Source organism: Homarus americanus, unplaced genomic scaffold (genome assembly GCF_018991925.1).
Source record: "Homarus americanus isolate GMGI-L3 unplaced genomic scaffold, GMGI_Hamer_2.0 scaffold6317, whole genome shotgun sequence".
NCBI lineage: Eukaryota > Metazoa > Arthropoda > Malacostraca > Decapoda > Nephropidae > Homarus > Homarus americanus.
This window is the reverse complement of record NW_024730668.1, coordinates 7,426,941-7,499,029: the sequence shown is the minus strand read 5'-3', so window position 1 is coordinate 7,499,029 and position 72,089 is coordinate 7,426,941.

The following is a 72,089-nucleotide window of genomic DNA, read 5'->3' as shown; positions in this document are numbered from 1 at the left end:
GGGAAGGTGGTGTGTGCGGACGTGACGAGTGGTGTGTGTGTGTGTGTGTGTATGTGTGTGTGTGTGTGTGTGTGTGTGTGTGTGTGTGTGTGTGTGCGTGTGTGTGTGTGTGTGTGTGTGTGTGTGTGTGTGTATGTGTGTGTGTGCGTGTGTGTGTGTGTGCGTTGGGGGGGGTGTGTGTGGATTTTGGAAGGGATGAGGTGTGTGGATGTCGGGAAGGTGTGTCTGTGTGGATATGGGAAGAGTGTGTGTGTGTGTGTGAAAGGGATGGGGTTTGTGGCTGTGAGGCAGGGGGTGTGTCTGTGTGGATTGTGCGGTGGGGTTTGTTTGGGGGGTATGGGGCGTGTAGATGTAGGAAAAGGACCGTGTCGAGGAGGGAGTAGTTGTGGGGATAGGGAGGTGTGTGTGGGGTTAAAAGTGGAAGCGTGAGCATTGTTGTGTACATGTTCACAAGGCCAGCAAAAGTTCAGATTATCAATAATAAATAAGTTGAAATTATTGGCGTTCCAAGTTATTTATTATATTTATGTGTCACTAAACAACGTAAGCACACCCTTCAAGGACGCTTAGTAGGCGAATAATATATCAATGGTGAAACAAATGTATGAGAGAGATAGAGAGAGAGAGAGAGAGAGAGAGAGAGATAACGGCAGCTCTGGTAAGGCTTGCATGAGGTGCTACACAGGGGGAGAAGCTGACATCACTTGACTTGACACTGAGGTCTAATGTCAGGCGCCTACAGCTGGCAGTTGACCCGTCCACTACCTGGCTTGACCCATGAGTCACCACAGCAAAAACTGGTCCCGCACCCCACCGTAAACACCAGCACGCGCACACTCACGCCGCACCACTCACCCTCCACTCCTCCGCTGTTTTCAACGCATCAAACGACTTATTATTACTTTTAAGATTCAGTGGTTTTCTTTTGTTTTTGTTTTTTTTGTTCATAGTAAATTGTAAGTGGGTGTGACGACCACTCAGGCAGCAGGTGAGAGCCTCGTCGCTGGTGACTTGCCTGCCCCCACTCTGCCCCCTCAGGACCGGACTACCTTGTGGCGACTGTTGAGGTTTTGTTGTTGTTGTTGATGTTGCGTGTGGTGCTTGGTCACAAAATACTCAATACAATCCATGTTGCGAGAACTACATGCATATGGTTTTCACACACAGTTTTGAATGCTATAATCAATATAAAGTGAGTATTCCTGTTGCTAAGGAAATAGAGAAGGAGGAAGCCTTGTGTTAAACTTGCACTGGTTGACTTTGTGGGTCATGGGGTCAGTTGGCTGACTTCTTCTGTGCTGGTTCTCTCAGGGCCTCGACTGATCATATTCCCACTGCCTGGTCTTTAATGTCATCTGTAATGGTAATGTGGTTGTACCACGCCGGTGGTGATCTTAACGTACATCACGAGGGTGGTGGTCTCGGCAGAAGGTGCTGGGTGACACTGTGGGCAGCAGGGGGTGATTGTGGACCTTGTTAGTGTTCCCAGAGAGAGAAGAGATAAAAACACGCACAGTGACAGAACAAGACACACCAACAAAGACAAAGGAGGAATGACCTAGCTAGGTGTGACCTGCCCAAGATAGTCAGTCACCAGGTGGACGAGAGCCAGAGATGTATGTTAACCTTTACCAGTGTTTCCCTGCCGCCAGCCTTCTGCCTGTGATTGACGAGAACTCCACAACAACTTCACTGTAAACAAGGCGAACGGGGTGGGTGGAATTTATCAGGAAATTCCACGAAGCTTAATATGAACAACATCATTTGACTTATGAGTAGAGATACTTATGCAATATGCTCCTAAGTTAACCTGTAACACAAACACAAAACACTTGAAAAGTGAAGGCCATTTGACAACATGCAGAATGCATTCACAGTTATTGTTGAATTCGCCTGTCTATCGACTTGCCACTAACGGTAAGAATAAGTTTCAAGAACATACTTTCTCTAGACAAACACCTCACGGAGCAAGACATACAAGCATGACCCAACAAGGTGTCCCCCCTGTACGACCGTTACACTATGGACCTCCACCTAGAAGTTGTATTGAATAATGGTAAAATCAGGGTACATAGACAACGATGTTGTACGTTATTCAAAATGACATACACTATATGGAGTGTCATCTCGCCTTTACATATATGAACAACGCTACTGGCGGCGAGGGGAGTGAGACAAACTGAGAGAAGTACGAGAAGGGAGACGAAGCAGAATATAAAAGTGAGGAACAGAAAGTTAATGACATGAGGCGTCATTGCGAGAAAAAATTGGTACAGTAAAAGAGAAATTAGGAGAATATGAAAAGAATTAGATGCAGCAACTAAGAAGATTGATATACAAAAAATCAAGGAAATGGAGGAGAGGTGACATAAAATATAATGCGAGCTCGGCTAATTGGCATACGATGGGAAGATATATAATCATAGGAATACTAAGGGAGGAATATATAGAAGGTACGAGAGAGAGAGAGAGAGAGAGAGAGAGAGAGAGATCACACGGTAGCCGCCCTTCGTAGAGTAAAAGGGAAAGCATGAAATTTGATAGGATTATGGAGTGTGGTAAGATAAAGAAATAAACAAAGGGAGCTCCTATCCATGCACCGTCGAGCACGTCACTCCCTTTCTGGACTCATGGACTGCAACCCCGAGATAAATTAACTCAGGTTATCTCTTGACTGGCCTATAGAGCCACCCGGCGTGGTGTTAAAAACGGGTTTGAGAACTTTTTATGTTGATTTTATTTAATGATGACAGCGAGGTATTAATTTTAAACAGGGGGGTCGTGACTTCTTCCTCCTTCATGAGATCAGGTGAGACGGAGACAAGTCTGTGAAGGCCGTAATAAACACTTGTGGATGACGGGGCAGTTCAGTGGTAAATGAACACAGCGGATATAGGGATTCCCCTACAAGGTCGACTTTAATGTGCAACACAAACGGGAGTTGAGCGAAAGGTGCAGCGCCACGTAGCACTGTCTTTACTTGTGATTTGCATGGCCAGGTATCTAGGTTAATTTTATTGTTTGTCCCTCCAACCTAAACCTTACCGCTTGCCTCCACCTCAATCCAGCCTCTCGCTCTCGTCTCGGGAGGGCAGCTGCCACCGTGCATAAACCTATCACAACATCAAAATTCTTAGCATTTGCACCAAGTGGCAGTATTGTAGTTTGATGCGTTGGCAGTATTATTTGAGGTCATATCAACATCATCATCATCGTCAGTTTCATAGATAATTAATTTTAATAGTTAGTCATCTTTGTGATCATTGCCAGGACCATAGTCATTATCAATATTAAGATTTTAATCAATATCCTTATCAATATCATTTACGTTCATGACAAGATCATTTGCATTGCAAATACATTATAATCCTTAGCATTATAATTCACTCACTGTGGGCGGTAATTTGCAATCTATTTGTTTAATCGTTTTGCTTGACTTCACAGTGAGAGTGGAATACTTAATCTATACTCGGCCCTTTTGCATCATATGTGATCCTTAAGCTTCGTATATAGGAACACTTGGAACATTCATTTTGACTAACTCTTCTCATTAATTTTAAAATTAATATTATGCAGCTTTTAAGATGATATACTGTACAAAGTGTACTTGGTTATCTCTTCATATTGTTTCACAGCGAGCATGAAGTCAGCAGATGGAGACTTACTAAAGTGTTTAATGTGACACCTTTCCCTCACCTTCTTCTTCTGTTAACGAATTGAGTGCTTCGTGGACAGTTTGGTTGCAAGAATATCATTACGAAAAAAAAATCTCCGTAATACAGGTGAAGGGATGGTAGACTAAGATTGAAAAACATACCAGAAGGTTGAGAGACAATTGTTGGTGGGTTAAATAACACATGGCAGAGGGTTGAGGGACACATCTGCTGGGAATTATTCACAAACTCCTCATCTCACAAACCTATGTACTGGTTTTCGTCGCTGACAGCCATCAGTTAACGTGTGCTGACACAACTGGGACATGTTTTTGTATGGATCAACAACCCTTCAACATATATGAGTTGCATCATTCCAGTGATTATATGTGACAACTTTCGCTTGATTCGACTCAGTGCTTCTGAATAAAAGGATTTAATTATATTTCTATACGTGTTTATCATGGATACCAATCTGATGACTGTGACTGCCTGTTTTTTTAAGTAGTATCTTTACTTAAACAGACTGGAACTATCTCACTCGAGCGGATATATGCACCAACTTTCGCCTCACTCACCCGTAAACACCAAGTAGAACAAAAGAGGAAGATTGAGTAATACTATATTTTTATTTATTTATTATGTATTGCCAATTTATTTATCTTTCTGCTCTTTATAGACTGAATTAGAAACAAATAGAGTATATGTCATGAAATTTATTATAGCGTATAATATACGATTAAAATATGTTATTGTTGAAAATTTTTATTTAAAATGCAAGAGCTTTACACAGAGACCTACCTATATTCACACTCAAATATATAAACACACACACACACACACGAAAATTGATTCGTCTGCATCAAAATTTGCTCTATTTTATTCAGGTTAGGTTATTTTTTGTGTGAAGATATTCAGTTATATATACGCGGACTTCCATATGCGAACAACAACTCTCTGTGGCGCTGTGGTAGCGATCCCTGTCCATTGCAATTCTCCCTCTCCCCAGTCGCTGCAACTACTTGTGCCACTGGATCAGGAAAAGGGAGAGCCAAGATCTGTGGTTGTAGCCTGGGCCCCTGCCTCACCACATAAATAAATAACACACGTGCAGCCATCATCCAGCTCATCATACTTCTCATCATCATCAAAACCCCTATACCCCCAAAAGTCCTATGGCGACGGACGAGTGGTGATGGGAATAGGCAAAGATGACTGCCGGGAGTCTCTATTCACAACTCTACACATGGGCGGCATAGATAAGATGGTCGTTTATGCACTGGGATCTAGGCAGCAGTGCACACCGGTCTTGTCTGTGAGACTGAGTAGCCCTTTCCAGGAGAGGGGGCTAGAAAAGGTGCCCTAAACATAGCCTGCCTAAAAAAACAAATTGATTGGGCAACCGCACCCAGTAAGGTCATTCTAATGCGGTCGAAGACAATCATAATCGCAGATCAAAGCAAAAACAAACTGTACAACCTTTTATGGTCACTGTATGGAATGTCAGGACCCTTTTGGTTATTCAGCCAGGTCAAAATTAAAGACCAGGATTAGTTTGATTAAAACGACCCGGAAATTGAAGTACTGTACTCGTCATAGTAAAAGTGCTTCTCTCACTGACTGGCAGAACAACCTTAAGTTTCAGAAGAAAGCGGTGGTAAAGCGTGAACTTCACAAACCAATGTACGATTGGTGTTAAAATATAGCGTGTGAAATGCAAAAATTTGCTGATAACATAAGATGAGTGAATGGGAACGCGCATGCGTGCGTAGTGTCAACAAAGGCTGTAAGAGACTGCTCCTTAAAATTCGTATTTCTGACGAATTCAGCGAGTCTACAAATCCCAGCCTGTGCAGACAACTATAGTAAGACCCATTTATCAGCACAGTGGCATATATTTTTTTTTTACTTTTGGACTTTGTCATTTTTTGGGGATAAAACATCTGGTCCTACCACCGGATCCCTCTGAGCAAAGTTTTTCAAGTTTGCGCATGCGCAATGTGATAGTGTGACGTAGCAGTGACGTCATTACCACTCCACCTGACTGCAGTGTTGCCAACGTGCCCTATGCCCGCCGTTAAACGCTCCCGTTCGTTGGAAACGGCGGCAGTAGGTGACAGTGATGTTGACGACTTTCTTCTTGAAGACACGTCAAAGAAGAAGCAGAAACCTCAGACGTCAGGGTCTCCAGCTGGGGCCACGGCTCCCCCTTGCACCCCTTCTGGGGCTGTAGAGGGTGGACTCCTCCTGTCATCGGGGTCCCCAAGTGAGCTTACACGTGGCTCAATGACCGACCCTCCGCCGACGATGGACATAGGGGATTCCCTTTGTCTCCCTGCCCCGTCGCGCCTTCATCGTCTCGCCTTTCCTCGGGACTTGCCTCTGAGCACACGGACGACTTGGTTCTTCCGTCACTGCTCTCCACTTCAGGACTCAACACTTCGCCTCCGCCGAGGTCCCACAGCCGTGATAGTCACCACACAAATGGACGAGACGGTACGCCTGCTCACTCAGGTGGGCTTTCCTGCTCCCCAGGGGGAGGTGATGCTGAAGTTCACCATCATCACCCCAGAAACTCGTCGTACCAAGGTAATGGTTCGCCACGTACCCTGGGAGATCCCTATCGACGATCTTCGCCCTCTTCTCCCACAACTACTGGACATGGAACGCCTCATCAACCCGGTCTCCAAACGTCCATCCAACGAACTCATCGGCTGGTGGGTGGGCCCCCTCCCTCCGAAGGTGAATGTAGGACCAATTCACAACTGTCCTCTCGACCGATTTATCGGAACCCCGAAAATCTGTGGTCGTTGCCAATCGTGGAAACACCGCACCTGGGAGTGCACGAGGATGGTCGCCTGCGGTTTCTGTGCAGGTCCTCACGAAACAGTGGAATGCAAATCGAAAATTCAGAACAAAATCCCAATTATTCCACGGTGTGTCAATTGCCATGGCAGTCACCATGCCTGGAATGCCAATTGCCCACAGCGTCCTGGCACTCGCCCGGGGAAAACTTACCTTGTACCACCGCCCTCGTCTCTGACGAAGCCCCTGTCAACCAAACCTCACTCCTATCCACCACCGCCTCTTCCATCCACCAAGGATTTCCCATTGATCTCCTCTCCTCTACCATCCCCCCTATCACCCCTACCACCCATCCTTTCTCCCCTCCCTCCCTCTCCCTACCGTTCTTGGAACAAGGTCGTTGCCGGCCCTGCCACACAGTCACCACCATCTCCTGCCCACCCAGCACGTTGAGTGTGGAGTTGCCCAGGTGGATAGTGATCCCATGGTACTGAAGGTTGGTAGTCTTTTTGGATACAAGAGGTACATGCGGGAGTGACTTCTTAACATACATCAAACATGTGTGAGTAGAACTAGGATCATAATACACATAATTGGGCAGACTGTGTGGGGGCTTACCATTAGGTAAGAGACACTCCTGCAGACACACAATATCGATGTCCTCAGTCACAACTTTGTGGTGTAGGTCAGGATATCGTTTTCTAAGGGATGAGATGTTCCAACTCATCACCTTCACCGCTCTGTATCTTTGTCTACCTATGCTCCCTCAGATCAGCTTCAGTACACAGATCTCCCAGACTTTTTACACACTGAGCCCACTGTCCTGATGGGTGACCTGAATACTAGACACAAGAAATTAGGTGACTCCACCACTAACACCAATGGTAGGAGACTTATCTCACTTCTCAGCGCATATGAAGATGTTCAAATTATAGGTAATAATGAACCAACACACATCTATGGCGGGGGTCTAGACAAATGTATTGGCTTTAATCTATCATACACAACTCATAGCTCTGATGTTGTCACTGATCTTATGTCTGATCACAGCCCAATCCAAGCTAGTATACATGTAGCCAATGACACCCCCACTGGTGGTAAACTCAACAGACGTAGAATCACAGTCAAGCAAGAACATGAAAGCCAGTTCATAGACTTCATCCATGACTGGTACAAGGACTGCAAGCCTGACAACTGCCAAAGTTTCCATGACGATCTGATAGATAGGACTTATGCATACTTCACCAACAATGCCTCCACCAAAAAAAGGAGAAAACGTGGTCAGCATAATGGGAACAGGCAACAGCAGTGCTATAAAGAACCTGAGCTGATAAAACTCAGGGCTTGGGTCAGGAGAGTGGGTAAGGGTTACAGACAAATTAGAACACCTCAAATGTTACAATTGTATCAAGCTTCCCTTGCTGCTGTCAGGGAACGTGTAAACGAACTCAGACAAAATGCATGGGAGACATATGTCAACAGCCTGAACCAACACACATCCCTCAACAAAGCCTGGAAAGACATAAACATAATCAGAGGTAAAAACAGTAGACACGTCTCCCATCCAAACCTTCTGCAAAAGTCGAATGAGCTAATAACAAAGTGGGCTCATGTGTCGAGTTATGACATGTTACCAGCTAGGACTCGGGGACTCCTTGATGCGAAGTCTGTAGAGAGTAGTAATCTTATTAGCTTTATGCTGGGCAAACAGCACGATGAGTGTGATGTTCCATATACTGAGTGGGAGCTTGACGCCGCCCTCGCCAGGGGTAGGTCTACTTCCCCTGGAGAGGATGGAGTCACCTACAACATCATTAGCCTACTAAGGCGCGTGCCAGGCAATCCATTGTTGGTATTGTACAATATGAGTCATGCCGAGGGCCAACTACCCACATCATGGACCAGCAGTATTGTTGTACCAATACCGAAACCAGGACAGCCTGATGCCTTTCGTCCCATATCACTAACCAGCTGCCTGTGTAAAACCTTTGAGAGGATGGTTCTTGGCAGACTCTTATATAGAATCAGAGAACACATGTCTCCTAACATAAATGGCTTCACCCATGGTAAAGGTGTACATAATTGCATCACCACATTCCTAACTGTGCATGGTGATGAAAGGCACAGATACACCACATTTCTTGACCTAAAAGCTGCATTTGATATTGCCAATAGGCAACTGATATTGTACGAACTAGCCAAAATGGATATAGGAGGTAGGCTGTTACACTGGATAAGTGGTTACCTAACCAACAGAAGGGCTGCTGCACTGTTTCAGGGTTACAAAAGTGAAGTTAAAGATATGCAACTTGGTACCCCTCAAGGTGGAGTACTTAGCCCCACTTTGTTCAATGTTCTTATGAATGCATTATTAAATTTAATACCAGACAACCCCAGCAATATCTCAATCAGCTATGCTGATGATATTCTTATACATACTAAAACTCATAGTGAAATGCAAACCACCCTGAACCATGTATACGCAGCCTGTGAACACCTCCGTCTTATTATCTCCACTGACAAAACTAAGGTGTTCAACAAACAAGCTGGTAACCGCAAACGCGGCCCCGCCAAGTTCAAGATAGGTAACAACACTATTGACTATGTTTCTTCTTTTAAATATCTTGGTGTTTCCGTCCCTTGTACCCTACCTGCCATACAACAGCTAACCCGCCAATGTACTGACAGACTGAGACCTCTTAGAATTGTAGCGGGGTACAGCCCGCACTATGGTGCTAATATTAGAATTGTTAAAACAATGTACCTAGGCTTCATAAGATCTCTGATAGATTACCACGCAACAGCCCTGGTCATTCGTGACGGGAAAGGCGTTGACAAGCTCCAGAAAATGCAAAATAATGCCCTCAGAATTATCCTAGGATGTCCCATGAGCACTAAAGTACTTAATATGAGGAAAGAACTAGGTATACCCAGTGTTAAAGATAGAATAATTGAAGTCAACCTCATGATAGCCCTGAGGCTTCTGCGTGGTGATCCTGATAACATTGTTTCCTTAAAATTGCTAGAATGTATGAACCATGGGACTACTGAGTCTAAATGGATCCAAACTACAGCTACACATATGAAGATGTTTGGACTAGACCACCTGTACAAAGTTGAGACACAACAGCGCTTCCTGCCACCCTGGCGGACAGTTCCCTTCGATATCACAATACCGACGTATCCGCCTAAAAAATTAATTATACAAAGCATTTATCTCCAACACACTGCCAAATTGAGAGCTCTTGAACACATACACACTCTACAGACTGATGATAATATCACACAGACCATCTACACTGATGGATCTCTAAACACCGCCTGTGGGAGGGCTGGAAGTGCTATTGTTGTGACTCAACCTGACGGTAATATAATTGAGAAAGGAGTTAGAATTAACAACTGGGCATCCACTCTACAAACTGAATTAGTTGCCATACTCACAGCTATTAAATTCATTGAAACCACTGTTACTGACAGTCTCATCATCACTGACTATCCTCACTACTTGCCCTTGGCACCCTCGACTCAGGTTGTCACGCTCTTGTCTCTGAAGCCAGACACAAATATGCGTGCCTTGTTGACCGGGGTGTCAGGGTCAAACTGTTGTGGATCCCCTCTCACATAGGCCTCATAAAAAATGACAGAGTTGATGCCCTCGTCAAACTCGCGTCTAACAAAGACACCGTTGAATACATTTTGGGTCTGTCAAAAAGAACCCTTAAAACTGTAATTAGGAAAGAACTTATTGATGAGTTTGACGCAAGTAGACAAGTGCAAACAGGCACTAGTCGATCCATAGGTTACCATGATGAGATGTATCAAGTGAAACATGTATATGGAGCAAGTAACAAGATCACTAGATTACAAGATGTTGTAACCGCTAGATTAAGGTTAGGATACAAGTACCTTTGGCAGTATGTTCCTCAAGCAGATGTAAACAAAACTAAATGTAAAGTGTGTGGCCATACATATGGCCACACACTTGAACACTACGTCCTCGACTGTGTGAAGATAGAACCTTTTAGGGACAGGTCCAAGCACACTGTGTGTGAAATGGCACAACACTTCATCTCTAATGGCAAAATAGCCGACATATTAAGATTGTATCCACTTTTTTGCACTTAGTAACTATATCAATTCTCATGTACAGAACCAAATACGCAATGTGCTTGAATACCTCCCACGTAAATGTGAATAACAAAGTGTGAGGCCAGACATACTGCCTCACACGCCTGTACTCACGCATTTGTGAATAAGTTACCCTTTATGTATAGAACTAAACAAATAATGTAAATGAAATAATGTGTAACATTCAGTGCCATAATATCCTGACAACGGGGGTTAATTATTATGACCCTTTGTAAACCCTACTCTGTAATCCTTTTGCGCTACCACTCACAGGATGAGTGTGGGGTGCACAATAAAGTAGCCGCTGCAAGCGGCAAAATCAAATCCTGCCCACCCGGACCCCCGCTGTCTCTCACCAGCACCTCTTACTCAACTGAACCCTCACCGTCCCTCTCTGTCGCTACCACCACCACATGCCTAGTCGGGCCTATGCAATCCTCGCCGCCACCTCCAGCTCCTGTACAGGTACACCAAGTTGGTTCTATGGAAACAATCACTCTCCGTCTGGATCGCCACTCCAAGCAAATCAACCTTCTCTCTGCCCAACTCGACTTGTTTGTGAAAACAATTGCGACATTGCAGAGGCAACAACAACTCATTCTGGACACCCTGACCCAACAGGGGCGCACTTTGCAAGCCCTGATGACCCGCCTCCTTCCATCTCCCGAGATGGAGGATCCATCCCTCGCTCTCCCACTCCTCCCTCTCCATTTTTCTCAACAGAATTTGGTATCTCCTCTGGAGCCCTGTCTAGCCCCTCCGACTCATCTCACACCGGAGGCCGTACCCTCCTCTTCTTACAATGGAACATCCAGGGACTTAGACCTCGCCGGACAGACCTCGCCCAGTTTGTGCTCTCCCATCAAGTAGATGTTGCTCTACTTCAGGAAACCGTCACAGACGATGTTACTCCACTCCGCCTCTCTGGCTATACTGTTTACACCCTGCCTCGGTACCGTGGGCAGGCTCGTGGCCTCCTCACCCTTGTGTGTAACACCATTCCATCTGTTCGTCTCCCTTCACCTGACTCACATGGACCCCCGTCTGAATTACTTTCTGTCTCCCTTACTCTTGGTGACCGGACCCTTCGTGTAGTTAATGTTCATTTCAAGAGTGATTCTCTGGACCCCCAGGTTCTTCACGGCCTCCATGATGGGATTCCCACTATTGTTCTTGGCGACTTTAATGCCCGCCATCCCACTCTTACTCCGGATCATCCCACGCCATGTACCCTTAACGGATCACATCTCTCACAGTTTCTTAATGGGGATGATGATGTTCACTTTCTTTGTCCTGACGATCCTACTCGCCTCCCCCATAGTTTCCTTGATGTTGGATTACTATTGAACGGTCATACCTCCTTTCATCCTACCGTCTGCACCGAGCCTGCTCTGTATAGTGACCATCTTGCCGATACTACCCATCTCAGGCTCTCCTTCTCTGCCCCAACATCAGCTCCTTATCGATCCCCTCGCCTTCGTCTCACACAAGACGCTGTTCCTTCCTTTACCCAATACCAGTCTACCTGGGCGGATTCCTATGTTGTCCCCCAGTCCCTTGACTCTTACAGCGCTGATTTTGTTGATGCCATGTATGACTCTGTCAATCGCGCTACCCCTCCACGCCCTCCCCGTCACCCCAGAAGTGCCACCAACTACTGGTATCGTATCCCTGCCATGAGACATCTCCGGCAGGTAACCCGTGATCTCCACTCTGCCATACGGAGGTCTCGGTCTCCAGAGGACTGGGAAGACTTAAAAAATTGGTGCTCCTTTGCAACTCAGGAGCGCCGTCGGATACGTGAGGCGGACTGGCGATCCTTCACAGGGTCTCTATCGTTCCAGTCTGTATGTATATTATGTATGCTGTATGTATATTATGTATGAATATTATGTATGTGCTCCATTTATATACACTATTTATTCAGCCTAGCTAGTAGCGTGTGGCAATGTATTTACCATGTCCCACATGCTTAATTAATGTGCCTGGCGACATATGGAAGCTGCTAATGTATCACTTACCACATGTCACCCTAGAGGCTAGTTGACCCCCCATACAGAGTAAGGAGCGCCATCTTTCTTGTGTACCTTCGTTTATCCAGTAAATAGAACCTACGAAAACTCTACAGGTGTTTGTGTTCGCTCCTGTAGATAGAACTTGATACCCAGAACACATGCACAGTCGTCACCCTCTTATGTATGGAATCGGATTAATGCTATACGGGGTACTCGACGGAGGCCTCCTCCCCACCCTGACCCCGCCTCCCTTGCCTGCTCTTTAATGGAGGACTGGGCACGAGCTTCCTCCCCTGAGGCACTTCCAGATCCAATGCAGGAGGCAGTGCACACTCGCATCGATGCGTCTGAGCCTGTTGTTCGTGCTACTCTTACCTCCCCTACCCTCACTGATCATCCCATCACACAGTTCGAGCTTGACAGTGCTTGTAGCTCTAGAAAAGACACCTCTCCTGGGGATGATCAGATAACCTACTCCGTCTCAACGCCTGTACTAATATTCCTAACGGCCCCTTGCCTGCTCTCTACAATATGTCTTATGAACATGGGGTTCTCCCGTCCAACTGGAAAAATGCCACTATTATCCCCATCCCTAAGCCGGGAGATCCTGGGAAATATCGACCCATTAGTCTTACCTCCTGTGTTTGCAAGATGATGGAGAGGATACTCCATCGTCGCCTTCTTCACACCATAGGCGGCTTCCACAACTCTCTCAATGGTTTCATTCAACATCGCAGCACAGCACACTCCATTGCTTCCTTTTATTGCAATCAGACTGCCCGCATCTCCGTCTTCCTTGATATCTAGGGAGCCTTTGATACGGCTCAGCCTGCCCTCATTTTAGCTGAACTTGCGCGGTTAGGGGTCAAAGGGAGACTTCTACAATGGATCGCCTCTTACCTCACTGGACGTCAGGCCCGGGTTCGCTTTGAAGGCTCTATGTCTCCTGTTCAAGAAATGAACCTAGGCACCCCTCAAGGTGGAGTCCCGAGTCCCACCTTGTTTAACACTCTTATGCACTCCATTGCATCTCTCCCGTGGCCGACAGAAGTTGTCCACTCAGGATATGCCGACGATGTCCTCCTCTAAGCCCCTGACTACCTCAGCATGCAGGAAGCCCTTGATCTGGTCTCCAGAGATTGTGATTCACTTGGTTTCCTTCTTTCAACTGCGAAAACAAAAGCCATGTGGCACGGTCGTGTTGTACCTCCACCCCTTCTCTTATCAGGAACGCCCTTGGACTGGGTTAATGAGACAAAATACCTGGGTGTGTATGTAACTCGCACACGTTGTCAGATCCCTGAAGTCCGCTATCTTCGAGACATATGCTGTCGGCGTCTCGCTCCCCTCTCTACCATGTGCAGGGGTTCCCTTGGTGCCACCATCCCTGTACTTCTCACCATGTACAAGTCCTTTGTCCCTTCCTGTGTCGACTACGCCGCCCCTGCCCTCGTCAACATTAGTCGGACTGCTGTCAACCGTCTCGAAGTTATCCAGAGGAAAGCTGCTCGTATCATCCTTGGGGCTCCTCAGTGGACACGCTCTACTTCTCTATATACCGAACTTGGTCTTTCCCCCTTACAGGATCGTGTCCAGGAGTTTTACCTAAAAACTGCCGTTTCCATTCTACGGGATCCTCGGGGCAACTATGTCCAAACCAACTTGACTCCTACTGTCCGAGACCGACCTCCATCTAGAAGACAGTGGCGAGGGTCACTCATCCGAGCCCTTCAGGAACACGACCTCCTGCCTGATATTGCTGTCACCCCTGCTGTTTGTTCGTCTCCTTCTCCCTGGCTGGATTTTCAACCTGAAGTGATTGCCCTCGGTGGACCGCTCCCGAAATCCCAGGTGAACCCTATTATTCTCTGCAAATACCACCTCTCCAGGATCGCCCACTGGTCCCCAGATAGGGTCGTCCTCTACACTGATGGTTCTGTTGACCCCGCTACAGGTAGAGCCGGGGCTGGTGTCTACATCTCCCGTCCTGATGCCCCTGAGCCAATCAAACTGTCTCTCAGAGTTTCTGACTGGGCATCCTCCACTCAGGCTGAACTAATAGCCCTCCTTGCTGCCCTTCTCGCTGAGGAAGAAGCAGATGGTTTCTGCCCCTTGCTTGGCTGCCACACATGCATTGGGAGGGCAAACCTTCTACTGTCCGACCGTACCTTAGAGCAATGGCATCTGTAAATTCTTGTTATTAAGACTGAAACCATTTGCCCTTATCAGTAACGTAGTTAACCAGTTCGAGGCGCCCACCTCCTGCGCTATAGCTACTCATTTTTTCAAATTTTCTGGTACCTGCAGCAACAGTTGCTGCAACTTATCATTTTGGCAGTGCTGTCAATCTGTCGTAATGGACCTACGAATCTTATTTACTTCACTGGTATCCACCTCCCCTGTTGCATTCTGGGCTATTATGTGGTCCGTGAGGGCTGCCGTGAGCTTAAGTGAATTTTGATGTTCGGTGGCAGCAATCTCCTCTGGATTGGTTAGTCCCATCCCTCCCAGTCTTGGTGGAAGTGCAAGAAGTGCTCTTTCTGCTGGGGTTAAGTCAGGGTGTTTCACTAATTTAGGAATGAAATTGACACTGATAACTTCTTCCAGAGGGTGGAGGAGGGGTCCGATATCAGGGATAGTACGCATCATGTAGTTCCAACGATGCTTGACTCCATGGGTGAATGCAGCAAAGGCCGCATGTGGCTCTGTGTTAGCAATCTCAGACAGAGCTTGGATTTCTCTAACCCACTCATTCACCTTTCCCGCTACGTACTCGGTCTTGAAGTCCGTAGTGCCAATTACTGCCCCTAGATGTTTTTGGCCGTCCTTAGTTATTTTGACCTCACTTCCGCCAAAAACCTCCTTTGCCCGTTCATAATGTTCTGGCTTCACGATGAGGAAGGACTTGCTGGCGTTTGGGTGGTACCCTATTTGTGGACCTAGCGATGTTACCAAGTCCCACCACTTTTTGATGCCCTCCACTTTTCCTGCTCCTGTAAGGTCATCAGCATATGCCACTTGTTTGACCCCAGTTGTTTCAAATTTTATTTCATGTTGGAGCACTGATAGGCCAATTGCATACATTGCCATTGCAACAGGGTCCCCCTGTGTTGTTCCCTAGGTTGACTCTAAGATGGTATCACCTCTTAGAGCCTTGTTGTTTACTATGTAGAGGTCTGATGGATTCCTATACGAATTTTCAACATACATCGCAAAGCTTGGACACTTGATCTTGATGTTGTGTAGTGCAGCCTTGCGGTTAAGTATGTTGAATGTGTTTGAAGCATCCATCAGGAGAACGGCCTCACAATCACGCTGCTCAAATATCAATCTCATGGCGTGAATGGCGGCCTCCCCGCCAGCCTGGTGGCCAGCACACACTTGTAGGTTCCCTGCTGCTGCCCTGACATCATCCTTTACCACCTCCATTATGCATTTGCCGATGATCCGCCTCAGCACTTCCCCCACCGCTATAGGTCTACATCCTGGTTTCTTTTCCAGAGGAATAAGGCGGCAGGCCGTCAGGGCCTGGAGGTGATGGCAGCAAGAGGATGCAAGCTTTCTTGCAAGGGCGGCAATGGCAGTGCAGAGATCGCTTGCTACAGGGCCAAACTTGTTTGTACTGAGGATGACTCTCCAACCGTTTGCATCCAGACCTGAAGGGCCGGCTCCTCCTCGAGTCTTCAGTGCCTTTTTCCACACCATCCCTCCTGTTATTTTCTCGAACAGGACAGCATTTGGTGGGATATAGGCACCCTGAAACCTGATGCCTTCGTCATCACTTGCAGAGGGATGTTTTTCTTTCAGTTGTTTTAATGTCTCTCTGTTTATTGGCAGGACCCCACTGGTGGATTCCTCTGTGGGAGATCTTAGCGCAAAAGACACTTTTCCCACACGCATTTTGTTTCCAAACTTCCTTGCAGCATCATCGGTTTTTTGCTTTCCGTCTCCTGCAGATTTTAGTCTCTCCTGCAGTGTTCCTGCTTCACATAGGAGATCATCAATGGCCCCTTTCTGCCACAGTGTCAGTCTTCTCTTCATTGCTGCCGCATTTTCTTTGTGCTTAGTCTTTGTGTGTGTCCTCTGACAGAATAGATGTGGTATTATTGTCAGTATATGAAGAGCTAACGGGGCAAGGAGGCGGTCTTGAGTGTACTACTACTTCTTTTTTACTACTACTACTACTAATGATAATGATAATGATAATGATAATGATAATGAATAATAATAATAATAATTCACAACGTTTTTGAATTATAAAATCTGACATATCACAACAACATACGCCTCAGAGTGAAGCCAAAAATTAACTGAGAATGTACAATAAGGTCAAGGCAGACGGCGTGAGGAGTGAAAAAAAGAAATTGTGGAGTGTAGAAGAATGTGGACCATGGGAGAGTGACAGTGACACACCACCACCACTCTCCTCCACCAATCTCCACCATCATCACCACACCCCTCCACTGCTCCTTAACCACCACCACCACCACCACCATTCTTCTCCATCACACATCCGCCCACCACCACTATTCACCACTCTCTTCCATCACCACTCTCCTCCACCCACCGCCACTCTCCACTACCTCTATTCTCCACCCTCCACCACTACTCTCCTCCACCCATCACTATTTGCCACCTTCCACCACCACTACTTTTCTCCGCCAATACCACTCTTCACCACCCACCATCATCAAAAGTCTAGAGGGTGAACTAAGGTCTTGCCAACTAACCTGACGCAAATACCTGACGCACCAACCTGACGCACCAACTTGACGCAAATATGTGACGGACCAACCTGACGCAAACACCTAATTCACAAACCTGACGCAAATACTTGATGCACCAACCTGATCCACCAACCTGACGTACCAACCTAATGCACCAATCTGGCGGAAATACCTAACGCACCAACCTGATGCACCAACCTGACGCACCAAACTGACGTAAATACCTGACGCACCAATCTAACGCAAATACCTGACGCACCAATCTAACGCAAATACCTGACGCACCAACCTGACGCACCAACCTGATGCACCAACTAGACGCACCATCCTAACACACCATTATTGACGCAGGATATGAACACCGACTAGACACATCATTTTGATTATATTTACAACACTTCTTGCAAACTCCCCAAATCCTTAGTACAATGTGCACCCTCGGCTCCTTGATAGCAATCTTTAACAAAGGAACTTTAATTGTTAACTCCATAGATTAATTATTTGCGAGTAGAGGGGGAGGTATTGATATTGAGATTGAAACAGTTTATTTAGCCAGAAGAACACATTAACGTGGCTGAGCCAGATGAGAGCCTGAGCTCTCTTGAAAGCACATGTTATGTACTGTACATTTAACTCAAAGAAGTATTTTGGAACATTTAGTATCATCTGGAATAGTATACGCAACATGATGGTAGTAAGAACATATTAGAATGTTACCACGGTGATCACTTCGTTATTAATTATTTTGTTTATAAATTTAGATATATTTTTTACATATATTTTATAAGTATATACATCTTTTACAACGGGGGTTCATATGATAAGGGAAGGAAGCAGTACAACATGGGTTGTATTAAGGTGGAACAAGAGGACAGAGCTGTCAGTGTCTGTCTTGTCGGCAAATATATTTATTGGAATGGTAATTTCTATCTATCTACAGGACAATTTATGATATAATGGTTATGGTGGTACAATAAAAGTAGGAATATAAAATAGGTATTACAGAAATATTAATACTTAGACAACAGATGTTTTTTTAGAGATGATTTAAAGGAAGGGAGCGTAGACTTCGCACGGATGGGTGGGGGTAAGTTGTTCCACACCTTCACACCATGATATTTTATGGAGGTCTGGGAGTGAAAGGAGCGCATGGGGGGTGGTCTTAGTAGCTCTGGGTGTCTCAAGTTGTATCTCTGATTATTCCGGAACTCGAAATAATTATTGTCAATCAAGTGATTGGCAGATTTGTAAACAAATAGGGCACAATAATAGGTTTTAATATCCTTGAATTTTAAAATTTTCAATTCAGCAAATTGTTTGCTAGTGTGATCATTTTTGTTCAAGTAGGTCATTGTCCGGACAACTCTCTTTTGTGCAGTAATCAAGCGTTGTGTTTTTGCAGAGCCAGAGGCCCCCCCATAGTGTGTGTCAGCGTATCAAGTGTTGGTAGACAAGATCATTATAGATTTCTTTCATTGCTGCAAGAGTGAGTGATTGTCGAGTGTGATGCAGGATACCGCACTGTTTATTGACTTTACTGTGAATGGCTTTTATGTGGTTTCTCCAGGTGACCGACTGATGTAGGCTGACTGATGTAGACTGATGTAGGCTGACTGATGTAGGCTGACTAATATAGGCTGATGTAGGCTGACTGATATAAGCTGATGTAGGCTGACTGTTGTCGGCTGTTATAGGCTGACTGATGTAGACTGGTGTAGGCTGATGTAGGCTGACTGGTGTAGGCTGCTGTAGACTGATGTAGGCTGATATAGCCTGACTGATGTAGGCTGTTGATGTAGGCTTATGACCGGCTGATGTAGACTGACTGATGTAGGCTGATGTAGGCTGTTGATGTAGGCTGACTGCTGTAGGATGATGTAGGCTGACTTATGTACACTGACTGATGTAGGCTGACTGGAATATGGTGTAGGCTGATGTAAGCTGACTGATGTAGGTTGAGTGATGTAGGCTGACTGAATGACTGATATAGGCTGACTGATGTAAACTGATGTAGGCTGACTGATGTAGATTGATGTAGGCTGATGTAGGCTGACAGATGTAGACTGACGTAGGCTGACTGATGTAGACTGATGTAGGCAGACTGATGTAGGCTGACTGATGAAAGCTGATGTAGGCTGACTGATGTAAGCTGATATAGACCGATGGATGCAGGTTGATTGATGCAGACTGATGTAGGTTGATTGATGTAGGCTGACTGGTGTAGGCTGATGTAGGCTGACTGATGTAGACGGATTTAGAGGCTGACGTATGCTGACTGATGTAGACTGACTTATGTAGGCTGATGTAGGCTGAATGATGTAGGCTGACTGATGTAGACGGATTTAGAGGCTGACGTATGCTGACTGATGTAGACTGACTTATGTAGGCTGATCTAGGCTGACTGATGTAGGCTGATGTAGGCTGACTGATGTAGGTTGACTGATGTAGGCTGACTGATGTAGGCTGACTGATGTAGGCTGACTGATGTAGGCTGACTGATGTAGACGGATTTAGAGGCTGACTTATACCGACTGATGTAGACTGACTGATGTAGGCTGACTGATGTAGGCTGATGTAGGCTGACTGATGTAGGCTGCCTGATGTAGATTGATGTAGGCCGACTGATGTAAGCTGATGTAGACTGACTGATGTAGGCTGACGTGCGCTGACTGATGTAGACTGACTGATGTAGGCTGACGTGCGCTGACTGATGGATGCAGGCTGAATGATGTAGACTAACTGACGTAAACTGACTGAAGTTGGCTGATGTAAAGAGAAGTAGATCGACTTATCTTGATTGATGTAGTGACTGATGCAGACTGACTGTTGTAGATTGACTTATGTCGGTCAAAAGGTGTAGGAAAGTTGATGAAGTCTGATATGTAGACAGACTCTTGGCTGTCAAAAGGCTGAAGATATAACCCAAACTGTATCTCACAGTTTCACACTTACAATCTTGTAGGTCACAACGCGCACAGATTTTACAAGGATGACATGGGTGGTGGAGGGAGTTCGTATCTCTCACTAGGTTTTTTTTTTTTTTTTTATTGGGCACCCCCTACATCCTTGTGTAAGGTGAAGCGCAGAATCGTTTACAGCGCCCAACAGGGAAGCATGCTAAATTCATGCTTGCCTTTATGTCTCATGAGTTGAGGGCGTAGAAGCCTGAAGAGTCAAGGGCGTAGAAGCCTGAAGAGTCAGTGGTTTATGTCATCAAGTTATTGGAAGCTCCAACAACTCCCTGAATAGTGCTGGGAATCCTCCTGGTCACCACCGCGTTGCGCCCTAAACAATTTATCACAACTCTTTGCCTTAGCTATAGTGATATGTCACAACCTTGTGTTAGTCATAACTTTGACAATGTGTTTTAACTTTGTGTCATGATAGTAATAATGTGTCATAATTGTAAAGATATGCCATAACTATGTGTCATAATAGTACGGATGTTTCATAATCATGTTTCATAATAGTAAGGATTTGTTATAACTGCGTCATAATCATAAGGCTGTGTCATAGCCATTGTCATAAAAGTAAGGATGTGTCATAACTATGTGTCATAATTCATAATCATAAGGATTTGCCATAGCCATTTGTCATAATAGTAAGTATGTGTCATAACTGTGTCATAATCATAAGGATGTGTCACTCACGAATGTAAATATGAGTCACAACCTTGTATCACTTTCTTCGGGATATTATACTTTCATATGCCATAAGTGGTGTCGTACCCAGTTGTTATAACCTTAAGAATGAGCCATAACCATTTGTCATAGGCTCAAAAGTTGTGTATCACTCTGAGACCCAGTTTTTAATTTAATTCATCTACCCCAGTCTCTGCCTTCCCCTGGCACTCCTACCATCAACTTTGCCCTAAATATTTCTGTTATTATCCCCTCATCCCTAATTATATGAATTAAGTATCTCAATTTTCCTTTTCAGTGTATTTCAAGTATTTGCCTTGATTTTTTTTTTATCTTATTACGTCTTCATTTGTTTTCCTGTCAGTGCAGCATATTCTTAATATTCGCCTAAAACATAACATTTCAAAGGCCTCCAACCTCTTTCTGGTGTCTGCTGAAAGTGTTCACGTTTCTGACCTATACATCAGTCCTTACCTTATAAAACTTTCAGCAGCCTTTTTCTCAAATTAAAGTTAAAGTCCATTTTCAATAGATTTTTTAGATTATTAAATCCTGCTTTATTTGCTTGACCAATTCTTGTTATGATTTCTTTCGTACATATACCATCACAGCTAATGTTACTTCCCAAATACACAAAATCTTTCACATTGTTTAAGTTCCCTATTGTTTACCACAATTTATTTCCAATGTGCAGGGATACGCTGTGCAGAGACAGTGCAGGTAAACAATGGTAAACAGTATGGCAACTTAACCAAGGATAGCCCATAAAACTGTCTTGTGCTTATCATAGCTCGGTAATTATGATGGGTTAAAATTTACTCTTTTCATCATTTATAACAAATTATTTTCAAATATAAACCCTTAGGAAAGGTCTTGATTGTAGTAGATTTTGAGGGGTGACATCGGGGTTCAGACGAGTAAGGTACAATATTGGTGATTAAATTCTTTACCTTTGTTTCAGTAAGCTGGATGAGACATAATCTCTCTTCTATATTAAGCTTTAAATATGGATATTTGTATTGTTCGTTGTTGAAGGTTAACTAAACAAGTCATGCAAGTGAGGGTAAACAGAGAGTTATATCTCTCATAATTTTAAATTGTTGATGGGCTGGTGTAATTACCAACCTTGTCACACGTTCAAGACCTACAGTAAGTTGTTGAAGTGCAGTAATAACATTATAACATCGACGCCAACAAGGACTACCCACAAGTGAGCTCGCGGTCTCGTGTTGACTGATACCTCTCAACGCTAAACGTGTTTATCCCTTGCATTAACTCTTTTTGTATTTCGTATTTCGCATACCTGTAAATTTTATACAGTGCATCGTGAACTTACGACTCGGTACAGTTTGCTGACAATGTGCAGTGTTTGTTGATGGTAGCAATGAAGGAGTGCCTCAGACAACTCACGTATTATAGTCGCCAAATATAATTTTATTGATTTTACTTGCACTGTATATGTTAACGACTTACATAGTAGACGACGGATGAATTCCCACCACAAAACTCTTCAGACCTTAAGAACCTCACTCCTTTTCTTTAACAATTTACGAGTATATTAACATGTCAAAAAAATTAATTACATTTACAGACAACAAGAAACACTCAGCAATGTCCATATTTGTGTCTTTGTTATTATTCACTGTACCAGAAGTTTCAGTCTCCTTTAAAGTTTTAAAATTAACAAAATAAGGCACATGATTGTTATATCAAGTGAGTGAGTGAATGCAATATAGAATTAAGGACTTTAATCCTTTCCTGGAAACTTGTCCTTCATCGACTATCACTGTGCAATACTTTTACGAGATAACTCCTATGCAAGATGAAATTAACACAAGACGATCAAAAGTCTACATTTGTAAAATAATTGGAGCACAAGACACCCTGCTGCAGCGGTTCATTATCACTTGTCGTCGGTATTAAGCTCAGCTCTAATCAACATCTAACATGCCCATTACTAGACATACTAAGTGTTGAACGAATCTTTTTGTAACAAAGACAAATATCCCAAGACGAAGTAAAAGCGAGATGGGAGTGCCATACAAGGTGGGAGACTTCACCCTGGTAGGCTGCTGGACACTCGCCAAGAGCAGCCTCCTAATTGGCGAGCGCGAACAGATGGTCAATAAAAAGTTCATATAACTACACATTCATTTTACAGCAATATCACATTACTAAACCAGGTAGAGGTAGAAAGTTGGAAAGTGGTGGACACACATAGAGAGGTCGGCATAGTGACCGACACTTGTCGTACTTGATGTTCAGGGGCAGAGTGTGTGTGTGTGTGTGTGTGTGTGTGTGTGTGTGTGTGTGTGTGTGCCTAAATTCCAGCGCCTTCATCGTGATACATGTAATTATCCATGAGAGAAATATGAAAACCTTTGACAGTGAACGACTGTAAATTATCTCATAATGACGTACAATTATTTAAAACATCATATAGCATTAGTTGTGGTATATTATTTGTAATTTAAAAAAAAAGATTAATCAATAACTTCACATATTGCTTAAGAAGATGCATGAAATGTGGCGTTGAATAACATGAATCACAAGATACACCTAAAGAGTCAAATCACAGGATGATGCCTTAAAAATCATTTAGAATAATATATGGGAAAAGGTTCGCTAAACTCAAAATCACTTCAGGTACAAAAGACGGATTTTTTTATGTCTTCTATTATACATGTAGTGAGGACAGCCAAGCCAAGAACACTTCATGTTCTTTGTGATGATGGTGAGACTCGTGTGAAGACAAAATCTCATGGCTTATATTTAAGTTTAGAAATATAAAGTTAGGTAATACACAATTATTATTTAGGTATTGTGGCAATAAATCACGTCAATTGAATCTTTCCTTAGAGTTTGTTAGATCTAATATAAATATATATGCCTAGATTCCTAAAGTATTCAAGAATATTATTATCAATTGGTTGAACAGAACATCCTTGGAGAACAAAGACTCCTGCAGGGCTGATGGTGTTGGCTAGTGGTGACAGTTGGGTTTTTACCCTCGGCGAAGGCTGGCGGGTTAATAGAACGTGTGGCAAATGACTGGCTGACTGAACTTAGTTAATAACCTAGAAAATTGATTTTTTGGACAATGGTGGTCTTTATGAGGAATGGCGGGTTCAAGTATTTCATGCCACGGAGTTCATTACCTGACCTTATCTTTCTCTGTAGATTACACATCATTAGAATGAATTTATTTTTGTTAAACTGATAATGCCTAGAGCGAATGAATATACAATACAATTTTTTTTTATGCATCCACAATACGAATAATCAGTCTCGTCTAACACCAGGAGCCATTTGTGAGCACAAGTTTCTTAAAAGAGCGGGGTGAACAGCACCCGAGGTCAGGTCACGTCACGAGACCCGAGTGGGCAAAGGAGTGGGCAAAGTGGGCAGCTGCCCAGGGGCCTCCACAATCTGGGGGCCTCCACATATTACAATATGTTCTAATTTCCTCAATATAACTGCATATGGCTTCAAAATTCTCCAAAGAAGTGTTCAAATTTCAAAATTTTCCCGGGGGGCTTACAGCGCCCCCCGGAACTCCCAGATGTTTAGGCTCGCTTCACTCGCCACCCCACCCTCTTGGGTAGTTATAATGAGGGGGGCCTCCACAAAGAGGCTGCCCATGGGCCTCCACAGGTCTAAATCCGGCACTGAACATATGATTAATGAATATTTTGACATTTGACCCTAGATTATTCTTTTAATGTACATTTGGGTCTATCAAGTCATCTATGTTCTCTAAACAAGAATATGCAAGACAAAATTAAATTGTAATTGTCTGTTTATTGGCCATTCTTACATATGACAATGAACTGTGCACAATACTCTGTATTACATGCATACATACATATATACATACATATATACATGCATACGTACATACATACATACATTTCGGCAGCGTGCTTGTCTTCGTTTATTAATACACGGATTCCTAAATAGCACAGTAGCGCAGCATTCGGTAATAGCCCTGGGACATTTTGCCGATATGCTGTATGAGCTTCTTTATAACTGAGGTATGAAGCACCGGGTGTCAAGATAATCATTAGGGGCCTTATGAAGCACCAGGTTGCCTAGGAATCAACAGGTGTGTTGTCTTATGAAGCACCAGGTATCATGTCTTAGCACCTTGTGTTTTATGAATCACTAAATGGCTTGTGAAACAACTAGCTTTAATTAATCTACAGATGCATCAATTGTCAAGTAACACGCCAGATACCAAGCAACATACCTGGTATCAGGTTAGAACTAGGTATCAAGCAACACACCAGTATCATGTAACACTTGAAGCATCAGTTAAGAGCTAGTTGAAAAATAAAATACCAGCTGTCAAGTAATAGACCAGGTATTAAGGAACAAATGACTGATGGTCGCTAGAGTTGTCAACTACTGCTCTCGTCGCCTGTGTCCTCGCACTTTATGTTAAGAAAAAATGGCAAGAAATAAAGCACAAAGCGTTAAGTGAAGTACTAGACCTCGTGTAAAATATCACGTATTGTGTAAAATATCTTCCATTAAGTGAAGCAACAGGTTGTAAGTAAACCAAAAGGATTAAGTCAAATATGAAGTGTCAATTAATGCACCACTAGACAATTGAAGTACATACTGTATGTCACAAGAAGTACCTATAACCAAGAAAAAAAACATGTTGCACAAAGAAACAGGTGTCGCCTGCAGCACCGTATATTGCAGGTAAGAGATGGGGAAATCGTGTCTACAGTGAAGCACTGAGTATTAAGTGCAACAGGTGCCAGTAAAAGCGATGCTATCAAGTGGATCCTGAAATATGCAGTAAACGCCAAATATCAAGTGAAATACCATATACCAAGTGAAGCAGGACATACTATTTTTAAGCGCAACACCAAATGTCAAGTGAAACAATAAATATTAAGTTAATTCCCAAATACCAAGCGAAACATCAAACATCAGTGAAACACCAGGTTTCAACACTAGTAAAGATATTGAAAACTAGGTGTCAACATTTTCAAGATCAAATATTGAGTTACGTATCAGATCTCACTTGCAAGTGGACGAACCTGGGAAAGTTTCAGAGGAAGAGTGAATTATCAAGTAGAGACTAGATATGAAGTACTAAAACTCAATACAGTAGTCGAAAATCACTGCATCAGTTATTTCGGAAAAAGCCACGAGAGGAAGCAAGTAATAATTGACTGACTGCCTGATAAAGAACGCAAGATTTAAAGGGAAGCATCTCAGTCAATAAACTGCAGAAGGTGATAAGGAGAGCGCCAAACTGTGACGTGTAACAGGCATTACGTGAAGCTGTAGGTGATATTTGGATCATCAGGGGCCGAGTGAAGCGACACTTACCAAACAAATACAAATGTAAGATAAAATATTTCAGAACAAACGTCAAGTATAATACCAGGTACCAAGTGAAGCACCAAGTGTCAGTCTAATACCAGGTACAATGCATCAATTGCCAGTAAACCTCCGAAAACTAAACAAAACAACAAGGATTAAATGGAGGTTAGGAAATGTTTGAAGCACAATATATTTTTTTTAGTTCGGCACAAAGTGTCAAGTGCTACCTGCATCAGGTGTTTAAATGCAGTATCAGGCGTCAAATGTATTATCAGATATGAGGTGCAGCGCCAGGTGTCTGGTATTACAGCAAGTGTGAGGTGAAAGGCATCAGCCCAGTAAAAATGCCCTCGCGCGGTGCCATCACCCTAAAAAAAACACATGAACAATATGAGAAGCTGTGTGTGTTGGCGACCCATTAAGAGACGGTGGCAAAGTGTGGCTTAAATGTTGCTGACATCTCATGGTGGGTGGCGAAGTAACCATAAGGAGGAAGGGCAAGGAGGCATGGAAAACGTGATGACAGAGAGAAGGGGAGGAGGAAGTTTTATAGGGAGGAATATAGAAGAAAGGAGAGTATGGGACTTATGCCGTTTTTACTGCTGCGGTGAAAGTTCACATGAACTACAGTATATCAATTTTAATATAAACAAGATTTTACTGACATTTACTCATGATTAAGAACTTTAGGTTCATTAATTAATGAACACAACCATTAAAGGCTGAAAATCGATCTTTTCTGTTTGGGTCATTGGAAAACAGTGTGTTCGTTTTGTAGTGACAGAAGTATCAGATGAAAAAATCTTTGATCGCTGCATACGAAAAACTCTCAGGTAAAAATTGCCTATAATGTCACTTTCTAAATATAAACATACAGTATACTTTTACTTCACTTATCTAGAGTAAATAATTATGATGTAGGAAACCACATTGAGATACTTTATTATGGTGTAATACATTTCCTGAGTGAAATTAAGAAAATATACAACAAATGATACATATGGTAAAGTAATAGCCTGATTATAGCATTGATAACTCAAGCATAATGTTCTTATGCAAAAAGAATATCCTGTAGCACAAAAAGCCTCCTGGCAACAACACAAACAATAGTATTCACATGATCAGTTAGGCCTCACACACACCAAGATACATTGTTGCGCAACTTATCTCTGAACTGTTTCGCGGCTGTCTCAGAAAAATCCAAATTTGTTGCGCGACTGTCTCGCAACAGTCCAGAAACAGTGTCTCAACATGTACGCAAGTGGCAACACTGGGTCTGAACATACACACAGATGGTCCCTTTAAACATTTAAGTTGTGGTGTCCTGCCAAGAAGGGTAGCTGGTAATGAATGGTTGTCAAGGGCAGTTGGTGTCAACGACCGTCTTGACAGATATTGCAAGTCAATATCAGTCTCATTCATTGACAACTGGGACAACTTCTATGGCAAAAGGGACCTTTATGCTAGGTATGGGGTGCACCTGTCTCGGGATGGGGTGGCAAGCCTGGCGGGGTCTCTAGAGGGGGCAGTTCAAAAGATGTCAAAGTCATTAAACTACTAGGGGAACACATGGGCACGGGGGTGGAGGGGATTGCAGTGGGAGTGGATAACCAAATTGAAAGATTACAGGGAAATAGTGCTACGAATGATGACAAAACTAATTTAGACAGGGAGTTAAGACCTAAATGCGGTAAGGGGAGGACTCACAACACGACTAACCTAAATGTCTACTACGCGAACAGTAGAAGTACGAGAAACAAAATGGATGATATTAGGGCCTTGGTATGTACCGAAAAAATCGATATAATAGCATTCACTGAAACATGGATCAACCTAGACTCACGTGAGTTACCGGTTGAATACCAAATTGAAGGTTACAAATTGTTCCATACCGACAGGCAGGCCAGGAAAGGAGGCGGAATAGCAATCTATGTCAGGGATAACCTGAAGTGTGAAATAAATAAGGAAATAAAAACTGAGCGGAATACAGAAACAATTTGGATATAATTAATCGACGGTAGGGAAAATTAATTACAGGAGTTATATATAGACCTCCCAATCTTGATAGAGTTAATGAGCGACTTATCTGGGATGAAATGCGCAGGGGTTCATACACAACAAAGTCTGTATAGTAGGCGACTTTAACCTTGGCCAAATAGATTGGATTGACCTTAAGGGTAACTCAGAATCAGAGGATTTTCTCGAAACGACCCAGGACTGTTTCCTAAGTAAACATATAACCGAACCCACCCGGTGTAATAATATACTCGATTTAGTTCTGTCGAACAGAGAAAACCTCATTAGCAATGTCGAGGTAGGGAACAAACTTGCAAACAGCAATCACAAAGAAATTAGATTCCAGTAAGATTTTCAGGTCAGACGTAAGGAAAATTCCACAAAAGTCCCAGATTTCAGAAGGGCAGACTTTGATAGTTTAAAGAGGCAGCTGAGAGAGGGGGTGTCGCGCTTGGGTGTGTGAACCTGACAGATGACACCGACCTGATAACGAAATCTGAGATTGCCGAGTTCCACGGCAATTTAAATAATGAGTTACTTAATGCACAACGGCAGAACATACCATACAAAAAACTCAGATCAGACAACAATGACCCTAAATGGATAAATAATTATTTAAAGAACATTATTGGCCAAAGGAAGGCTATAGGTAGAAGGATAAATCGTGGCGAAATTTACCTCTGGGAGTATTATAAGGTATTGGCCGGTAGGGTTAAGACCGAGATAAGAAAAGCGAAGAGAAATTATGAACTTAAGATAGCAGGGGAGGCGAAAACAAACCCCAAAGATTCTACCAAATGTATCAAACTAAAACACGAGATAAGATTGGACCAATACAATCAGATACTGGCGAGCTATCTGATAACGACAGAGAAATGAGCAATAATCTGAATAAATATTTTTCAACAGTTTTCACCACCGAAATTTTAAACATGATACCCGAGGCACCAACTCTATTCAGAGATAGTGAAGAAAACAAATTAAGCGAGATAGTAGTGACTAGTAACGATGTTAGTAAGCAAATAGACACACTGAAGCCTAATAAGTCACCTGGTCACAATGAGATATTTGCCAGAGTATTAAAGGAATGTAAGGAAGAGCTTAGTATGCCCTAAGCAAAGTTGTTTAACATGTCATTAAAAACAGGTGTAGTACCAGAATCCTGGAGGATAGCGAATGTAATACAGATTTTCAAGAAGGGGGATAGATCACTATCCTCTAACTACCTCCCAATCAGTCTAACATCAATCGTAGGCAAATTACTGGAAGCAATCATCTCAAACTCTATTCGAAATCACCTGTAGCAGCACCAATTGATCAATGATTCCCAGCATGGCTTCACAAGCGGGCGTTCATGTCTAACTAATCTATTAATATTCTTTTCATCAGTTTTCGAATCGGTGGACGAGGGGCACAATTATGATGTGGTATATCTCGACTTTAGCAAAGCCTTCGACAGAGTCCCCCACGAAAGACTAATTACAAAGATAGAAGCGCATGGCATCAAAGGAAATATCCTTAAACGGATTAGGGCGTGGTTACAAGACAGAAAACAGCGAGTGAGCATTAACGGCACTAAGTTCCATTGGAGCAACGTCACTAGCGGAGTTCCCCAAGGCTCAGTACTTGGACCATTATTATTTATTATATACATAAACGACATAGATATCGGCATAGACAGCAACATAAGTAAATTTGCTGATGACACTAAAACAGGACGTGTTATTAAATCTGACGAGGACTGGGCAAAAGTACAGGAAGATCTAAGAAAATTTTTCGAATGGTCGGAAAAATGGCAGAAGAAATTCAACGTGGACAAATGTAAAGTACCCAGTATAGGAGATGTAAACAGGGAACCAGTTAACAGATGAACAACGATGCCATAGAGAAATCCGACTGCGAGAGAGATTTAGGAGTAATGATAAGTAGGAACCATAAGCCAAGTAAACAATGTGTATTTGCTCGAAACAAGGCTAATAAAGTACTTGGGTTCATACAAAGGAGTGTTAGTTACAAGACTAGCGAGGTCATCCTAAAATTATATATTAAGCTTGTGAGACCTCACTTGGATTACTCAGTTCAATTCTGATCACCGTCTTACAGAATGGATATAGAATCCTTGGAAAGAATTCAGAGGAGAATGACAAGGCTAATCCCGGGCATTAGGAACCTTGAGTACAGAGACAGGTTAAAGCATCGTAATTTGCACTCCCTCGAGAGACGTAGAGTGAGAGGCGATATAATAGAGGTGTATAAATGGAAGTCAGGGCTGAACAAAGGGGACATTACAAAGGTACTCAAACTATCCAACCAGGAGCGAACTCGTAACAATGGTTTTAAATTAGACAAATTTAGATTTAGGCGCGAAATAGGAAAACACTGGTTTGGTAACAGAGTAGTGGATGAATGGAACAAGTTACCAAATATCATCATTAACTCGAATACGCTGGATAGCTTCAAATGTAGGTTGGATGATTTTATGAGCAATAGGGGCTGGGTGTAAATGGGACTGCCCAGTATGGGCCAATAGGCCCGCTGCAGTTTCCTCCATTTTTATGTTCTTATGTTACCCCACAACCCACTTAAAACTCCTCGTCACACAAAGTCAACTTTCCATCGACTACCCTACAATCTAGGGACAAATCAAAATAGACAATTAACTGCGGGTGTAAGTTGTAGTGTAGAACCACGAAACAGGTGCCGCGCCACCCCCCTACTGTGTGCAGCACTGATCGTGGATACCCTCACCTCATTAACCACGACACCCACCACACTCACACCTGGTGCGGGGTACAAGAAAGAGGTAGCGAGAGGGGGATGCTGGAGGCACAAAAATAGAGCGAGGAGGGTGAGAAGAGAAGTAGGGGATTTGGGTAGTGTGTGGGAAAGAGGAAGGGTGGGAGGATGAAGAGTGGAGGCAGAGAGGGTTAGTGGGGATCACAGTAAGTTGGAGAGAAGAGAGGATAGAAGGGGATGGGAGGGCAAGGGAGATAAGTGAGAGCCGAGTAGTAGGAAAGGGAGTTGTATAGAGGGACGGGGACTGAGAGCCGTATGTGGACAGTGGAAATGGTAACATTTTTATTCATTATTCTGTCTCTGTCTGTGTGTGCTTTACTCTGTCAATTAATCTGTCTGTGTGTACTTTACTCTGTCAATTAATCTGTCTGTGTTCACCTTTACCATATACAGTTCTCATTCGTTAATCCTTCCTCGTCTCTCCTTCTTCATTAATAGCTCTCTTATTCTTTATCTCTTCCTTTCTTCTTCTTACTTCCTTTTCTTTCTACCTTCACTTCTTCTCTCTAGTCCATTATTCATCCATCTCTCTTTATTTCCCTTCATCTGTCTCTCTCTTTCTTCTTCTTTCTCTCATTCCATACCTTTCTTCTCTCGCTCCTTCTCTTCATTTCCCTTTCACTCTTTCCGTGTCTTTTTCTCTCCTTCTCAATCTCTTTCCCTCCCTCTATCTTTCTCCCCCTTTCTCTCTTATCATCCTTTCCTCTCTCTCTCTTTGTCTCTCTAACTTCATCTTTTTTCTCTTCCTCTTTCTTATTCTCTCTTTCTATCTCTCTCTTTGCCAGACGTTACTATGATGGATGATGGCCATTAAGGAAGGGAATTTTATGGATTAGACAGTGTGTGGATAGCGAGCGTTGCGTCAGTCATCAGTGAAACTCAATACATTATGCATTCACAAGTGTTCTTCTGTCACCCTAGTGGATTTAGGGCTGCCGGGCCTTGTACAACACCTTATTGACGTTCCTGATGAAAATTTTAATATTTTGTTGGGAAGGAACAGTGCGTGTGTGTGTGTGTGTGTGTGTGTGTGTGTGTGTGTGTGTGTGTGTGATCGTTATCTATTTATCTCGTAAATTCCAATTTATTTTCCAAACTAGAGAATATTCAACACGCTATTTTCTTTATATTTCAAGCAAACTTCTCAACTGATATATATATATATATATATATATATATATATATATATATAATTGGTACGACCCGACCTTCATTGGGCCGTAGTCTCGTCACTAATCAGCACTTCGCCTGGTAACTGACCCGTCAACCAACCTGTCTACGCCATCTAGTAAGGTGATTCGTCACTTTTGTGTCCATACTTGCAGTTTCACCTCTTACCTGGACCACGGTTCTCAGTTGCTTCACCTACTCCATAGTCTTCGACCGGAGCCGAAAACGACTTCTCATGCTGAGTCCTGCCCGAGTGCAGCCAGTACACCTTCAGCTACTGCCGTGGATGGTTACTCCTATTCCCAAGGCTGGGATATCTGCAGTACAACTTGACTTACTTCAACCCCAGTTTTCACGAGGACCGTGATCTTAAGTAGACTTCTACGTTCCCACTTTCCTCCATTGTGTTCCCTTTTCCCGTATGTTGTTTTTTAGGTAAGATTTGTACGTTGGTTTGTTAGGATTTTGTTGATTATTTTGTGTGTTGGGAGTTAGGTTCATATTATTCTATGTGCACCGTGTTTATAATTTCTTTGTGTTTCGTAGTAAGTAAATGTACATAATTTTATTCCCACTTTACTTTCACCTGAGGAGAGGGTTATCTATTCAGGTCCTATGCTTGTTCTGTAAGTGTTATGAACTTCTGTGAGCAGGTAACTTTGTTACGGTTGTGAATCGTTGGACCCAAGTCAGGATATTCGCCTCATATTCATACATGCTCACAACAAGGGGAGACTTTGTCAGCATATCCCATTCGCGACCCGTAACTATATATATATATATATATATATATATATATATATATATATATATATATATATATATATATATATATATATATATATATATATATATATATATATATATATATATCGGTGTTTCGTGAATATTTTTCTTTCTCTTATTGCCTACAATACAAGAAATGCATGTTCTGTTAGCATCTACCGTCTTCCGTTAGATCTAAGAGATTAAAAAACTACACGTCTTTCTTCCTGTTAAGATGAACTTAATTTTTTGGAACGTGGTAAAAATTTATTAATAGTCCTTCAGTACACCTGTGCGTCCCCCGGACCTCCTTTAATTTATTGATGCGCGAACCTTCCCCTCCCTGTAACCCTTTCCTTACTCCTCCACCCATAGGCCTGCTGTACCCATGGGGAGCCAGCACGGCTCCTCCGCTACAAGTCTGAAGACACAGGTGGTGATATCTTTACATACACGCTCAGTGTGTTTCAGATTTCTGATACTGTCTTCAAAGTGTATAGATATAGTATGGTTATTCTGTGATCTCTATAGAATTGTGAAAACGCAGGATTGACAGGCAATTATTTTTGGGAGGAATACATTGGGTTTTACAATTTACGCGTTGCCTCGAAAATACAATGTATGAAATTAACTAAATTCAAAGATTATTTATGTTTAGCCTTAAAATCAGGATTTAATTCATTTATACTTTATCAGGAGGTAAACAACCATTATGACACCACTAACTTATCCCTTGTCTTAGGTTGCTCGGCGGAGTACTACTGAACTGTAACAGTTTACTTTAACTTTAGGTCAAAATAACAGCGAGAGATCCAAAGTTGAAATAATTATTAACATTAGTCTCGCATCACCAGCACTAACATAGTAATAAGAGAACCTGCACCACCGCCATCTCCTCACTATGGTCGTTAGCTCAACACTGAAGTTCTCTTGAATATATACTATACATAACACCCAGACTGAAAACAACATTACAGAGAATATCTATATTTGTGGCACTATCAACACTGTGTGTGAGGGTTGGAAGTACTAAGTCACTTAGTCCAATTGTAACAGACTAGAAAGGGAGTCAACCAACAATTGGTTATCGACTCTACAAAATTATTTATTTGCCAAACTCACTGCTCTAAGTTGAGAAGGTCACAGAGAACGTGTCATAGTCATTGACTCCATATCTTCATTAATTAGTCTTAACACCCTTAACCAAGAGTGCCACACACTTTCTCCAAAGATTTGTTGGTGAAAGGATAAAGCTCAAGTTGTTGTGGATTCATTCTCACGTGCACCCTCACAAGGACGACGAGTTCATGCTTCATCTAGAGTTACGTCTGATAAAGATACAGTTGAATGATACTGGACTGTCAAATAGTGTTCAATAACTGTTATCAGGAGAGAAGTAGTAGATGAATTCAAGGCAAGGTAACAAATGCAACACTCGATTGTCCACCATTATGAAGTTTATCAAGCCCAACAAATATGGAGCAATAAACTAGATAACTCGATCACAAGGCGTTGTCACTGCTAGACTACGGCTTGGATATCAGTACCCTGGCAGTTTATTCCTCAAGTACATACTGTATGTAAATAATACAATGTTTAGAAAAGATGCTTTAGATTGTGAATATGTCCACACTTTGCACCACGTAGAAACGACAATGCAATGCAATAACTTTGACACAATGTTGTTGAAAATACTCAGCAATATCGAATACTACAATAATCTGACCCTAGATACTAGAGAAGACCCTTTGCGACCTATGCTAAGCAATCCTTTACGCTATAGCTCACAAGTTGTGTATGTGATGCATAATAAACTAGCATCTGCCCTCGGCAAAAGTTGATTTCCGCTCTAATAATTTTCAGATGCTTTAACGGTGTTCAGCGTGATCTACGTCTCTCAGTTCTCAAAATCGATGATATACAACTTACATATTATTTTTCTTTTCTTGTGTCTTATCAGGGATTGTTTTCTCAGGTCGTTCACATTTACCAGAAGAATAATGTTTACTATTCCCTTTTCTCAGTGTCCGTGAGAAATTAAGTCCAGAACAGGTCCTGTGTACTACTTGTCTCTGTCCGTTCATGGATCTACTAACTGATGCAAATTGGTCATTGGCGTCACCTTAATCTCCAGCCCGGCTACCAGACACATGAACCTCTATCAGTACCCATCCAAGTATGTTAAGTTCTTCCTGCCAGTGCTCAGTCTCCCTCCCAAACAGTCCAGACACCTCACTCATCCCTGCTCATATCCCTCTCACTTGCTTACATCCAGTTCTCCCACATGTACCCTTCTCTCCCACATGTACCCCTCTCTCCCACATGTACCCCTCTCTCCCACCTGTACCCCTCTCTCCCACATGTACCCATGTACCCCTCCCATATGTACCCCTCTCCCACACACGTACCCTCTCCCACATGTAACCTCTCTCCACCTGCACCTCTCTCTCCCACATGTACCTCTCTTCCCACATGTACCCCTCTCTCCCACACATGTACCCTCCCAAGGTTCCCCCTCCACCTGCACCTCTCTCTCTCTCCCACATGTACCCCCTCCCACAGCTGCACCCCTCCCCACACATGCACCCCTCTCTCTCCCCACCTGTACCCTCTCTCCCACATACCCCTTTCCACATGTACCCCCTTCCCACCAGGCCCTCTCTCCCCACATGTACCCCCCTCCCACATGTACCTCTCCAACATGCACCCCCTCCAACATGCACCCCCTCTCCCACCCAGCCCTCCCACATGTACCCTCCCACACATGTACCCCCTCTCTCCCACATGTACCCCTCTCTCCCACATGTACCCCTCTCTCTCCACATGTACCCCCCCTCTCTCCCACCTGCAATCTCCCTCTCTCCCCACATGTACCCTCTCTCTCCCACCTGGGTACCTCTCTCTCCACCACGTAAATTCCCTCTCTCTCCCACATGTGCCTCTTCCCACCTGTACCTCTTTCCCACATTGCATCCCCTCTTCCCCAATCTGTACCTCTCTCTCCACATGTACCCCTCTCTCCCACATGTACCCCCCCCTTCCCACCTGCACTCTCTCTCTTTCCCACATGCACCCCTCTCCACCTGTAACCTCTTCCCACATGTACCCCTCTCTCTCCCATTACGTACCCTCTCTTTCTCACCTGTACCCCTCTCTCCCACATGTACCTCTCTCCCACCTTGTACCTCTCTCCCCACATGTACCCCCTCTCCCACTACGTACCTCTCTTCCCACCTGTACCTCTTTCCCACCTGTACCTCTCTCTCCCACATGTACCCCTCTCTCCCACATGTACCTCTCTTTCCCACCTGTACCTCTCTCTCCAATATACTCCCTATAGCTATTTTCCATCACTTGTGTACAGAGAAACAAACCAGCTTATTGAGGAGCTGAAGGTTGTGGGCGAATTAAGGTGAGTGAGGGTGAAGGTGGGTGAGGGTGAAGGTGGGTGAGGGTGAATAAGGGTAAGTGAGGGTGAGGGTGATTATGGGTAAGTGAGGGTGAATAAGGGTGGGTGAGGGTGAATGAGGGTGAAGGTGGGTGAGGGTGAATAAGGGTAAGTGAGGGTGAGGGTGAATGTGGGTATGTGAGGGTGAGGGGGAATAAGGGTAAATGAGGGTGAAGGTGAATAAAGGTAAGTGAGGGTGAAGGTGAATAAGGATAAGAGAGGGTGAAGGTGGGTGAGAGTGAATAAGGGTAAGTGAGGATGAGGGTGAATATGGGTAAGTGAGGGTGAGGGTGAATAAGGATAAGAGAGGGTGAAGGTGGGTGAGAGTGAATAAGGGTAAGTGAGGATGAGGGTGAATAAGGGTAAGTGAGGGTGAGGGTGAATATGGGTATGTGAGGGTGAGGGTGAATAATGGTAAGTGAAGGTGAGGGTGAATAAGGGTAAGTGAAGGTGAGGGTGAATAAGGGTAAGGGAGGGTGAGGGTGAATAAAGGTATGTGAGGTGACGGTGAATAAGCAAGACGATGTTCCCCCACAGAGAGCCACTGTCACTAGCACTGAGATATAAGGATTTCACGTCAACAGACAACTCCAGGGAAAATAATTATATACGCTAACAAAATAAATCCCAGAAAAAAATATATTACATATAAGGAGAGTCTTACGTGACCATGTACGAGGTGTTATATATGACCGGGGTTAAGGAGTAATATGTTTGTACTGTTCGTGAGGCCAGACAGGATTCCATAAGCACCTCACTAAATAAATAATTATACTTAACATGACAAGTGAGGCTGTCAGAACAGTTACCAGTAAAGAAGTGTGTGTGTGTGTGTGTGTGTGTGTCCTTCGTAATGTGAAGGGTAATTTTACTGACAAAGCGATTTACATTTTAGCTCGACTTGCCTAATAGATAATGTGGAAGAATTATTAAATAATATTTAGTTGTATAACAAGAATTGGTATATGTCCCACAGTTAAAGGTTTGTGACCACAGATTGAAGGAGAAACAAATAGAGGGTGAGAGTCGTAGAAAAGTGTGAGTCTAGAAGGAGGTGATTAATGAGAAAGTCCCCCTAAAGAAAATATTCTCATATTAGGGATGGCATGATAAGGTATGACTGTTGCTACTGGGGCTGAAAGAAGGGTGTTTGATGGACTAGAACTTACTGGTATAATGATCATGGACTTAAGGGGCAGAAACGGAACTGGGAAGTGACTGGTCAGCTGACATAGTGGAGAGATAAATGGGAATAAGAGACTAGATAATAAGAGACTAGATAATAATTTGTCTTTCAGTAATAACTAGGGCTGTGAAACACTACCTCACACGCGAGAGCACCATTCTATATAATGTCGAAAAGAAAAAGCCTAGTTGTTTAATGCATTCTCTGTAATGGTGCAATGTTGTGGCTCTATAAGAGATTATTGTTTACAGTAAGAGCGATGACACAGTCATTTGTAATGGTAGGTGTTACTAAATGAAAGTGGAGCTGGAAATGACCGTGTTTGCCAGTGACAGAAATAGTTTGCCTTATGGTGACTTGGACTGCAACAAGATTACTTTTGCTCCACTGTGTTTCGGGGTTTATTTGTGTAGGAGTGTGTTTATGTAAATTTATCAACTAAACATATTTCAGACAGCTGTCCATCTTACTGATTCTAATTAAGTTCTGCCCAATGTGTATATTACTGTACATCGAATTCCTAGTCTTCCCACACTTTTTAGGACAATCACACCTAGTTGCTCAGTCTCTGCCCTAACAAGTAACTCAGGTGGTCTGGGCGCAGTTCACCATCACACACTACCATGACCGCTGACTGATTTATAGATATAGTAACAGAGATAACCAGACCACACAACACTTGAGTTTTGGCATAAAACTAACCTGATGAAGGAGTGGGTGTGAGGAGACGACCACCTCCCCGCTATGTGGCAACACCTGCCTCGTAAATAAGTCTCAGAGTAGCCACAGTAAACAAAGGAATGCGGCGTGTCAAGATCTCAAACCGCTCGCTGATCTCCACAAAATTTCCATAAAACGAGAAGAAAAAAAATAAGAGCTCATTTACCTTACAGTTTATGTTCTCCCCAACACATTGTCTATCACTTCTCCTGAGAAGTAAACATTCGAATAAGTTTCTTCCGCCTTTGACGTTCAGTCGTCTCGTACAGCCAACAGCCTAACACCTCCCAAGCGTCCATCAGCCCGTTCGGCACCACCCTCATATTCTTTAACCCACTTGCGGTAGTCGGCAGACCCTTCAAGAACACCCATATCCATTTAACCTCTTCTCTTAGGCCTTGAACACCACCCTCCCCTATTCTTCCCTTGTTCCCTGTCAACAATGATCTGCCTCCTCACTATGCGGATTATTATCAACGTGACATTTGGGGTCGTAATAACTTCTCTTCTGCCCAACGCCAACACCACTTCTCCCGCTGGTTAACTTTCACCAACGGATATCAGATCCTGTCTTGCATTCCAGGATCACGACAGAGTCACGTTAGGGGAGGAGGAGTGAAGGGTGGTAGAGATGGGGAAGGAGGTGTAGCGAGGGACACAGATGGAGAGGGGGTGTTGTACTTGGGCAACACAACAGACACACTGTATATCGTTTCTCATTCTTAATTTATTTATTTGTTTCATTTTCGTATTTATTTAAAGTTATTATTACTATTATTATTATTATTATTATTATTATTATTATTATTATTATTATTATTATTATTATTATTATCTTATTTTATTTTTTTATTATAATTTTGATTGATTATTAATTTTGAGTAATTATTATTATTAATTTTTTATTCACCCCCCAGGCCCTGATGTGAGTCAATGACCTGTGCCCGGGTGGGCTAATGCCCATAAAAAAAATGAAAAAAAATGGAGATGGGGTGTAGTAAGGGACACACTGATTTTGAATTTTGTCGCAGGCAACAGCTAGTTTATTGTGCACCCCATGCTCATCCTTTGAGCTGTAGCACAAAAAGGATTACAGAGTAGAGGCCAAAAAGGGTATTTATCGGACTCCAGTGGTCATGATATTATGGCATTGAGTGTTACAGAGTATTTCCAGTACATTGTTTAAGTTAGCACATAAAATTTGATTAGGTAAGAGATGCGAAGTGTGGATACAGCCCAAGTATATCAGCTTTCTTGCCATCAGAGATCAAGTGCTGTGCCATTGCATACAGTGTGTGCTTGGATATGTCCCTAGAAGGTTCTATTTTGTCACAGTCTAAAGGCCCGTCCACACGATCGAGCAGTGCCCGTCGGGCACGCGCTAAATGCCAGTTTTCTGGCAAAATTGGCGGGCGAACCAGCGGATTGCCAGTGCCCGTCGTTGAGCGATATGATGGTCCGCCTGCCTGGTGGTTTGCTGCTGGATATGGAGCGACGACTCTACCAGACAAACGATAAAACCGGAAAACCGACATCCCTATAATATTGGCATTAATATTCAACATTAAACAAGCCTGCAATATAAGACACGTGTTATTATTGGAACCTCACGTGACTGTCAAAAACAGCTGATCACTACGCCACCGCTGACCTCGGAGGTCGGGGTCCTCAAGTCGGTGAGGTATGAACAGAGATACTGACAGAACGTATGCTAGCATTTTGTAAAACCTGAGTTAAGTACTGCAAATGTGACACGTATATGTTCCCCACTCGGTCCAGATGTCCAGTGTATAAGCAAATAAGCTTATGCAATGTACATTATTGGCGTGACAATAAACGGGAGATTGTTTATGTATTATGTAATGAGGACATTCGTGTGTGTTCATCGTTCCTGCCGCTCTCCTCACTCTAGTCCCATAGCTTCCTGTCTATGCATATCATAATTCTAACATTATTCAATGAATTTTTATGTACTACAAATCTCACCTGCAAGTAATCTTCCTTGAGTACTTCATACATGGCTTGATAAGTTGCAGGTATTATGCGAGACAAACTTTGTTTTGATATCCTCGTTCTATACTGAAGTGACGTGTAGGTGCACCCAGTTGAAAGATATATGAGAGTTGCCTCTAGACGAGCCTCTGCAGATATACTCTCCCTCATATTGGTATCCTGTTTTTTTATATATGGTTCCACTTTCGCTAGAAGTTTGTAAAAGGTGTTGGGGTCCATTCTCATGTAATTGGTGAAGTCTTGCTCATGTCCATCTTGCAGTTCACGTAAAATCGTGGCATGACTTCCCAATACTTTTCTTCGACCTAACCACTCTTTGCACCATTCCCTTTTCTGCATTTGGTTCTTCTTTTTGCACATAGCAACAATTATTATAGAACACAACGCTATGCTTTTCGCTTTAACTGTCCGGCGATTATTCCAGCGACACACCATGGTGATCGTACCGCACCCGCCACTGCCGACCACCTACTTGCTACAGGCGCCCGACTATGACTGCCGTCAACCACCCCTGTGTGTACAACAACACACAGGCTTTGCCCGGTAAACGGGGCTTAAGACGTAGTGTTGAAGTGTGTGGCCATATGTCTGGCTACATACTTTACATCTAGTTTTGTTCACATCTGCCTGTGGGGCATACTGCCAGAGGTAATCTAGTGATCTTGTTACTTGCTTTATATACAATGCATGTTTTACTTGACACAACTCAACAAGGTAAACAATGGAATTACTAGTGACTGTTTGCACTTGTCTACTTGCTTCAAATTCATCAACGAGTTCTTTTCTGATTAAAGTTTTTATGGTTCTGTTTGACAGTCCTTGATTGTATTTAACATAATAAAAATAATAATAATAATAATACACGGCTTATTAAGAGAGTTGCAGCCGGTGGCTGAAAATATACAGACTTACATTTGATTTAGACATAATGATATAATGTGTGTTGAATACATTTACAGGGCTGTACAGTACATCTATCAGGAGTTGTTTATTATTTTAACAATAGATGGGATGGTGCTATTCTTATATCTATCGGTGCAGGCTCTTATGGGCCGAATTTTGTTGTAGTGGCGGACTGCGTGAGGTGGGTGAGGGGCTGCCTGTGGCAGGAGGTGGTGATGACGAGGGTGGTGCATTAGTTGGCTGCCAAACCTTGCTAGTGCTTGGTGGTGGAGATCACTGAGGGACAGCATTTCCAGGGTGGAGAGAGCGTTGATTGTCATTGTTGGACGCTAGTTTTCCTTAGGTATCAACTCTATCATGTTGACTGATGCCTATGTGAAAGGGGATCCACAACAAGCTTCAACAAGACCCATATGCTTGTGTCTGGCTTCAGAGACAAACTGGTGATGATGAGACTGTCATTGGCAGTGACTTCAACAAGTTTCAGGGCTGTGAGTATGGCAAATAGTTCAGTTTGTAAAGTGGGTGCCCTGTTATCCAGTGTAACAGCCGACCTCCTGTATCCATTTTGGCTAGTTCACACAATATAAAATGCCTATTAGCAATATCAAATGAGGCTCTTAAGTCATGAAATGTGGTGTATCTGTGCCTTTCATCACCAGGCATAGTTAGGAATGTGGTGATGTAATTAGGCAGCTACCAAACAGGGAGGTACTACCGCCTGGGAAGAAATTGGAAGCATAATGTATTGTCTAATGGTAGACCCTGCTGCCATATAGCATCATAAATATTGTGACCAAGTCTCAGGTTGCGGACTTTCTGCCTCATTTACACACAATTGCAGGGTCTCAATTGTTTCACTTACTACTGACAACACAACATACATACTGTACAGTATATTGTTTCTCACTTTTGATCTTTTTTTTTCTTTTTTTTTATTTCTTTATGGTTTATTATTATTATTATTATTATTATTATTATTATTATTATTATTATTATTATTATTATTATTATTGTTATTATTATTACTACATTTTCGCCCCCCCCAGGCCCTGATGTGGGAGAGTGACCTGTGCCCGGGTGGGCTAATCCCAGTAAAAAAAAAAAGTTACACTTTTACCATGCGTGAAGCCATTTATATTAGGAGACATGACAGTATGAATCTGATGAGAACCATCCTCTCAAATGTTTTGCAGAAGCAGCTAATTAGTGAGATGGAACGAGAGGCATCAGGCTATCCTGGTTTCGAAATTGGTACGACAATACTGCTGACCCATGATGTGGGTAGTTGGCCCTCGGCATGACTCATATTGTACAATGCCAATAATGGATTACCCGGCACACGACTTAGTAGTCTAATGATATTGTAGGTGACTCCGTAACGAAGGACACAGATGATGGTAGGGGTGTAGTGGGATACACAGATGGGGAGGGGTGTAGTGAGGGACACAGAAGGAGAGGGGTGTAGTGAGGGACACAAATGGGGAGAGGTTTAGTGGGAGCTACAGATGGGGGGATGTAGTAAGGGACACAGATGGGGAGGGTGTAGTGAAGGACACAGATGGGGAGGGTGTAGCGAAGGACACAGAGGGGGAGGGTGTAGCGAAGGACACAGAGGGGGGGAGGGATGTAGTGAAGGACACAGATGGGGAGGGGTGTAGTGAAGGGACACAGATGGGAGGGGGTGTGGCAGAAGGACACAGAGGGAGGGATGTAGTGAAGGACACACAGATGGGGAGGGTGTAGTGAAGGACACAGATGGGGGAGGGTGTGGCTGAAGCACACACAGAGGGGGAGAGGGATGTAGTGAAGGACACAGATGGGGAGGTGTAGCGAAGGACACAGATGGGGAGGGGGTGTGGGGACACAAGTGGGGGAGGGTGTAGTGAAGGGCACACATAGGGAGGGGTGTAGTGAAGGACACAGGGATGGGGGAGGGGTGTGATGGGGACTGCAGGTGGGGGAGGGTGTGTGGAAAGGACACACATGGGGAGGGTGTAGTGAAGGACACAGATTAGGGAGGAGTGTAGTGAGGGACACAGATGGGGGGAAGGAATGTAGTGGAAAGAAGGACACACATGGGGAGGGTGTAGTGAAGGACACAGATGGGGGGAGGGTGTGAGTGAGGGACACAGATGGGGAAGGGTGTAGTGGGGGGGACACACATATGGGGGAGGGTCTAGTGAAGGCTGAGATGGGGAGGGGGTGTAGTGGAGGACACAGATTGGGAGGGTGTGATGGAAAAGGGACACATGGGGGAGAGTGTAGTATGAGGGACACAGAGGGAGGGATGTAGTGTGGAAAGGGACACAGATGGGGGGAGGGGTGTGGTGAAGGACACAGATGGGAGGGGGGGTGTGGTGGAAGGACACAGATGGGGGGAGGGGGAGGTGTGGTGAGGGACACAGATGGGGAGGGGTGTAGTGAAGGATACAGATGGGGAGGGGCGTAGTTAGGGAGACAGATGGGGAGAGGTGTAGTGAAGGACACAGATGGGGAGGGGTGTAGTGAAGGACACAGATGGGGAGGGTGTAGTGAAGGACACAGATGTGGGAGGGGTGTAGTGGGGGACACAGATGGGGAGGGGTGTAGTGAAGGACTCAGATGGGGAGGGTGTGGTGATGGACACCTATGGGAAGGGTGTAGTGGGGGACACAGATGGGAAGGGTGTAGTGAGGGACACAGATGGGGAGGGTGTAGTGAGGGACACAGATGGTGAGGGTGCAGTGAAGGAAACGGAATTGGTTTAAGTTATCGTGGATCACTGTGCGGACCAGGTCATCCTTGGTTACTATGCCAGGAGCAGGTCGTTATGAGTGAACCAAGTTAGTCTGAGTGGCCAAGTGGAGATACGTCATCACGGGCTTGCGTGAAACAGTAGCCAATGCCATGCTAACTCATCTCATGGAAGATGTTGAACAAACACACACACACATATACGTACAACACCCACTCGTAAAGATATCTCCGTAGGTACTAGTTTGTCTCGTATACTCACAAAACATGCGTGAAGTGAACACATTTTTATAGATAAGTTAAGTCATATTGATGCGTTTTATATAAAGGTTCATAACTAAAATAAATAAAACATGGGCTCCTACAGATAAACGCCAACAAATATAGAGATAGCACTGGGGACAGGGACACCAGCAGAACACAAATTGCTACATAGAAATATACGAGTATACTAGAGGAGCGAAGTGCCGCACAACTTTGTTATCATACTGACTCAGAAAGACTGGATGTTTTAAGGCCACTAGCTTTCTTTTTCTTTTAGTGCTCAGTGATTCCTGTGGCACGAGTCATCATCCCTGATATTTTATAAAACAAAAAGTAGTTCTAACTTGTCCAAGAACAAACAAACGATGGGTTTGTACTGAGTATTTGGAAGGTGATCGCACACAGTGTAGCATGACTTGTAAGAAACGTGCATCGGGTTCTTTTATATCGTGAGTTGATTTTTTCTGTATTATTGTTATAAAAGGTGTATTAATGTGCCTTAGATGTGTGAAGATTTGCCTTTAAGATAATTAGACCCTGTAGTCATACTTGAAGTTTGCGAATGTGATATAGAAAAAATGAAGCTTTTACTCGTACCTCTATAATCATATTAATTTTAATTTAATATTCATAACGTAATGTACCATGGCAGTTGTCATCATCTAGGGCTCTACGCAGGAACCGTTGTAGGAGTAGTATGACCAGGGTAAACAGAATTGAGCATAAACCTGATTGCCACCAGGAAAGAAGACAGTTGGTCAAGGATGTATTAGGCGGTGCGTGGGCAGCCGTGGCCGTCACCTGTTTGTGAGCGTCAGGTGGCAGGACTAGTACCGCAAGTGTCCAGGTGGTAGGTAGGTAGACGGGTAAGAGAGTAAACAAAGCTGTAGATAGCATCACCTGGCCGGACTAAACCTCCGCTCACTTCCACCGACCGCTGTGTATCAGGTCATCATGGATGTCACTTTACTTTTTCATCCCTATCTTATTGTACAGTTCGGTCCCCAGATATTATGTTACAGTTGGTTGCACAATGGCCTTTCTACACGAGATTTTCTACCACCTACATGATCATAACGATGTTCAAGGAGTTGCTGTAGAGGACTTTTTCCCTCCATACACATGTCGTTCAGTGCAAAGAAAAAAAAATAGTGGTTCTCTCAAGAGTTCCATTACATTCACTTGCTTCCTTTTCCTTTTATGGTTTTCTTTTGTATTTCCTAACCTTATTTGCTGCCCTTCTCGATCCCTCTTGTTTACATTTGCTTATATCTTTCTGTGCCTGTCTAGCCAAGTTTATTTTATTACTCTATCATTGTATTTCTATATATCTCTTTAGCCTTTTTTGTTGTTGAGGTTTTCTTAGACGTACTCACGATATAATATATTGGGGAGGCATCATCTAAAAAGTGTTTTAATAATGTTGATGAACTTAATGTTTTGAATTCAACATATGTTAAAAAATAGAAGTACTTTTGCAAAGAAGAACATTTTAAATGAGTACCCATTTCCTGTGAGAGTGAGGGGATGAGACTGCAGTATAGAGGAAAAATAAAATATATATTGGTTGAGGCTCACTGATCGCTTTAGTCGTTTTCGAGTACCGGGTTTATATTTCAAGGTTGTGTGTTCGATCCCTAACTTGAGTTGTGCTCTCAGGGGCAAAAGGCTTTAACCTACGAAGGTGTACTCAGGTGCCTAACGCAGTGTAAGGTTGTACGGCTCCAAAGATGCAAATAACCCTAAGAGGTTATGAAACTAAAACAACACCCATAGTAACTATCCTCTTTACATGTAATACATAAAGAGAGATTCTACTGTAGTTTCTTCTAGCCACGAGAGACAGTAATATAATATAAAGAAGTTACTGTGCACTCAACTCGTGGCGCTGTCAATGTGTGACGCCCTTGACCTGGATGGTGGTGAGGACCCCGACTGTGATCTTGGCCGAGTGTCAGAGTCAGCCCCGTGTCTATGTCAGGTGTACCACGGACTGGCCGCGTGTCGTGCTCTCACTGCTTGTTTGTGATCATCACTTGATTTATATGTCCTGTAGTTTTTAGATCAGGTGGTGCGGTTCCGTTTCATATGCTATTGTAGCACCTGATGCTTGTTTATGACAGCTGAGTAGTTTCACATATGAATTTAAATCTAAATATTTCTATTACTTTGGACATGGTCTCAGAAATTATCGCCCTCATATCTTAATCATTTATACTGCTCCATTGGCAACTGTTTAAATGTCATGTCCAGGTTCTTATATTTCCCAGGTAGTATTGTGACGGTCACCAGTCTTCACCACACAACCCCAGTAGTGTTGTGAGGGTGAACAGTCTACTGGCTCACCACACAACCTCAGTAGTGCTTTGATGGTCACCAGTCTCCTGATTCACCACACATCCCCGGTAGTGTTGTGATGGTCACCATTCTACTGGTTCACCACACATCCCTCGCAGGGTATAACTATTGGCACCTAAGTGTATTACAGTAACTGACTGCACCTAAGACTCGCGGCTATACATGTACAGTATAAAGCTGCCTATATTGACTGTCGGGAGTGTTATCAGCGTCATGGTCATATTCTAAAACCCGTATTAATTTTCTTCAATGGACAGGTTTACATAACTTTTCCTAATGCTTCAACAGGTCTTCTTAGTCTATTACGTCAGAGGGTCAGTGGCCAATCACCAATATGTTTCGGTCTATTATGTCATAGGATCAGTGGACAATCGCCATTTTTCAGGCCATTACGTCATAAGGTCAGTGGTCAATCATCAACACGTTTCAATTCAAAGCTGGAGGCAAACATGAGCAAGATTCCATTACGAAGATATCATTATCGTTATCGGCGAATAAATCTTTCTAGGACCTACATGACATTGAAAATAGACAAAGAAATAATGAATAGTAAAATATAGATATAGAGACGAATTCAAATCGAAATCCGAAATAAATAAGCGAGTAAATGAATGGTATTGAAGACACACCAGATTACACAAGAAACAAATATCTGAGAGAGAGAGAGAGAGAATTAATATTCGATTCACAAAATGAATACACACACACACACACACACACACACACACACACACTCGTGTAAAGGAAAAATATGGAAAACTGAGCCAGGATTCATCACCAGGTACAGTACATACAGTATAGTGTGTGTGTGTGTGTGTGTGTGTGTGGAGGAAGCAGCTGTGATGAACTGAGCGAAATACGGTGAAGTGGCTTCTGTGTCGACAAAAACACTCTAGAATAGTGGCAGAGTAATGTCCTTGCTAATGGATTTCTGACCACGATAACAAAGATAAGATACAGTGATAAAAAAAGCTATAAATGGTTTGCTTACAACCGAGCCTTGTGACAGTGTAGTGTTAAGTGGTTATCTAAGATATTACACTACTTAAAGTGATATTATTATGATAAGGGGTTTTAATATGAAAGCTTCGTCTGTACCGTTATCTTTCGCAGGATTTGGGTCTGTCAGGGAAATCCAGAAAAAAGTACCTGTCCGTGGTGTACAATGAAAGTCAAAATTGAAAATGGGTGCCATAGACACGACGGCCAGTCGGGGATAGTTTGGATACACCACACTCATTACTAAGCCTTCTGTTCACAAAGAAGCAGCGTGGGCGGCACTGCACTCGACCGCCTTCACATCTCTAATTTGTAAAGTTAGATGTTCATTACAAGTGGGTGGACTGAGGGGGGGGGGGTGTTGTCCCGGTGATCGACCGATAATCAGGACTTCAAGAAGCCAATAAACTCGATAATCTGAGTGTGGTTCCTTAGCTAGCCGACGACCCTCCCAACTCAGTCATCTTTCCGGCCGTGTTTACAGTACACTGTGTATCGGTGTTTTTTCCTGTTATTATCTTTAATTATTTTCATTACTTTCATCCTCTCAGTCCCAGACCTCCATAAAATATCATGGTGTGAAGGTGTGGAACAATTTACCCCCACCCATCCGAGCAAAGACTATGCTCCCTCCCTTTATATCATCTCTTAAAAAAATATCGATTGTCTAAGTATTAATAGTTCTTGTAATACCTACTATATATACAGTACCTGCTTTTATTGTACCATCAAAACCGTTTTATCGAAAATTATCATGTAAATAAATAAGAAATTACCATTGCAATAAATATATTTGCCAACTAGACATAATCCTGACAGCTCTGTCCTCTTGTTCAACCTTAATACTATACAACCCATGTTGTACTGCTCCCCCATTATATTTGTTTTTCAATTCCACTGTAATTTATCGATATACTTATAATATAAATTAAAAAAAATAAAAATAAATAAATAAATAAAATAAATAAATATTGAAGTGACAACCGTGGTAACATTACGAGATGTTCTTATTACCACCATGCTATTGAACTATTCCAGATGATACTAAATGTTACATAATAATACTTCCTTGAGATAAATGTATAGTATATATCAGGTGCCTCCAGGAGAGCTCAGGTTCTCAACTGGCTCAGCCATGTTAATATTGTTATTGTTATCCACTCTGTATCTGTGTTTTTCTGGCTAAATAAACTGTTTCAATTTAATTCAGTTCAATTAGAATATGGTTATTAATGCTGGTAAATCTTCAGTGAGTGGTTAATACCTAAAAGGAAGCATGTAACATGGCGTTAGACGGAGTGATATTATGAAGAAATATTCTATTTGTAAAAGTAGCTTCTATTCACCATATAATTAAACAAAAGAACAATCATTCATTGCAGACACTGAGCAACGAAAGTGGGCGGAAAAATGAATCACTCAGAAGTTCAATATATAACAATAACACCTTTATTAACTATTTATAAAATTATTTTATAAAAAAAAAATTCACGCAATTTCTATTATTTTGCTAGAACCGGTATCAATATCTTCATTATTAGAATTATTCATTAATTACGTACTATGTGCGTACTGTAAATAAATTTATTTAAATTGCTTGAAATGATTAGAATCGTTAATAAGAAATCATCCCCAACTCCAGGTGTACATCCCAGGGTAAGGCACGCCAACACCGATGACTGTGCACCAACGCACCTGAACTTTGGCCGTCACTCCTCAAGTGGTAGGTGTGGCGGCACCATCTGTCCAAGCACTACACACAACTGTCAGCTGCTGATGCTATCGACAGCTGGTTTGCAGATCATGTAGAGAAGGAATACATAACCTTCCTCAGTAGGAACGAACGGCCTGATATTGTTTCTCAACGATGAAGAGTCGAATTGTAAATGAAAACAGACGCTTTAAATTAAGTTTCTAACTGTAAGTAATGACGGCTGCACAAAGAAATATATACAATTTTACAGAGGCAGGCGGTAGCGGCAGTTGACCAGTGGTCGTGAAAGGAGAACTAACAAATCAACTATATATATCCTGAATATACATGGGAGTGGAAAAAGAGTTACGACTTCGGAGGAGTAAAGAGAAAGGGCCAGGTGCACCCTGTAAGCAGGTGAGCAAGCTTAAGTTGACATTGGAAGTGGGTGATCCATTATAAGACTCGATTTAAGTGGGTGATACAACCTCAAGTAGTTTTTGTGATTCAGTGGCAAAATTTAATTTGCACTAGAGAGATTGATGATGGTGGTAAGGCCACATCTGCAGATTAGTTGATAATCAGACGAAAATAATGATCACTTTTAATACAACAAAGAGATGTAAGTCAAGATGGATCAGATACGGCAACACAGGGAGTATGTAAGATTTGCCTTTAGGTACAGGTGTTGTGCGGCTGTTCCCTCAGCAAACAAATTCATATATTGTAAGTGCAGGACTTATAAAAAATGCATGCATTCGACTCCTCCCCTGAGGAGTAATAATGGAGAGACATTGATCATGTTGATAGAAACTCAATCTAACTGAGACGACGTGTTAAACTTCTGAGTGATGGTAAGGAGAAGAACAAATTGAAAGTTGATATGTCTGATTACTGTTACGAAAACGGATTGCATTAACAAGTGGTGGACCATATGTCTCCTGTTTGGCCAGTGACACCGTTGTGGGGATTTGTGTCACCAAGGTTATGGATAACTTCACGAGCACTCCAGCCTCACTCGTCACTGTGTCTGTCGTGTTAGCTGTTGATGATGGAGGGACGTGCTGTGGTAAGGGATGGTGAGGACTAGAAGTGAAAATGGTAATGTCAGGTAATAGTACTGTTGGTTGTGATGAGTAAAAGGTTTGATAATGTAAGTGTAAATGGGCTCCATAAACCTGACAACCCACTGGAATCAGTGCGGATATAGCCCACTATAAAATAAGTCTTTTGAACACAAGTAGGCAGTATGCCCGGTATTGTACTCAAACGCCATAATTTTCCTAACCGTAATATTAGGTACCCGTCTATCCGTCCACATCTGGATGAAGTGAGGTTGGTGTTGCCTCTGGATCGAATCAGCAACTATTAGAGTATGGCTGAAGATATCTTAAATAAAACCGAAAGCTAAGGTATTCCTGTGTGGTTTTATCAAGATTTATCTTGTCCACGTTTCCATTGGGGATATATATATATATATATATATATATATATATATATATATATATATATATATATATATATACTTCATTTTTAGTCCATATAACACGCGGACTTTGAACATATAATCAACGACCTCACCAGCAAGGAATCGAACCCTCGACCTACTGGGTGTGACTAGGGAACGCTTACCGGCTAGGCCACAAGGACACTAAAAGCAGTTCTAGACTCTGTTATATTTCACACAAAGCCTGTTCATCGAGCTGATGGCGCCGTGAACCTCAATGGGAAACTGCCCGTGCCTCTTATGTGGTGTCAGTAGCATTTTACCGAATCCAGCTGGTATGAAACGCGAGGTACATATATATACTTCATTTTTAGTCCATATAACACGCGGACTTTGAACATATAATCAACGACCTCACCAGCAAGGAATCGAACCCTCGACCTACTGGGTGTGACTAGGGAACGCTTGCTAGATTCGGTGCCTCTTATGTGGTGTCAGTAGCATTTTACCGAATCCAGCTGGTATGAAACGCGAGGTACATATATATACTTCATTTTTAGTCCATATAACACGCGGACTTTCATACCAGCTGGATTCGGTAAAATGCTACTGACACCACATAAGAGGCACGGGCAGTTTCCCAATGAGGTTCACGGCGCCATCAGCTCGATGAACAGGCTTTGTGTGAAATATAACAGAGTCTAGAACTGCTTTTAGTGTCCTTGTGGCCTAGCCGGTAAGCGTTCCCTAGTCACACCCAGTAGGTCGAGGGTTCGATTCCTTGCTGGTGAGGTCGTTGATTATATATATATATATATATATATATATATATAGAGAGAGAGAGAGAGAGAGAGAGAGAGAGAGGCGGTATTTAACTGTGGGTGGTGATAGTACTTAGTAGAGGTGCAGGTTGATGCCATGGTGATATAAGGTATGGTTGAATTATTATAGTAGGATGTTTTGTGGAGATGAAAGCGTTAACTGCGATGATGGATACTGACAGGTTACTTCAAGAAAGTAATCCTTGTGATCGCTTTCAAAGGGATGTTGTGCGTAGCGATGCTCATAGTCTAGTAACTTAGGCTAGGTTGTGTTCCCCGTGATGAAGATATATAATGTGCATAGTGGGGTTGGTGATGGTGAGAGAGATTAATATTAATAGTGATGATAACGTCGTCATAATCTTGTTCGTTATGTAAAGTAGGATAGTACTCTTGGTAACTATGGTAATAGGATAGTACTCTTGGTAACTATGGTAATAGGATAGTACTTTTGGTAACTATGGTAATAGGATAGTACTCTTGGTAACTATGGTAATAGGATAGTACTCTTGGTAACTATGGTAATAGGATAGTACTCTTGCTAACTATGGTAATATGATAGTACTCTTGGTAACTATGGTAGTAGGATAGTACTCTTGGTATATATGGTAGCAGGATAATACTCCTGATAATTATGGTAGTAGGATAGTACCCTTAGTCGTTATGGTAATATTGCAGTACTTTTGATCATTATGGTAATAGGGAAGAAATTTGGTGGTAATATTGATGTAACAAGTACTCTTGCTTGCGATGTTAATACGACAGTACTCTTGTTAGCGCATGTAGGCACGGTATACATAAGAACATATCAACATAAGAATGGAGGAAACTGCAGCCTGCCTATTGGCCCATACTGGACAGTCCCGTTTACACCCAACCCCTATTGCTCACTATATCCATCCAACCTATGTTTAAAGCTATCTAACGTATTCGAGTTAATGATGATGTTTAGTAACTTGTTCCACTTATCCACTATTCTATTTCCAAACCAATGTTTACCTATCTCGGGTCTAAATCTAAATTTGTGTAATTTAAAACAATTGCTACGAGTTCGTTCCTGGGTGGATAGTTTGAGTACCTGTGTTCTATCACGTTTGTTTAGCTTTGACTTCCATTTATACACCTCAATCATATTGCCTCTCACTCTACGTCTCTTCACGGAGTGCAAATGAAGATGCTTTAACCTGTCTGTACTCAAGGCTTCTAATGCCCGGAATTAGTCATGTCATTCCTCTCTGGATTCCTTCTTGGAATTCTATGTCCAATCTGTAGTACGGTGACCAGAACTGAACTGAGTAATTCTAGTGAAGTCTTACAAGCGCAAAATATAGTTTTAGGATAACCTCGCTAGTCTTGTAACTAACACTCCTTTGTATGAACCCAAGTAATTTGTTAGCTTTGTTTCAAGCAAATACCCATTGTTGACTTGGTTTAAAATTCCTACTTATTATTACTCCTAAATCTTTCTCATAGTTGGATTTCTCGATAACATTGTTGTTCATCTGATATCTGGTTTCTCTGTTTACATCTCCTATGCTGAGTACTTTACATTTGTCCACATTAAATTTCATCTGCCATTTTTCAGACCACTCGAAAAATTTGTTTAGGTCTTCCTGTATTTTTGCGGAGTCCTCATCAGATTTAATTACACGCCCTATCTTAATATCATCAGCAAGTTTACTTATGTTGCTGTCTATGCCTATATCTAAATCGTTTATGTATATAATAGATAATAATGGTCCAAGTACAGAGCCTTGGGGTACTCCACTAGTGACGTTACCCCAATCGGATTTAGTGCCGTTAATGCTTACTTGCTGTTTCCTGTCCTGTAACCACGCCCTAATCCACTTTTCGTATTAGTCGTATTAGTCGAAGGCTTTGCTAATGGCGAGATATACCACATCATAATCGTGCTCATCGTCCACTGATTCGAAAACAGCTGAAAATTTGTTTTTAATAGAATCGTCAAACATGAACGCCCGCTTGTGAAGCCATTTTGGGAATCATTGATTAACTTGTGCTTCCCCAGGTGATTGTAAATAGAGTTTGAAATTATTGCTTCCAGCAAATTTCCTACAATTGATGTTAAACTGATTGGACGGTACTTAGAAGATAGTGATATATCTCCCTTCTTGAAAATCGGTATTACACTTGCTATCCTCCAGGATTCTGGTACTGCACCCGTTTTTAATGACATGTTAAACAACTTTGCTAAGGGCATACTAAGCTCTTCCTTACATTCCTTTAATACTCTGGCAAATCTCTCATTGGGACCTGGTGACTTATTTGGCTTTGGCCTGTCTATTTGTTTACTAACGTCGTTACTAGTCACTACTATCTCGCTTAATCTATTTTCTTCACTATCTCTGTATAGAGTCGATACCTCTGGTATTATGTTTAAAGTTTCGGTGGTGAAAACTGTCGAAAAATATTTGTTCAGATTATTACTCATTTCTGCGTCGTTATCAGTTTGCTCGCCGGTATCTGACTGTATTGGTTCAATCTTCTCGTGTTTTAGTTTGATGCATTTGAAAGAATCCCTTGGGGTTTGACCTCTCCTCCCTTGCCACCTTCAGTTCATTATTCCTCTTTGTTTTTTTTATCTCGGTCTTAACCCTACTGGCCAATACCTTATAAAAATCTCGGAGGTAAACTTCACCACGATTTATTCTACGGTCTGGCGCCGAGATAAGAAGAGTAGTAATATTTCATATTACAGTACGTAACAGTATCAGCAGACTCGTGGAAGTATTAGCAATAAGTAGAGGTTCGGCGTGATGCTAAGATAGGCTTTTCCAGATGGCGGTGCTGACAAGACGATATTAATGACACTAGCAAGTGTAATACGGCAAGGGTATGACGCTAAAATTTGTACGCATATAACACAAGCACTTCTTAAATGCCAACAAAAATTACACGTTTTGCTGACACAGTAAGATCTGTTATAGGCAAGAATGTGACTATAAACATTATTTACGCAATTCGTTCTTGATTAACGAGTGTCTGGGAGCAACACAGAGCGAGGAAACTTATGAGTATAAGAACGCAGCAGTGGGGGAGAGAGAGGAGGGTGCCGGGGAGGGGGGGGTAGGGTGAGTGAGGGGAGGTCATGACCCAGAGAAGTAAGAGCCAAACAAGGTCTTGTGAGAAGGCCAAGAATCCATGCGTATTTTACATGGTCTCAAATGTTGTTTTATTTTTTATCAAGGTTTAAACCCTGCTTAGACAACTTGTGATAGGAGGCGAAGAGTTGGCATCACAGAGGGTAAAAGGGTAGAAACATATAGAGGCAAGGAACAAAGAACCAGAAATAATGCAGGACATTAGAGAACTTGAAAAAAAAATGTGTTTAAGTGGAAAAGGAAAAAAGAAACTAGAAAAAAATAAGCAAATTTTGAAGAAGAAACATAAGAATAACAAGAAAAACAGTAATTAATTAAATGATTATACAAAGGAAGATATAGGAGTAAAAAAAAAATATGAAAAGGTTACGTAAAAAAGATGAGGAAAATTATTCATGAGTAGATAAAATGGATGAAGAATATAAATATATACAAATAATTAAGAGCAGTAGTACTACAGTCAAACCTCTGTAAAAACCATCATCTACAGACAAGGCAAAGCCACCAGTGCTCCCTCTCCGTCCCTTGATTCCTTACACTAAACTCGAGTATCACGTTCAATATACCAAATAATTTTACTACATCTACAGTAAATAAAGAAAAATACATAAAGGTACCAAAATAAACATTATCAACCAATGCAGGAAGAAAACAGTCAGGTTTCACGTATTTTTATCCCTCTTTTTTTAAGGAGGTAACCTTACCACCCCCGGCAGGTAAACACTCTTACCACACAACAGTTGGCGTAGGTAAAGCCTGTTACATGAGAACTGGAAGACTAGCCAGAGTTAAGAAAGATGGAGGGTAAGGGAAGGTCTCGATAAGAGAAAGAGAGAGAGGCTGACATAAAAAACAGGGTATCGCGTGTCCTAGATAACAATGTTGTGGTGGAGGCATAAGGATGGACGTGGGGTTGGCAGGCTGTAAAGATACCCAAGCTTCATCTTGAGAATTTGGTGTGTTTAGGCAATTATTCGCGAATTTAGTCTTTAAAAATACCCATGTTACAATGAGCACATATTGAAGGTAGCACTTCCAGTATAAACATGCCATCAGTAATGTAGCCGAAAACAGAAAATTAAAAAGAAAAGGAGAAAATTCCTGAGCTGAATTCTTCCTTCCTGCCCCTGACACACACGACCAACACAACACAGAGAGCGGGTCACGGATGACATCATCCTTGGGGTGCTCTAAGGTGCCTTAAGGGAGAAAACTATCCCATTTATGTCGTGCCTAGGGAAAGTAGACCACTAATTCCGTGGGATAAGGACGAGACAACTGAAGAGGGGTAACCGGCCCTGATGAAGGGATAGGAACGGACGCTACGACGTAACCAAAATAAAGAGAATACTCTGACGTCAAGAGCTCCATTATCAGTCACCACGGTCTCCTCTGCCTCCTCGCCCCAAACACCTCCATGTGGTGGAAGACTTAAAAACATGGAGTAATATTTTACACTTTTTTCTCATTATTACAGTCATATGTAGCAAAATATATGTTGCATTGTAAATGCACTATAGAATATTTTTTTCTTTGAATTAAGATTGATATATGTAGTCAATTTATCACAGTAGTTTAGGTTCAGCTGGTTGTTACATGTCGGGAAAATGTTAATGAGAGACTTACTGGTGGGTAACTTAACCAGTCGTAAAGGTTTCTCATCAGTGAGCAATCCTCTTGTTCTCTAATAAGTAAGAGGAAGCAACCTAGTTCATTCTCGATCAAGGCTGAAAACTAAATCTCCTCGTAATCGACATGTTTGGCTTTGATATTTTGTTAAGTCTTCGAAAAAGACCCGCAGCAATGTCAATACCCTCCACCCCCAAGGAGAAATTAATTACAAAACTTTAGTTAAATCTATTTTTAGCCACCAGCAAGAGACGGCATGAAGGCAACTCGTCTAGTAAAAAAAGCAATATTTTGATCAAATGAGAGGTAATTAGCCTGTTCCAAGTTGGTGCTCACAATTATACGTTCCCGACATTTGGGTGGTCACGAGCGGTGATCTGAATTATATTTATTAGTCATAAAACTGTAAAAGCAAAGTATTTGAGTTCAATCTTCCACTTTTTGTAGAAAACGAGCTAAAAAAAAAGTTGTTTATAGACAAGGAAAGCGACTCGAAAACGCTGGTAAGTTGTATTTTCTGACGGATGTTTGCAGCTATATTTATAGTGTGTTCTTAAGGAAGTGAGAGAAGTGGGGAGTTTTTTGTGACCTTATGGCATAATAAATCATTCTATTTGTCAAGGGGAAGCCCAGTTAGTGCCTAGTTAGGCAGCCAGATCTCGCTCGCACACACACATTTTATATATATATATATATATATATATATATATATATATATATATATATATATATATATATATATATATATATATATATATATATATATATATACAAAGCTAAAATCAGGAATAAAAAAGTGTGAAATAAAAATATACAGGGGGTATTACCTTAATTTAGACGAGCCTTAGTGCGAAAAACACAACAATTCACAGGAAGCCATATCACAAATGGATGGCTTTTCTTTATACTGATGCAAGGCTTCCATAATGAGGAGGTCCGTCTCACAGATACTCCTGCCGAGAACTGAGAAATTGGACGGCGAAAACGGGTGGTCATGTTGGTGGGCGTGGTTACGGATAGCTGAATGTGGTGGTTGTGTGATTAACTGGCCTGTTCGAACGGCCCAAGTGTTCATGGATGCGAGTTATCAAATGTCTGCCCTACAGTTAGCACACGTAAATTGATAAACAACTGAGGATTGCAGGTGTGTGGGTATGGTGGCTTTAATTTTAAAGAATTTTTTAATTGAACTCTGAGTTTTAAAGATTAGCCTAAGAGAAATTTGTGGATAGAATTCATTGAAAAGCTTCTTAAGTTTATTTCTAAGGGTGAAACTGAGTGGACCTGTGTACGGGATGGTGAAATAGGTAGAATATTTAGGGACGGTGTGGATTTGAGGCTGTGTGGGACTAAAAAACCTATTAAAGGTTTTGCCAATATAAGTGTCTGTAAATCTCTTTGGGAAACCATTGTTAAAGAGTAGTTCCTTTATGTATTTTAGTTCAATATCCAAGCGGAAATAGCTTGAACATATATTAAAGGCTCTGTTGGTAAGAGTACGTACTAGATTACGTTTGTAATTAAGAGGAATAAAAGATGAAAATTTTGAACTCAAACCAGTGAAAGTTGGTTTTCTGTATAAGGCTGTCTCGAAACTATGATGAAGACGGTGGATATTAACATCAAGGAATGGAAGAAAATTGTCCTTTTCCAATTCACAAGTAAATTTAATGTTGCCATGTTTCGAATTTAATTAATTTAGGAACATAGGGACGTGATCAAGTGATCTGAAAATTAAAAAAGTGTCATCAACATACCGACGATAGAACAAAGGCTTAAATTGGGGGAGACATTCGGTAAGCCAAAGCTTCTCGTGGTGACAGAGGAAAGCGTTGGCCAACGTGGGACCTGAAGGTGAACCCATAGCAACACCATCACATTGTTAATAAGATTTGTTATTAAATAAAAACAATCATTTACAGCCAGTTTTAAAAATTCTTTAAATTGTGGTCCACTGAATGCATCAATTATATCAGTATTTGAGAACAATTCATCTGTACATATGTCAATAGTTCCGGCAAGAGGGATGTTGGTAAATTTTCGTATAATCTTATGTTTTTATTGTATATCACCTGTATTTTAAAACTTTTTCAAAACTTTTTGTATTCTCGGCTCTGATGATGGAAAATGATTTTTCCGAAACGTTAGTGATTAAAAAAAACCCAACTTAGTCAAAATGTTTGTGTTTCCCTGGTTCTCCTCTTCGTTATGAAACTACGCTTTCCACGTAACAAGTCCATTGCTGAAGTTATATATATATATATATATATATATATATATATATATATATATATATATATATATATATATATATATATATATATATATATATAAAATCACAATGAAAATAAAATCACAGGAAAATGGAAACAACGATAACAGCAAGGCAAGACTAGCCTGTTGTTTCTGTGATTTTATCAAAATATATATATATATATATATATATATATATATATATATATATATATATATATATATATATATATATATATATATATATATATATATATATATATATATATGTAAAATCTTGATAAAATCACACAGGGAAAAGGGAAACAAATGCGCACCTTAGCCGCCTCTGTTGCCTCCGAAGATGTCTTGAATAAAGACGAAAGCTAAGGTGCTCCATTGTTTCCCTTTCCCCTGTGTGATTTTATCAAGATTTATCTTATCCACGTTTTCATTGTGGATCTACATGAAATATATATATATATATATATATATATATATATATATATATATATATATATATATATATATATATATATATATATATATATATATATATATATATGGATGAGTGACGGGGAGCAAGAGTAAAAGAGAGATACAGTCAGAAGTAGATAGTAAAATGAAAAAAGAGATTATTGCAATCGACTATAAAAGTGAAAGTGATAAAGAGAAGGGAAGAACAAAGTGAAGAACAAAGCACACTACAGATAAGAGGTGACTGACGCCAGTCAAGACTGATGGGAAGTACTGTGTACTTTAAGGAGCTGCATCTTCTACTTTAGGATTTAAAATTCTATTTTATTGAGATACATAATGTTTCCCAAAATGGAAGTAATGCATTATTTCTCAACATTGGAGGTGATAAGTTATGTATTTTAAAACTGGAGGTGATACATAATATATATAAAGATCAGAAATAATACATCATGCATTTTAAGAATGCTAATACATTCCATGTTTAGGACTGAAGGTGTATTTTAAGCCTGAAGGTGATACATCATGCATATAAAGACTGGAAGTGATACATTTCATGTTTAAAGACGAGGGGTGAAGCATTACCTATTTCAGAGAGTGGAAGAGTTATATTATGTATTTTAACAGTGAAGGTAATTAGCAAGTTAGATATATAAGGTGAATTATGGAGGAAGACTGGAGGAGGGGTGAAGGCAGGAGGAGGGGTGGAGGAGTGTAGACAGGAGGAGAGGTGGAGGAGTGTATACAGGAGGAGGGGTGGAGGAGTGTAGACAGGAGGAGGGGTGGAGGAGGTAGATAGGAGGAGGGGTGGAGGAGTGTAGACAGGAGGAGGGGTGGAGGGAGGTAGACAGGAGGAGGGGTGGAGGAGGTAGACAGGAGGAGGGGGTGGGAGGAGTGTAGACAGGAGGGGGGGTGGAGGGTGTAGACAGGAGGAGGGGTGGAGGAGTGTAGACAGGACGAGGGGTGGAGGAGTGTAGACAGGAGGAGGGGTGGAGGAGGTAGACAGAAGGAGGTGGAGGAGTGAAGGACGAGGGGTGGAGGAATGTAGACAGGAGGGGGGTAGAGGGGTGTAAACAGGAGGAGGGATGGAGGCGTGGAGACAGGAGGAGGGGTGGAGGAGTGTAGACAAGAGGAGGGGTAGAGGAGTGTAGACAGGACGAGGGGTGGAGGAATGTAGACAGGAGGAGAGGTGGAGGAGTGTAGACAGGAGGAGGGGTGGAGGAGTGTAGACAGGACGAGGGGTGGAGGGGTGTAAACAGGAGGAGAGGTGGAGGAGTGTTGACAGGAGGAGAGGTGGAGGAGTGTAGACAGGAGGAGAGGTGGTGGAGTGTAGACAGGAGGGTGGTTGGAGGAGTGTAGACAGGAGGAAGGGCGAGGGGGTAGAGGACTGAAGGCTGGATGTATATAATGGCGTCTGGTCAGAGGGACCCCAGTCCTAATAGGAACCAACCTAAGCAAGTCTAACCACTAAGACCAGGTCTGGTCCTAAAATGTCCCAGTTTTATGGGGTTCCAATCTTAAAAACTGGGCCTGAATTTCGACGAGCACCATTTAAATTAATTTTCAATCTTATTGGTTAGATTAGGTTTAATAAGGGGCCTACAAGGACTGGGCCCCAGTAGACCCGTAGCCGATATAAATGGACGTCATCAATAGCTGAGGCAGTAAATATCCCCGCGTGGAGACTTGTGGCACCGTGGATGACATACAGTATTTCTTGCCGAGGGTCATATTCACCATAATAAAGGCACATTTAAGGCGGCCGTAGTTAATGGGTCATAAGGAGATGTATAAATGGTTATAAGTAGCTGAGTGAAAACGATAAACAAGGTAAACAGTAGATAAGTCGTGACCAGTAAATACGAGTGTGTTCATTAGTGGATGGTGTAAAGAAATCATATGCAGGAGTGGAAGCTGTAAATCAGTCAGGCTTATGGCTAGTTGTAGTAAATAAGGAGGTGGTGAGTTGGTGCTGCACAGGAGAGAAGGCAACAGCTAAGTCATGTTTAAAACTAGAGGCTGAAAATGAATCACTTCTAACTGTGAGAGTGACACGTAATTCATATTCAGGACAAGCAGTTTGTAAGTCACACGCAAGTGGAACCAAAATAGAATGAGTCAGAGTCGAGTGTGAAAGAGTTACACTGAGGTGGGAAATAAGTCATAGTTATTTATGAGGAGGGCTTAAAAATCCCTAATCAATCATGTAGGAAGTGAACTAATACACATTATAGGATGTAGGAGGTGAATTAGTAAACATTATAGGATGTAGGAGGTGAACTAGTACACATTACGGGAGGTGAACTAGTGCACATTTTAGGATGTAGGAGGTGAACTAATACACACTATAGAATGTGGGAGGTGAACAGTGCACATTTTAGGATGTAGGAGGTGAACTAATACACACTATAGGATGTAGGAGGTGAACTAGTACACATTATAGGATGAAGTAAAATAAGTCAGAATATAGGACGAAGGAAGCAAAATAAGTTATAAAAAAGATGAAAGACTTAGAATATGTCATTATATAGAATGAAGAAAGTAAAATAAGTCACATTCAAGGATGGGCCGTCAAATATGGAGGCAGGAGGAGTCCGGGTGTCGCAGGCGGGGTGGGGAAGTTAATGAAGGAGTCGGCTATGTAATTGTACTCTAGATTTATGACCTGTGAGCTCAAGCCAGGTTACCCGTGCCAGCCGTCTTCCTCCTTGTACTTAGTCTGTATTTGTCTTTCGTTTAGATTTGATCTCCTTCACTTTTGTTTGTGTTCTCTATAATCTTTTTTATTTTATCTTAAGCTGTTATTGTTCTGTGTAGTGTTTTGTTTATGTCCGTATCTCTTTAAGTATATTTGTTGGTATTTATTCTATTCAATTTTCATTTGAGTATTGTAGTATGTTTTCTAATATGACCAATAATAGAAACGAGATAATCTGTCCATGTTCATTAAGGATTTTATCGCTTAGGAATAACTAGAAGGTCTGCCGATGTGAGTTACAACACTACAATTACTCTGTTTTTATGATAGTGTATGTTTTTCTTTCAATTTGCAGATGAAGTAAGTGTACTGATAAAAAAAATCCCAAGATACATGCAGCAGAAAAAAAAGTTCCTATCACACAATTTTATGAGTGATATTTCTTACAAGTCAAAAACAACTTCCAAACAAAAGAACCTGTAGTACATATATACCACACACAGAAGCTTCTAGATACCTACCACACACAGAAGCCTCTAGTACATACCTACCACACACAGAAGCTTCTAGTACAGTGGTTCTCAACCTTGTTTGCCCCATGCACCCCTTTCACCATATGTCAGAATGTCATTCCCCCCTCCTTTCCAAGATTGTCTGCTTCAAAAAGTGCATTCCAAATAATATGCATATAATACTGAAAATCCTTTATTTTTTCCATATTAGTATCAGTTTCCCCCTGAAAACCTGAGGGGAAATTCCTGGTGAGAACCCTGCTCTAGTACATACCTACCACACACAGAAGCCTCTGTACATAGCCTCCTACCACACACAGAAGCTTCTAGTACAGTGGTTCTCAACCTTGTTTGCCCCATGCACCCCTTTCACCATATGTCAGAATGTCATTCCCCCTCCTTTCCAAGATTGTCTGCTTCAAAAAGTGCATTCCAAATAATATGCATATAATACTGAAAATCCTTTATTTTTTCCATATTAGTATCAGTTTCCCCTGAAAACCTGAGGGGGGAAATTCCCCCCTGGTAGAGAACCCCTGCTCTAGTACATACCTACCACACACAGAAGCCTCTCGTACATACCCACCACACACAGAAGCCTCTAGATACCTACCACACACAGAAGCCTCCCGTACATACCTACCACACACAGAAGCCTCTAGTACATACCTACCACACACAGAAGTCTCTAGTACATACCTACCATACACAGAAGCCTTCAGTATATACCTTCCACACACAAGAAGCTCCAGTACATAACTAGGAAACCTAAGCGACTTCAGTACATTACTAGGAAGCACAAGAGTCTTAGCCCTACATTAATGGACACCTTAGGGAGCAAGTCAGTTGATTTGAGTGTGATCATTGCAGTGAGAAAGAAATAAACATTAATATAAACAGTGAGGCCTTTTAGCGCATGGGACAGCTCGCAAATACAGTAAAATCGACCCGTCAAAATCCGTAACACACTGCCTTTTGTTCCTTTATTATACTTATTATGCTTACTTTGAGATATAATTCTATGAAAGCAATTCTCAGAAACTAGAGGAGCTGAAGAAAAACATAAGCAGTGACATCAAATGTTTATGTTGTTGAATCAAACCATTTTTTATTATATTCTTAAACTATAAATGTATTGTTATTACTTTATATCACACTGACCAAAAAGAACCATCAATACTGCTGTGATTTTGCAGTTTATAATATGTACAGTATAATGACAACTTCATCAAGCACTACTAAAAATAACTCTTAGCCAGTAGAATCCATTACTATATTCCCACAAACACTATCAAGTGTGTGAATCTTGTCAAGATGAGTATAGGCCTCGACCGCAACATATTTCATGGAATATGTAAAATTATTCAACCTTATCTCATTGTAACAATGACGTTCAATATCCAAATATTGAAGATACACATTGTACGCGAGTGTTTATTCAACCTAAAAGTCATGACCAGGGTTCGAACCTGCGAGTTGTTTGACACTTGTTCAAAATCACATTACTATACTGTAAAGAAACGGGCTGCAAAAATCCTGACCAACATGGTCCCACACCAGTGACGTACAACTCAATAGTCTAACGAGAACCACCACCATGTGAGTGGAGGTGTAACATGTTAATCTTTGATTACCTTGTTATATGATCAAGTCCAGTTAAAGTTCACACACACACACACACACACACACACACACACACTGTAATAGGGATAATTACGATCTAGCGATCATATTTTTTGAAAACCTCTAGCGATCATGAAGATAAGCTATATATATATATATACATATATATATATATATATATATATATATATATATATATATATATATATATATATATATATATATATATATATATATATATATATACTTCATTCATAATCTTATGTTAAACGACCCTAACCAATTCTAACCTAATTTAACCTTACCTAAACTATCTTATGACGGTGAACGCCAGCTTAAATGAATTTTTGTTTATTAATATCCGAATTAAGAGTAAGTTGTAGTTATTAGTAATAAAACAAAATGTTATCCCTATATGGCACAAACATCAGTTGATTTATAAGGCTTAATCGGAGATTATTTCTAGTTAACATGATATTTATATAAGTATATTTAAATATTACGAAAAACCATATGAATAAAGAAATGAAAGGGAGAAAAAGAAACGAATGATAACGATAGTGTTGAGTAAATTCATGAGAGAGTGACTTTGGAAACGGGTGGTGCTATGTGCTTAACCAAGATGACTAAAGCAAATAAATTATCTGTTGATGCAACAAATGCTGGCGCTTTTGTAAGCTCTCCATCGAAAGCTTAACCTTAGGTTTTTTAAGCAAAATTAAATGGGATAAAGATATTTATAGCATATATATATATATATATATATATATATATATATATATATATATATATATATATATATATATATATATATATATATATATATATATATATATATATATATATATATACTGTATATATTTATATATGCTGATAACCACAAGGAAAGAAGAAAACACGCAGTTCCCAAGCGCTTTCGTGTAATTCACAGCTTCAGGGTTGAGTACAAACTAAGGAGTAATACTTGATAAGGTTTGTCCAGTATTACTCCTTAGTCTGTATACTCACCCCTAAAGATGTGAATTACACGAAAGTGCTTGGGAACTGCGTGTTTTCTTGTTTCCTTGTGGTTATCAGCATATACTTGGATCACACGCACCTACAGTGATTTACTTGCACACTGACTGACACACGGTGATTAATATACGGTGTTGGTGAACTGAGAGAGAGAGAGTGACGCTTCATGGTGAAATGTAATCAGTTCACGCACCAACTTGCTGGCTGACTTGGAGTCTTTCAAAACTCGACATTAAAAGTCTTGGTCAATTTTTACTGCTGCTAAATTCCAAACAATCGATTAACGTACCATGTCGTGACAGCCTGGAGTCAGAACAAGCACTTATTGAGTGTTGTGTTTAATTTACAAATATTTGAACTTTCATGTTTGCGTTGTACGAATAGTGGTCGACTGTATTTGTTTTGTTATGGTTAATAAGGGAGTGTTCGGTGTTTTACTTTATAAGAAGGACAGTGAGAAGTACGATATAGAAATAAGCCAAACTTCTCAAAAGGACTTGTGTAAATAATGTAGCTCCTACTAAAAAAAAATAAGGCCAACTTTATATCTTTCTTCAATACTTGCTTAAAAGAAAAGTGAAACGCTTATATTTATCTCAAACAAACGTGAAGAAAGTCATACACTTTCCAGTCATAATGATAATTATGCAATTATATACACGTATAAGATTTTTCTAGATCACTGAAAAATTAATTATTACCGGAGGTGACAGTTTGTGGGCACTTTTCCCAGGCATACCAGATTTTTCCCACGGACCTCATGACCGTTCTTTGGTCTGGAGTTAGAGCCTTTACACGATTCGCACTTCAGAAATAGAGCAGGTTCGCCGGAGAATATTCTGTTTTTCTCTCGAAAACGTGCTTGTTTCATCAAGAAAGATAAAGATGTTTAACTGAATACAATTAACCGACAGAAACTGGATTAATAAAAGAGAAACAGGAAAACTTACCTGTGAATCGTCAGCGTCTTCGTCGTACTCCAGGTAGTCGTGGCTGCTGATGGTGAACTTGAGAATTTCTTCCATGTGACTCTGCATCTCTAGCATCCTGTCCTCTAGCTCAGTTACGCGGTCGACCTGCTGTACAGCCACGGCCGCCGTCACGCATGCCACGACCAGCGCGATGAGACTCACGCCCATGGCCACCCATGCCACCCACTGTCGTTTACAGGGGTGAGGGGGAGTCACTACAGCATACATTGGAGTTTTCTCCATTTTAAGATAATTTGTAGCTTCTTTCCCCTTGGAAACTTTACGACAAAGAAATAGTACTTGATATGTGAAGGGGCGATACTCAGGAGGTCTCTCGCACGAGGATCAGGCCACGTGTGTGTGTGTGGAGACCAATGTGTGTAGTGACTGACTGCTGGGAGTGGTGCGGCACGCTCGCTACCATCAACCTCCACTACCACGCGCGCACTGCCCCGCGTCGCCTCCTGCACGCTTATATCAACCCCAGCAGGCACGCACGCACTCGTCCTTCATGCCATACCGGCAAGCACTGCATTGACATCTACGCCCACACTGAACTTAACACCCAACTATGTCGTAATGTGTTCCACCAGAGCCATTTAAATAATGGATTAATAAGCCATAGCAGTGAGTGTGCCACCAAGGTCACAGAGCCACGTAGAGGGTTTTATGATTTTATAAGTGAGCGTCCGGGCCACCTTGGGGCTCATGGGAAGGGATTGTACACAAAGGTGGCTCCGGGGCCTGCCAGCGTAGTGGTGAGTGGTGACCACGGTGACGGGCCTAACATGGAAGTTGGGATTTAAGGGCAGTTGCAACGACAGGAAAAATACTTTCCAGGGTGGCCTACATCATATGCCCCGAAAAGTCAAAAGCTCTCCTAGCCGTTAATCGACACACTTCGTCTCAGCTAACAAACTCTTAACACTGCCTTCTCCGCCTTTGACACACACATAGACAATCAAACCTGCACACACACTCCTATAGGAATCTTACAGAAAGAACTGAATACAACACTTTCAAACACAATAAGCACATAAGTACCACACATGCACAAAGATACATACACCTACATACTCGTACATACGTTCACCTCACCATCCATAATAAGCGTGATGCTCGCGGTCTTTAAACAGGAACAAGAATGCGTCAATATTTAACATTCTGTTAAGGCAAATGTTTAGATAAACCTCTGCTGTATGCACACGGACACGACATTGTTTAAGCACCGTACGACTTAGTATGTCACAAGGGTACTCACTAACCTTACCTACATACACAGTTCTCCTTTTTTTCTTCTTGGTCAATTTACAAAGACGGCTATCCTACCCCACCACAACCAAGCTACAAGGCAGCTATCCTCCCCCACCACAACCAAGCTACAAGACGGCTATCCTACCCCACCACAACCAAGCTACAAGGCAGCTATCCTCCCCCACCACAATCAAGCTACAAGACGGCTATCCTACCCCACCACAACCAAGCTACAAGACGGCTGTCCTACCCCACCACAACCAAGCTACAAGGCAGCTATCCTCCCCCACCACAACCAAGCTACAAGACGGCTATCCTACCCACCACAACCAAGCTACAAGACTGCACCAAAGCTACAAGGCGGCTATCCTACCCCACCACAACCAAGCTACAAGACGGCTATCCTACCCAACCAAGCTACACGGCTACAAGCTTATCCTACCCACCCCACCACAACAAGCTACAGGTTACAATCCTACCCCACCACAACCAAGCTACAAGACGGCCATCCTACCCCACCACAACCAAGCTACAAGACGGTTATCCTACCCCACCACAACCAAGCTACAAGACGGCTATCCCCCACCACACCCTACAAACACACAACCAAGATACAAGACGGCTATCCTACCCCACAACAACCAAGCTACAAGATGGCTATCCCCCCACCGTAATCCTACAAGACGGGTATCCTACCCCACACAAGCAAAGCTACAAGACGGCTATCCTACCCCACCACAACCAAGCTACCGGCTATCCTCCAACCACAACCAAGCTACAAGACGGCTATCCTACCCCACCACAACCAAACTACAAGACGGCTATCCTACCCCAACACAACCAAGCTACAAGATGGCTATCCTACCCCACCGTAATCAAGCTACAAGACGGGTATCCTACCCCACCACAACCAAGCTACAAGACGGCTATCCTACCCCACCACAACCAAACTACAAGACGGCTATCCTACCCCAACACAACCAAGCTACAAGATGGCTATCCTACCCCACCGTAATCAAGCTACAAGACGGGTATCCTACCCCACCACAACCAAGCTACAAGACGGCTATCCTACCCCACCACAACCAAGGTACTAGGAAATTCTCTTTAGGACAACCACGTGAGTGACCCGTCTGGCCCTCTTTCTACAACCACACAACATTCAGATCATAATATTATTATAAGTAGAATCATTTATTTTTCTTCTTTTCTTGGTATCACTATTAGTATTTTCATCATTTATTAGTATTAGTATTAGTATTAGTATTAGTATTAGTATTAGTATTAGTAGTAGTAGTAGTAGTAGTAGTAGTAGTAGTAGTAGTAGTAGTAGTAGTAGTAGTAGTAGTAGCCTGGATGAGATGTCGACTGTCCTTCTCTCTCCTTCGGTCGGCTTTGCTCTGCCTCAGGGGAACGAGAGCTTCTGCCCCTACTCCGTCAACTGCTGCAGATATCGACTATGAGGCTACAGTCACCGAATGCCGCATCGATCTGCGGCTCAACTAATTTAACACAGATAGGATAGTTGCTTATGTATTAGGATATTTAATATTAAGGTAAATAAATGGTGGCGAAGGTGTGGCTATTGGGGGAGGCTGGAGGCCACGTTTTCAAAAAAAAAAAAAAAAAAAAAGTAGTAGTAGTAGTATCATGTACGCATTTATCCGAGTATTATGACCAAAATTCTTTCCATCTCTGCCCGTGGACGGGCCGGGGAAACCTTTGGGTCAAGAGATGTTTGCCTAAGAGAAACTTGAGTCTGTGTATGTTCCATGTGACACCATGAACTTCGCTCGTTGAGTCAAGAGTGCAGCACATACAAGATCCCAGGTTGAATGCTGAGCTCTGATGACCAAGCCGTTCGCTAACTGTGTAGTTATACTGGATGATTGTGAAGTTACATTCGCTGACTTTGAAGTTAACTATATAGTTGTGTAGTAATAGTCACTGACTGTATACTGTAGTTTACTCGCTGTGTAGTTATACGGGATGACTGACTGGTATGTGTAGTTGTACTGGATGATTGTGGAATTACATTTGCTGACTTTGCAGTTAACTGCATAAATGTGCAGTAATACTCACTGACTGTAATTATACTCGCTGAAATTAGCTATATTCGCTGACTGTGTAGTTATACTGGCTCACTTCTTAGTTATACTATCATTATGTAATTATACTCGCTCAATGTGTAGTCATATTTGGTGACTGCATAGTTATGCATACTTTATGCGTGCTTATAATCGCTGACCGGTTAGTTACTCTCGCTTGCTTCTTACTTGTAATCGCTGACTTTTTACTCTTGGTATAGATAATCTCGCTCACTTTTAAGTTTTATTTGATAATTGCTTAGTTATACCTGCTAATTCCGCGTAGTTGTCACTGGTTGTATAGACTGTGTAGTTATGCTGGTTCACTGTATAGTTATACTCGCTGACTATGTAACTATCTAATTTTATTCCTTATCTAGTTACACTGACATTAGTTATAGTCCCTCACTGTATAAGTTTACTCACTGAGTGCGTAGTTATTCTCGCAAATATATTATTGATATTCATTGACTATAGTTATACTCGTTGACTGCATAGTTTTACTTTATCTGCGTAGCTAAACTTTCTGATCACTTACCTATAACTGCTGAGTATGTAGTTAAATTCCCTGACTGCGTAGCAATACTCACTGACTGTGTAGTAATACTCCCTGAATGTTTAGTAATATTCATTGACTGTGTAGAAATACTCACTGACTGAGTAGTTATATATTGACTGTATAGTTAGTTATACTCTGGATAGAATTAGTATTCATGTATTCAGGTGAAAGAACAGAACACTGTGGAAGAGAGAGAGAGGATCAAACCCTCGACACCAGCTGCCATGGATTGGTTCTCAAGATAGCTAGAAATAGAGAACAGAGTGGAGAAGAGAAACCACGAGAAGGAATTTTAAAAAGCAAAGACTTGTGTCATACCCTGTCAAATGTCTTAGAGATGTCGAGGACCACGACAAAGATTTCCACATAATCTCAATTAGAGAATGACTAAAGATGGGTGCAGTAGGACAGCAAATCACCGGTAGATCTCTCCTTGCGGAAACCAAACTGACAAAAGAGAGAGGCGTTCAAGTTGACGAAGAAAATGAGTTTAAAAGATAGTTTCGAAAATCTTAGAGAGGGAGGAACTTAGGGCAATGTGTAGCAATACTCAATGACTGGGTAGTTATAATCTGACTGTGTAGTTATAATATGACTGTAGATATAATCTAACTGTCTATTTATACTCACTGACTGTCTAGTTATATTCACTGAGTGTGTAGTAATACTCACTGACTGTGTAATAATAACTCACCGACTGTGCAGTAATACTCATTGAATGTTTAATAATACTGGCTGCGTAGCTACACTCGCTTACTCATGGACTGTGGTACACTTACTGTGTAATAATACTCACTAACTGTAGTATGTTTATTAACTGTGCAGTAACACTTACCAACTGTATTGTAATACTCACTGATTGTGTAGTAATATTTACTAACTGCATTGTAATACGCACTGACTGTAAAATACTCACTGACTGTATCGTAATATTCACTGACTGCAATATACTCACTGACTGTGTAGTAATACTCACTGATTGCATTGTAATACTCTGTGACTGTCAAATACTAAGCGATTGCGTAATAATACTCACTGACTGTTCCGTAATACTCGCTGAATGTAATAATACTTACTGACTGTATAATAATACTCACTGGCTGTGTAATAATACTCACTGACTGTCTAGTTATACTTATATGTCTAGTTATAATGTGTTATTCTTGCTGTTTCTGGAGTTATACTCCGAGTGATGACTTTTTCTCTTTATGTAGTGACATCGACTGTAGTTACAGTCACTGTTTATGTATTTTTTTTTTATTGGGCACTTCCCCTACATCCTTGTGTAAGGTGAAGCGCAGAAGCGTTAACAGCGCCCAACAGGGAAGCATGCTAAGTTCATGCTTGCCTTTTTAGGTCTCATGCAGGGCCGGATTCAGGAATGGGCAAAGTGGGCAGCTGCCCAGGGGCCTCCACAATCTGGGGGCCTCCACATATCAGGGCTGGTCGACTTGAAACCACATGAATGACTCCAGTCATATCTCACTTTTGTGTGTGTGTGTGTGTGTGTGTGTGTGTGTTGGGAATTTGTACACTATCAATAAATATACAGTTAATTAAAAATTTCTCAATGTTCTAATTTCCTCAATATAACTGCATATGGCTTCAAAATTCTCCAAAGAAGTGTTCAAATTTAAAATTTTTCCCGGGGGGCTTACAGCGCCCCCCGAAACTCCCAGATGTTTAGGCTCGCTTCACTCGCCACCCAACCCTCTTGGGTAGTTATAATGAGGGGGGCCTCCACAAAGAGGTTACCCATGGGCCTCCACAGGTCTAAATCCGGCACTGGTCTCATGAGTTAAGGGCGTAGAAGCCTGAAGAGTCAAGGGCATAGAAGCCTGAAGAGTCAATGGTTTTATGTCATCAAGTTATTGGAAGCTCCAACAACTTGTCCCTGAATACGAATTCGCAACTTTCGATTTACACCAGGTACCTACATTACTGCTAGGTGAACAGGGACTAATGGGGGATAGTAAGTATGTCCAAACAACTTCCACCGGCCCGGGAATCGAACCCATGACATCTCGCTTGCGAAGGAAAGAGCGGTACCACTCTACCACCAGCACCCTTTATGTAGTTATCCTCGCTCAGTGTGTACTTGTTCAAATGTGTTGTTTTACTCATTGGTTAAATAGTTATACTTAATGAGTGGGTAATAATTTTCACTTAAGCACTTACTGACTGTGTAGTTTTAATCACTGTTTACTTCGTTATACTCACTTTATAGTCATTCTCACCGACTTCATAAGTATTCTCATTGT